The 72,089-nt window shown below is 31.6% G+C and overlaps 2 protein-coding genes across 3 annotated transcripts; both read left to right on the top strand.

Annotated features, from left to right (window-relative positions):
- The first annotated feature begins 25,700 nt into the window (after positions 1-25,700).
- LOC108319295 (pleiotropic drug resistance protein 1) lies at positions 25,701-34,078 on the top strand. 2 transcript variants are annotated; one of them, XM_052880273.1, is made up of 24 exons: positions 25,701-26,161; positions 26,452-26,572; positions 26,672-26,760; positions 26,873-26,957; positions 27,074-27,233; positions 27,358-27,434; positions 27,503-27,556; positions 27,653-27,743; positions 27,840-28,141; positions 28,237-28,518; positions 28,668-28,984; positions 29,059-29,219; positions 29,293-29,396; positions 29,495-29,651; positions 29,754-29,858; positions 29,950-30,110; positions 30,302-30,634; positions 31,066-31,356; positions 31,458-31,541; positions 31,644-31,777; positions 32,055-32,282; positions 32,379-32,550; positions 32,742-32,976; positions 33,536-33,773. In XM_052880273.1, exons 1-24 carry the CDS (start codon positions 25,842-25,844, stop codon positions 33,622-33,624), a joined length of 4,152 nt encoding a protein of 1,383 aa, XP_052736233.1. In that variant the 5' UTR covers positions 25,701-25,841; the 3' UTR covers positions 33,625-33,773. The 2 variants fall into 2 exon arrangements, with proteins under 2 accessions (XP_052736233.1, XP_017405868.1); XM_017550379.2 differs by having other exon boundaries at positions 25,702-26,161; positions 32,742-32,996; positions 33,536-34,078.
- Positions 34,079-36,124: 2,046 nt separating this feature from the next.
- Positions 36,125-46,350, top strand: LOC108319271 (pleiotropic drug resistance protein 1). The gene is made up of 24 exons (XM_017550346.2): positions 36,125-36,974; positions 37,704-37,824; positions 37,906-37,994; positions 38,112-38,196; positions 38,335-38,494; positions 38,587-38,663; positions 38,771-38,824; positions 38,904-38,994; positions 39,085-39,386; positions 39,474-39,755; positions 39,933-40,249; positions 40,642-40,802; positions 40,884-40,987; positions 41,091-41,247; positions 41,333-41,437; positions 41,532-41,686; positions 41,967-42,299; positions 42,417-42,707; positions 42,828-42,911; positions 43,302-43,435; positions 43,864-44,091; positions 44,393-44,564; positions 45,441-45,695; positions 45,905-46,350. Exons 1-24 carry the CDS (start codon positions 36,655-36,657, stop codon positions 46,160-46,162), a joined length of 4,335 nt encoding a protein of 1,444 aa, XP_017405835.1. The 5' UTR covers positions 36,125-36,654; the 3' UTR covers positions 46,163-46,350.
- The last annotated feature ends 25,739 nt before the right edge of the window (positions 46,351-72,089 follow it).

Here is a 72,089-nt window from a genome sequence, read left to right as displayed (position 1 = left end):
TGTACATATTAGACATAAATTAACGTCTAACATGAAATCTTTTTTACATATGATGTCTACATGTCAGACGTAAATATTGACTATTTAATTAAAAAAATGTTACTGAACATTTTTCACTTTTGTTGTCTACATGCCCGACGTAAATTCAATGATTTGGTAAGTTGTTTTTGTGTTATTGAATTACACACTTTGTCACATTTTAGCTCAAATACTAACCAGTAAAAGAGAATTAATATTATTGGGTTACGAGAACTATACTCATTTATTTTTAAAGTTTGGAACCAAAATTTATCAAAGTTTGAGACATAGACAAATTCTAATTTCGCGTTTAAGTTTACGAACTGCAAAAATATTTAACCCTAAAATGAAAGTAGTTAAAATTGTTAGAATAAAATGATTGAGTTCAAGAAAAATTGAATTGAACTATCTCAAATTTATAAAAAATTTAGAATCAAACTTTGTTAGTGAATTAGAACAAAGAACACTAAAAACAAGTATACTTTGCAAAAACAAAAGAGGAAAGAAAAAACACACAAACATTTTTATATCGATTCAGTCTATCCAATAGCTACATCTAGTTGTCCAACCACACCAATCAAACTCACATTATAACAATGTTTTCCAAATACACGATCAATACATTCAACACAAGAAATCAACTTTTAAACCCTAAAATATTGAATTTTTAAGTCAGTAACACTCTGTTACTATACTGCAATATAATAAACCTTATCCAGAAATAACAACCCAACAAAAACAAGATAATTAAATGAAATGAATTAACTTGAAACACAACAAACACAATATCATAGGAGAGTTTAAATAACATTATATTTCTCTCTTACACCTAGAGAATGATTTTGAAATCACTTAGAAATATAAGTTCAAAAATTATGTCAAAAGTGTTTATAACAAGATAATTATATATATATATATATATATATATATATATATATATATATATATATATATATATATATATATTATCAATTTGAATGGATTAAAACTGTACTTTAATATATTAATTTACATATTAGTGAAATTAATAGATTAAATTGAGTTTTAACATAGTAAAATAAAATATATCAAACTCTTATGCAAGTAAAAGAAATATTAATCTATCAAAAACTTGTATCATATTAAAAAACAATCTCACATAACTATTCATGACTAAAAATCATTTTAATTGATTAAAAAAAATATTTAATAAATTAAAATGCTATTTATAATCATTCTAAGAATATTTTAACAAATTAACAATTTTAATCAATAAAAACTTTCTATCACCGAAATAAGATTTAAAATGATTTAAGAATCTTTAAGGAACATTGGATTCATCAAATCCTTAGCTCAAATAACATCAACATAAATTATTAATAATATTTCATATATAATATTTATTTGAAAAGTAAAAAAAAAATGGGGCTTAGGTACAAACACGATCACAGATTATTTCATTTTTTTTTTCAATTTGTTTACTAAAATCCGTAAAAACTATTTCTTACGAATTTCACGAGTTTTGTAAAACTCCATATTTGTAAAAAAAATCTTACTAAATATAAAAATTCTAATATTTAAGTATATAAACTTATACACATTTTTTATGTATATAATTTTTAAATAATAATTCTAAAATAAATTTAGTTTATCATTAATTATTGAATAAGTCTCATGAAGACACAATAGAAAAATATCTGACCAACTCATACGACCTAAAGGCAAAATTGGTAGATTGATTTGGGCTTTTACAATAAATTAGTTTGAAAATGAGCCAATTTGATTGGTACACACATTGAGTGTCAACAACACTATTTAATTAATCTTTTATTAATTCATAAGTTAGATTTTTCAAGGAATATAATTAATAACACTATGTACTAAGATTCCTAATAGTGCACTAGTGCTAGCCCCTATTATTTTCAAATTTTGTTTTGCAATGTTTTAATAGATAGTGATGGCGTCCTGCTTTTCCTCTTTTTTACTGTGGAGATCATGTTTCAAAAAAAGTGCTAAGAGAGATATAATCAATTGGGATTAATAGTTGTTCATATATTATTATTCAAAAGATTAATAGAAAATAGATTATTAAAATAATACAACAATTTATTTGGACACTAATAATCATGACAATTATTGGTGCTTCTCTTTCTTCTTTTTTACACTTCAACTTTTCCTAGCTCCATTGTTAACAATCCTATTAGTAATGATTTGTTTGAATGTATTTTTATTATTATTTTGAGAAAAATAAATTATATCATAGGGTTAAATATATCATTATAAAAATTGTGTTTCATTTTAAAACTAAACTACAAAATATTTTGTTTTCGTATTTTATGAAAGTGATATAAAATATTATTCTTAACAATTGACATGTGAGACTTATATTATTATTCATTACAAAACTTTGTTTGTCATATAAAAAAAATACTCTAAATATTTTATAATTTAGTTTATGAAAGAAATACAATTTTTATAATAGTTTGAAAATGAAAAAAATATTTAATCATATATGATAGATTATAAGATAATTTATTAAAAAAAATTATAAATATTTAACCGAGTATATACATATATATATACATACATATATATATATATATATATATATATATATATATATATATATATATATATATATATATATATATATATATATATATATATATATATATATATATAATATAAAAACGATATAGCTATTTTACTTAAAATTTCATTTGTTAATCGACCACATATTATGCATTTATTTCTTGTACATTTCCTAGTTAAATTAAACGTTAAAATGTATGTGATAGCACAAACAAGCCAAGTTAATATAAAATAGAAGAAAAAAGCATCTCTAAAGTTAAAGAGAAAAGGAAAGACGTATTATTAGTTTTATAGAAGAAAGATACTTTTCTAAGATCTTGTAAAAATTGGTATGGACTTTTGTAAGAATATTGTTCAATCTGAACTATTGTTTTTAATTGTCTAAAAGCCAATGAAAAAGTTATTTTACTTTGTTAAAAAGCATTTATAGAAAAAGTTGTTTAAAAAAAAATGCAATAATAATGACCTAGGAGGATTTCTATGGTGAAAATCAACACACAAAGTGTTGAACTTAAATGACATTAGTTAATCAAAATGTCTTTAATTTGTTAGAAAGACACTAAAATTAGCGAGAAACATTGCACATCGAAAGAATTATTATAAAACAAAAACATTATTGTAAAAATATTATCTTCGATTCATATAATGGGAAACCATTATAAATTTTCCTAGAATTTTTTATTCGCCTAACATTTATCTTGATTTGTATATATTATAAAGTTGCATTGATTAGTGTATAAAAAAAAGGGGAATGTGCGTGAGAGGAATAATTTAGTATGGGTAAATGAAATTGGGTCCCACTAGCAAAATTATTGATCTTAATCAATGCTTTCCTTGATCAAGATGAGTTGTTAAAATAATTAACGTTAATTAATTTTCATACCTTTTCCCTTCGGGCACATAATAATTACTGTTCAAAGTTTTACTAACGATAAATTATAGAAAAAGAAAAGTGAATTTGTAAACATCTTATTCCATGAAATTCAATGGATTGGTGAAAAATTGGATGGATTCTTTAAAATATATTAACTATAATATTTAGAAAAACATTTTTAATATATCGAAATTAGTGCACTGTGAAAGTACAACAGAGAAATAAAAAAAAAAAATTCCAATATAGAATATGAACTTTTAAACTTTTAAATTTAGTCATCCTATTTTTCTTGTTGACTTGCAACTGTGAAACAATAAAATTTATTAGATTCATTATAGAAATAGTTGCGTTAAAAGAAGAAAATGTAGGATTGTTTATGTTGATATACTCTTACCCAACAAAACTGCTAGTATAAATAATATATACTATTTCAACCCAAAAAGTTTATAAATATAGATTGAGTAATTACTCAAATTTTTTTATTCATTTTTATAGACATAAAATTTATAATTTTTTATGCTTTTACTAATTTAAATGTTAAAAAAATTTGCAGGTAAATGGTGATGTGTTAATAATATTTTATACACATATAATTTTTTATGCTTTTACTAATTTATAATAGAAAATCAATTATGTGTTAATAATGTTTCCATTGAGTTAAATGATATTTGGTGACTTTAGAGGAAAGTCATATATCTTTAATTGAATGTTTGGTCTTGAAAAAATTGTTGTGTGATATATATAGGTGTATAAAGGAATGATAATGATGTATATTTTTTAATATGATGTTATGACAATGAAAATGGTGATATATAGTGATTTTCAATTAGAAAGTCCTATTATTTGTGATTCATTAGAGTGTACATTAAGGTAAGGATTATTCCATCATGTAAAGTTATCTTGAACTCTACTAACTATTCATACTCATATAGAAGAGGATGGTTGGATGGTGAGAGTGACAAAAAGTTATGTCATAAGGATAACCCTAAGGTTCTTATGACTATGATAAAAACTAACTTTGTGCATGACAATTCGGTATAGCAGCATATTACCACCACAAGTGCATGACTCTATGAGTCTGACTTAAGTACACATACTCAGATAAATTGAGTATAAAAGAGTCTGATTGTATACATGATTTTGTGTGATGAGGGTAAATATATATATATATATATATAATGTGTAAATTAAATGACTTAGTATATTGTAGTTATTTATATCTTTTTTTAACTAGTATACCCTTTGTATTTTGTTGGTTTTGTTGTGTGTTTTTTCTTTTTTTTGCAATGATCATCTTATTCACGTGAGTAGATGAAGATGCAGGTATAGAGACACATCTAACAAATGAAAAGCTAATTGTATGAGTTATTGTAGTTGTATCGTTTTGGAACATACTTTAGTTGATCTAGTAGTTGGAATATATAAGTCTCATATTATTATAGTTTTAATTTTTGGATGACTATATTAATATAATTTATAATTATTAATTATATAATTTTGTTTTAATAGTTTCCGGCAAGTAGAATGCTACAAATATTAGCTTGCAACATTTAAAATTGAATTGAAATTTGTTAATCTTGAATCCAACAATTCTTTTACGTAGATTCTTAATTACTTCTGACATTTTCTTCACATAGATAATTAAAGTCAGTTGCCAAATTATTTATTTATAATACTTTCATTTTCCGTACATTAGATCTTTGCAAATTTTAGTTTCTATACGACTTTTTTGTATAGTACATATTTAGGTAAAATTTGACTAATCTTGATACATTAGGTTTTTTTCTGTCAATAGTTTTAATTTGATTGCATCTAGTGACAACTAGGGGTGTATACGTATTTGGATTTGAATAAAACATCACCCAATCTAATAAAAAGAACGTCAGTAACTTAACTTAGATATTTGTATTTTTTTTTTCTATTGAAGTCTATTTAACCAAACTCATTATTGATAAGTTTGCCTTAAGTTTGATATATTAAGTTGTATTATATACTACAATAAAGTTATCAAATAAAAATCAATTTTAGAAAAAAAATTAGTTACTATATTAACTAATTTAAATATTGTTATATAAAGTAAAATATTAGTATTTGAAACAATTTCTATTATAAAAAAATTTATAATTGATTGATCAATTAGATTTGGTGTGTGACATTAGCTGTTTAGTAGAGACAAATTTAGAATTAATATTTAGTTAAAATCTAACTTAGTGTAATATCCCAAAATATAGTAATAAATCATATTATAATAGTCACAAAAATAATAAAATAAAACAGTTATAGACTAAGATATAAAGTATAAACTTTACAGTCATACAAAAGAGTATTCCAAAACTATACACCGAAATAAACAACCTAACTAAACTAAACAGTAGCATCATCGCCCTCCAAAGCTTGTTCTAGAGGTACCTCATCTCCTTCTGCTCACATCCATCGGATGATCATTGCAAAAGAAAAGCACCACACATATAAAATACAAACACAAGCAGAAGGGTAAGCGAGATATACAAGAAAACATACAATTTAATATCACATAATATACACAAGATAAATCAATCAAAGTAACTAAATCAAACATCTTAGCATGTTATGTTCTAGACTTGACTTGTCCGGACTTAGAATGATTGTCGAGCTATGGCGGGTCATGCACTCATGGTGGCCTCTACTGCTTTGCAAAGCTATTGCCAATGGGTTTCACCCTACCACACTCACGAGGTTAGTCTGTTCCGGGCCTTGAGGCATACTGGAAGCCCCCAAGACTAAGACCTCATGCTACTCCTCACGACATGGTTAATCCTCTCTACTTGAGAATGAAAGACCATTTGAGTTTCAGGATAACCCCCAAGACTGAACTTCTGCATTCATTCTAAACAACCTGGAATCTCAAGAGATTCTACACTAAAGCTTACATTCACCACTTTGAATCACATACTTTTACTTGTAAATTCACTCATAATTATACTCAATTATATAATATCATACACCCTCAAACACACTTCACAATACATGCAACACTTAACTTAATTCAACTCAAGACAAAGAAATAGAGAGTAGACTAAATCAGACCTTTCGCTCAGCGCACCCCTCGCACAACGACCTATCTCGCTGTGCGAATTAACTCGCAGAGGTACCAGACGTCAACCTCTCGCACAACGCCCCCAAATCGCTATGTGAAAGTCTAGACAGTGGCCCAGACCCCCTAAACACTCGTTATGCGCCCTTTTTCGCTATTCAAATTAATTTGGCAGTGACCCCAAACCACCTCCAGTCGCTCAGCTAAATGATTCGTGATGCAAATCATCAAACAGAGAGTAAACCCCATAACCATTCACACAACGCACCCTCTCGCTGTGCGAATTGCTCAAACAGAGAGCAACTCGCCAAGACCACTCGTTGTGCGAATCCATTCGCACAGCGAGTCTGCATAATTCTACATCACGAATTCTGCAGAATTAAGCAACCCAACCCAAGTTTACCAATTCTAAATTTTTCCCAACTTCTAACACTCCTAAATTGTGTTATATACCTAATTAGACTTGACTAAACGTTCCTAAACCTTTCTAACATCAATCTAAAGTGTTTATGGATCAATTCCTATTCCAAAACCTCTAAAATCACAACTTATGAACTCAAAATCCATTCTACCACTTTTGACACATTTTTGTCCACTTTAAGAGCTTAAGCAAATCACATTTGACTTACTAAAGCTGCCCAACTGACAATTGAGCATCTAACCTCTACTTCTCATTTTCACTACCCCACTTCCTCACCAATGACCTAAAACAATTATAGATCACTTCAATTTCAACTAAACACCTTCCTAACAGATTTTAAACCTTTCGTACCCCCACTTACAGATCATACAACATCCAAACATGCTTAATTACACAGATCATAAATTTGCACATTATCACATCCAAGTTACACTTCACATATATCTAAAAAACCAATTTCAGTTCAACTAACTCAATATTCATAATTTCATCATGCATATACTATCAATTTCTAATTAAAAACAAATCTAGTTTCCCTTACCTTAGAGATATACAACCCAGCTCTAGAAAACTCCAATCGATGCTTGCACCACAAGGTAACTCTAGGAAACCCTACAAATCACCAATTGGTGATAGAAAATCCATCTTAGTACCTAATTGAGCTAGAAATTGAAGAGGAGAATAACTAGATACATGCAACATAAATCGTTGCATGATCACAGTCCAAGAATGTATGGAGGAAAAAGGGGAAACGACTTATCGACTCAAAACAAGAAATTGATCGGTAGAGATTGTTACCCTTGACGCAAGAATCGTCTAGGCACTTCTTGATCGTTGAACAGATAACACTATAGTGAGAAAGGGTAGAGAGAACTCAAGGAGAATAGAGTTCTAGAGAGATAGAGGTGATTTAGATAATGAACCCAGCTTTAAAAATTCTATTTATAATAGATTATTTTAAAATAAAAATGTTCGTCTCGTTATTTTAATACATATATCTACTCTAATACTCTATTTTTTAGGTTCTTACAGAATATAATGATTAATTATTTTAGTCTACAAAGTTAATAATTTTAATAATTTTCTTATAGTGATAAATTTTTTAATTTAATTTAATTTTTGAAAATTTTTATTATTTTAAAAACATCTTTTTGCTAGAGCTTTCAAAATATTAGATTATATCATTTAATGTTTAAGAGTTTGAGGACTTTAATATTTTAAAAATTCAATTAATAAAATAATAAAGTAAACTGAATAGTAACTGTATCACTGTTACTGTAACAATTAATATTACTTAATAATTTTAGACAAATTGACTTAAGTATACGGTTCAATATACTAACAGAAATTAAATTTTAGATTTACGATAGACAATTTATTTGGTGATACAAAGTTAATCTTAATTATAAATATTTTTTCCCTAAAATATTGAATTTAATTAAAAAAAGATAAAATGCTAAATTAAAAGAATTGTTTCTATGTGTTAGATAATGGGTAATGAGCTCCCTTCCTATGAGAAAAAAATGTTCAAAAGTTAAGAAGTTCATGTCTCACTTAACTTAGCATAGAAGGAGACGGAAAGTGAGAGACAAAAAAATAGAGTTAGAATCCATTTAGAACCTTAGCACATTAAAGGAGAGGAAGAAGGAAAAATTTGTTCACATTTTTCACTAAGTTACTAATGTAAAATTGATGTTGTAGATTCGTTCACTATTGGATCCTGCTAAAAATTTGACAATAGGTTCGAAACATCATTGTTGATATGAAGTCTGAGTTGAGAGAAATTCAATTCGCACTACAATTTTGTATTTATGTTTTCTTTATCTTGTTCTCTATTTGTAAGCTTATTGCTTTGTTGTTTGATTGGGTGTTATCACTACTTTATGCAGTTGATTAAGACTCATTTATTCTTTTGTGAATCATAGTAGAGCTATTTCTTTGATCTGAATGACTCGTGGTTGTTACCCTTACTTTAAGGGGTTTTCCACATTAAAAATATTAGTGACTTTGTTTATAATTTTGGTAATTTATTGTTGTCGTTATTTGATAGTTGCTCCTCATAAATTATAGCAAGTTAGAGGAAATTATATTTGTTATGTTCTCTGGAAATTCAATTGTGTTGTTGTTTTCCCATCAGAGTGGCATCAAAGTTCTTGGTTAACGGTTACATTTACTTGATTGAATGATGGATGCAAATGCAAAGATGATTGCCTTGAATGGGTCAAATTATCACTTGTGGAAGGGCAAGAAGAAACACTTGTTATTTGTGAAGAAATTGCACATTCCAATATTTGCTACAAAAGCGAAATTTTATGTCTGATGAAGAATGAGACTTTGAGCACTAATAGGCGTGTGATTTTATTTGACACTGTGTTAAAGACAATGTTTATAATCACATTGCAAATGAGACACGTGTTAGAACTTTATGGAGAAGATTGAGTCTTTGTATGCTTCTAAGTCGGGCAACAATAAACTATATTTATTGAATTGCTTGATGAATTTGAGGTATAAAGAGAATTTTTCCATTTTAGATAATTTAAATGAGTTTCAAGGGCTCTTAGATTAACTAACAAGAATGAGTATAAAATTTGATAATAAAGTCTTGAGACTATGGCTGCTTAATACTCTATCTGAGTTTTGGGAGATATTTTGGGTTTCAGTTACAAACTCTACCTCGAATGACATTGTTTCTTTCCAAATGGAAAAGAGTGGTGTTCTTAATGAAGAAATGAGAACGAAGACACATGGTTCTTCATATCAGTATGCATTTCTTGTCACATAACTTAGGGGGAGAAATTCGAAAAAGGAACCGAAAGGCGGTAGAGAGAAGAGTAGAAGCAAGTCCAAGTTAAGATACAAGAATATAAAGTGTCATTATTGTAATAAAACAAGGCAATTCAAAAATATTGTTTCAAGTGGAAAAAGGATAACACAGACAAGAAGAGCAACCAAAATGAGAATGATCATGGTGATGATCGTGTCACTACTACTATAGGTGGTGATTTTGTTCTTCTTTATGATTGAGTCAATTAATCTTGTATCTAATGAGAGCATGTGGATTATTGATAATAGTGCTACACTTCACATTAAATTGAGGAAGAATTTCTTCACATCTTACACTTATGGTGATTTTGGAGTGTTGAAGATGGGAAATAATGGTGTGTCTACAGTGATTGGTGTTGGTGATGTTTGCCTACAAACTAACATCGAAATGGAATTGTTGCTTAAAGGAGTCAAACATCCTTTTAATGTATGTTTCAACTTAATATCTACGTAGATGCTAGATGATTATGGTTATGATAATCACTTTGGTTTTGGAAAGTGAAAACTCACTAAAGGTAATCTGGTTGTGGCTAGAGGAGAAAAATCAGCCAAACTATATTAGACAAAAGCTTTGGTTGCTAAAGACACTATGAATGTCATATATATAGGGGCATCTTTATGGCACCAAATGCTCAGTCATACCAGTGAAAAAGGGATAAAATGTTTAACTAAAATGGATGTTCGTCAAGGGTTAAAAATTGCATGATTGGAGAGATGTTCTCATTGTATGGTTGGAAAGCAAACCAAATTATCCTTTAAGAAGAATCCAACCTCAAGGAAGTTAGAGTTGTTACAATTGGTGCATTCTGATGTTTGTGGGCCGTTGAAGATAAAGTCATTCAGTGGTACACTTTACTATATTACTTTTATTGATGATTGTTCCAGGAATCTCTGGGTCCATTCCCTTTTGCGAAAGGACCAAGTACATGAAAAGTTCAAGGAATTTCATGCCTTGGTTGAGAGGTAATTAGGCAAGAAGCTAAATGTATCTGTTTTGATAATGATGATGAATACTGTGGACCCTTTAATGCTTATTGCAAACAACATGGAATTGCATATGAGAAGACTCCTCCTAAAACTCCTCAAATAAATGGTTTAGTTAAGAGGATGAACATGACCTTACTTGAGAAGGTGAGAGGTATGTTTTTCGATGCTAAATTACCCAAACATTTTTGGGGTGAGGAATTATACACAATAATACATGTTATCAATCTCACTCCTACTATGATTCTAAACAGTGAAATGCCAAATAAAAGTTGGTTTGGCAAGAATTTAAGTTATGATCATTTGCATGTCTTCAGTTGCAAGGAATTTGTTCATATTCCAAGGGATGAAAGGTTCAAGTTGGATGAGAAGACAAGATAGTGCATCTTTATTGGCTATGGTGAGGATGGATTTGGTTATAGGTTTTATAATCCTGTTGAGAAAAAGCTTGTTAGAACTTGTGATGTAAAATTCATGGAAGACCAGACCATTGTGGACATTGATAAGGCGAAGAAAACCACACCCATAAATGATAATAATATCATTTATGGTAATCTGATGAGGTTTCCCGTTCATAATCTAGATAATGTTGAAACTGAAGTTCAAGATGATGAGCAACATGGTGATGTTCATGATCAATAGATTAGAGATGGAGTAACTCTTTCAATTGATAATGCTCAAGAGGAACATGATGGTGATCTTGGTGATATACCTGAACCACCTCAAGTCTAACTCAAGAGGTTTAACAGACAAAGACAACCTTCTACAAGGTATTCTTCTTATGAGTATATAACCTTGATTAACGGTAGAGAACTTGAATGGTTTAAAGAGGTTTTGGAGAGTGGAGAAAAACAACAGTGGTTGGATGTAGTGCAAGATGAGATGAAATCTTTGTATGATAATCACACTTAGGACTTAGTGAAATTTCCTAAGGGCAAAAGGGCTTTAGGGAATTCGTGGATTTTTCAGGGTGAAACAAGATATTAATTCTACATTTCCAAAGTACAAGGCCATATTGGTGGTGTAAGGTTTTAGATAGAAAAAGAGTGTTGATTTCAACGAGATTTTCTCACTTATGGTGGAAATGTTATCCATAAGAAATGTGTTAAGTTTAACTTCTACTCTTGATTTGGAGATTGAGCAGATGGATGTGAATTCATGGTAATTTAGAGGAAGAGATATACATGAAGCAATCTGATGATTTTCTTGTTGAAGGCAAGAAAAGGTATGTATGTAGGATGAGGAAGAGTCTATACAATTTGAAGCAAGCTCCAAGTAAGAAATTTTAGTCTTTTATGTGTGAGCAAGGCTATAAGAAGCCTACTTATGATCATTTTGTCGTTGTTAAAAAAATTCCAGATGATGACTTTTGTTATTGTATATTGATGACATGCTTATTGTTGGGAAAAATGTTTCCAAAATTAATAGGTTGAAGAAGAAATTGGGTGAGTCATTTACCATGAAAGACTTGGGAGCTACTAAATAGATTCTTGGATTAAGAATCATTCAGGAGAGAAAAGAAAAGAAGTTTTGGTTGTCATAGGAATACTATATTAAAACATTGTTGTAGAGATTTCAGATGGAAAATGCGAAAGTTATGAGCACTCCTCTTGCTCCTCATTTTAAACTGAGCGTTAAACATAGTCCTTCAAATGAAGTTGAGAAGACATATATGATCAAAGTTCCTTATGCATCTGCGGTGGACAGTTTGATGTATGTAATGATGTTCACGAGACCAAATATTGCACATGTTATTATTGGTACAACTAGTCATTTTTTGCCAAACCTATGTAGAGAGCATTGGAATGTTGTGAAATGGATTTTGAGATATCTTCATGGTAATGTCAATATGAAGCCTAATTTGGTGGGCTACTTAAATTCAAATATGCTTAGAGACATTTATTCAAGGAATTCCACTTCAGGCTATTTGATTAAGTTTGCAGGGGTTGCTATGGCTTGGAAATAAAGACTGAAAAGATGTTATCATTGTCTACTACATAGGCAAAGTTCATTGTCATTACTGAAGCATGCAAGGAATTGCTATGGTTGAACAAATTTTTGCAGGAACTTGGTTTTGTGGAAATTGCTATCGTTCTCTCCCAAGGAACTTATGCAAAACTCAACAACTCTTACACTCAATAACTCAATTAGACCACAAAGTTCACAAAAACACAAGAAACTCTTTTTGGTATGTTCACCAAACAATTGGTGAGCAAGAAAATGTAACATAAATTATTTACATTTTTTTAAGATTAAAGTTAATCCACTTCATTCTCATGCATTAATAATCATCTCAATTTCATATTCATGTTAAAATCAACTCACAATTATAGTCAAATCCTATCCCTAAAACCTTTAAGCCTATGAACATTCATCAAGTTTCAATCATTTGAATCATCAACAAGTGAAATCATGCATTAATTTCAAGAGTCTAAGATTAATAATGAATCATGTTCCATTCTTAGATACAAGCTCCATTAAATATTCAATTTCAATTCTAGGTTCAAGTCATATTTTCCAATACATCATGTCGCAACCAGAAAAAATCGCGACGGGACGACGATCCGTCGATCCGAAAAGGAAAAAAAAGGGTTTCGAAAAGAGATTTGGAGTCGCCACCATAGTTTATTCTGGAAAACTACGGAAAAACCATAAAATGATAAGGCATGGTCTATTAGAACCAGATTCTTGGTTCGGGAGTCGGTTACGTGTAGGGAAGGTATTAACACCCTACAACGCCTGCCTTAAGGCAGTACCTTTAATTAAATATGCAAATATGATGTGGTTTTTAAAATGTTTAACTTTCCCTTGAAATAAAAACTCTAAAGAAACAAACAATATTTTTTTTAGTTTTTTGGGGCCCGACAAGGATTGACCTTGCTCCTACGTATTCTCATTCAGAATGAGAAATCAGGGTTCCGTAGTTCTTGTAGAAAACTGCTTGAAAATTTGTTTGAAAATTGTTTAGAAAATTTGTTTGGAAAATGGTTATGGATAAATTTGGATTTTTGGGAAAGTGAACCTGACAAGGACTGGCCTTGCTCCTACGTATCTCCACTTTTGATGGAGAATCAAGGATCACGTAGTTCTGGCAAGGCTATATTGTTTGTTGTTTGAAAAATAGATGTTTTTTTTAGTTTTTGAAGATTTTATAATTTTTTGGTATTTTTTTATTTAGGAGAATGAAAAGGTTTTTAGCACAAGGACGATGTGTGCGATCACACATATGCCTAAACCTTTAAAACATATTTTGTAATTTTATTTAAAAGAGTGAAAAGGTTTTTAGCACAAGGACGATGCGTGCGATCACACATGTGCTTAAACCTTTGAAACGTATTTTTTGACATTTTTTTGAAGAAAAAGAAAAGGTTTTTGGTACAAGGACGATGCGTGCGATCACACATGTGCCTAAACCTTTAAAACATATTTTTGGGATTTTGAAGAAATAGAAAAGGTTTTTGGCACAAGGACGATGCGTGCGATCACACATGTGCCTAAACCTTTAAAATATATTTTTGTAATTTTTAATTTTTAATTTTTTTATTTTGTATTTTTCTTTTTATCTTTAATTTTTATATTTTAATTTTCTTTTTATTAAAAATAGAGATGAGTTGAAATATCTATGACATAAAATTGTGAAAAAAAACATAGGATAAAATTGTGGTAGAAAATTGGATAAATTTATAAACTAGAAAAAATGATCAAAATGAATATAAGTAGAATGAAAAGAAAATGTGTACCTTGTTAAAGATTTGAAAGATGAAGCAAGACTTTGTTTGTAATAAGTTGTGAGAAGAGGTAGATTGATGGTGAAGAAGATGAATTTGTAGTAGAAATGTGGTATAGGATTTACTATGTATAGAGGGCTTAGGAAATAGTAAAATGTGAGAGAAAAATGAAGTAGAGTTTTAGGATGGAATGAAGAGATTTTGAGAGATAAGAGATAGATATTATGTAATTTTTTGTGTGTGTGAAGTGAAGAGAATGTAGGTATTTATAGAGTTAAGGATGAAGAAAGTTGATGAATAAAAATAATATAATAAGTTGGTGGAAAATTTAGATGAAATAAAATATAATAAAAAAAAGATGAATAGAAAAAGTTAATGTGGAAAATAAGTGAAAGAAATAATATAAAAAGTTTGTGGAAAAATTAGGTGAAATAAAATATAGTGAATAGTAAAAGTTAATGTGGAAAATAAGTGAAAGAAATAATATAAAAAGTTGGTGGAGAAATTAGGTGTGGAAATTAAGTGGAAGAAATAATATAAAAAGTTGGTGGAGAAATTAGGTGAAATAAAATATAGTAAATAGTAAAAGTTAATGTGGAAAATAAGTGAAAGAAATAATATAAAAAGTTGGTGGAGAAATTAGGTGTGGAAATTAAGTGGAAGAAATAATATAAAAAGTTGGTGGAGAAATTATGTGAAATAAAATATAGTGAATAGTAAAAGTTAATGTGGAAAATAAGTGAAAGAAATAATATAAAAAGTGGGTGGAAAAATAAGGTGGAGAAAAATGGATAATAAAAAATGTTGATGGAGAAGATATAATTAAAAAATGTAAGTGGAATAATTAGAAAAGTTGATATATAAAATTAATATGGAAATGATGTGGAAAAAGTAAATGAAAAAGGTAGATGATGTGGAATGAGATGTGGAGGGTGATGTGGATGGTGATGTGGAGAGTGGGGTGTAATAAGAGAAAAGAGGTGATGAGGAAGTAAAAAAGTAAGAGATTATTTTGGGCCATTGGATTAAGTGTTTAAAAGTAAAATAAATAGTATTTTTCATTTTGGTTTTTTTTTATGTTTTTTTTTTATTTATTTTTGTGATGAATTATATTTACCCGGACGAAATTGGGTATTGACACATTAAGAACAACAAATCAAGCATGGAATCAACCTACATAAATCATAAAACACATATATTGAATACTAACATGAGTTGGAAAAACATATATTATTAACATCACAAAATTACACAAGAGTTCCATATTTTACAATTAATCTCAACAAATAAGAATAGCCCTCCACGCTGGAGAACTTAGGGTTCTATAAATTGAAAAGATATGAAAGAAATAGAAACTAAAGAGAATATGCAAGCCCTTTCTCAAGGTTCTTGGCAGCCGCTCCATGCTCCAATTGTGTCTCTCCTTCGCATTAACACTTCCAATTCGTAATCCTCTCCCTCATCAACCCCAAGAGGAAGAAAATACCATGGATGAAGATTAAAGCCTAAGGAGAAGGGAGAGCTTCCCAGCACCTCAAACTGTCTCCAAAGGCCTCTCTCAGTTGCTCTAGGTGAAGAATAAGTGTGGGAGGAAGAGAATCTCCAAAGCCTTGCAAGAAACATGTATAAATACCCAATTTTGACATGTCAGCGACATCATCGATGAAAGCCATCTCAACATTGTTGAGCGCCATCAGTTAAACGCGAAATGGGCTCTTTATTAAACCACTGCTCAACGTTATTTTCCACCGCTCAATGCTATTTATTTTGCATTAATTGGCGCTCAGTGTCACTTTTTCATCGCTCGGAGCTTAGCGCCACTTTTCTACCACTCAATGCTACTTGTGAAAGGGCTGATGGCACTCAGCCTTACAAATGTGACACTTAGCCCTACATGGTTTGACAACACTTTGTAATTGAAGCACTAAGCATGTACCCAATGGTTCCCAATTAGGATATTTAAGTCAAATTGATATTTTCTTGTTCAAAACATGATCCCTTGAGTTCCTACTTGTTTTCCTCCATTATAATTGCTCTCAAACAAAGAGATTAAAAGTAAAACAAACATAAAACGACTAAAACACATAAACCAATACAAAACACACTAAACTTGAGGATAAAACAAGGTTAAAACTAGGAAAAAGTTGATTTATTCATAACAATAGATACACAAAAGTAGGTAAAAATAAACATTTTCAACTATCCATTGTTTGTTGATAGTCAGAGTTTTATCCATCTTGGAAAGAATCCAACTTTCTATTCTAGACCCAAAGATATTGATGTGAGATATCATTTGATATGTGATGCTTTGGATGCTAAGTTATTAGAGTTGGAAAAAGTTCATTCAGATGACAATGATGCTTATATGATGACCAAAGCATTGCCAAGAGGGAAATTTTAAGTTTGTTGTGAGATTGTCGATTTGGCAGTTATCTCCACATAGTTGTGAGGGAGAGATTTGTTGAGTATTGAGTATTAGACTCCCTTTCTATGTGGAGAAAAGCCCCAAATTTAGAGAAGCTTGTGTTTCACTTAACCTAGTGAAAAGGGGACTGGAAAGTAAGTAAGAGACAAAAAAAGTAGAGTCAGAATCCACTTAGAACCCTAGCATATTGAGAGAGAGGAAGAGGGAAAATTTTGTTCAATTTTTCATTGTAAAATCAACATTGAGGATTCCTCTAGTGTTAAATTGTGCTGAAAAATTTGACAACAGATTAAATTCTGACCGTTCAGATTGTTGATATGAAGTTTAAGTTGGGAGAAATTCAATTTACACTACTGCTACATATTTAAGTTTTCTTTATCTTTATTATTCTCTATTTATAAGCTTGTTATATTGTTGTTTGACAAGATGTTAACGTGCAGTTGATTAAGATTCATTTATATTCTTTATTAATCATAGTAGAATTATGGTTTTTTTATCTAGATGAGTCATTATTTTTACTCTTACTTTTAGAACTTTTGGCATTTGGTTGCCTTTGTGATTTTGATATTCTTTAATAATTTCTTCTCATATATTCTTTTAAGTTAGAAGAAATTATATAAAATGCATTATCTGAAAATTGTATTCCATCATTCTCATCCGTATGTATGTATAAAGTTAAAAAAAGACAATTCAATATAAAAACATAAATTCATTATTTTTACTTATTTTTCATTTGTTACGTTTTATTTTTAAAATAAGAAAGTAATTTTTTCTACTAATTTCTAATGTTGTATTCTATTTTTAAAGAGAAGACAGAAATATTACTATTTTTTTATCCCATACTTGACAAAGAACTACTGTTTTTATAATATAAAGTTTCTAATACGTTGCTTTTCATGCACAGTTTTTTTCTTTTGCGACTACAAGAAATATTTGAAATATAAGAATTTAAATACATAAAAAATCCATAAAAGGTTTAGTAATATTTTGGTTTCAATTTTTTTTGTTAGAATTATTGAATGGAGTTTTTTTTTTTCAATGTAATCTTTATTTTTATTAAAATATGTCAATGTGATATCTTCTAATAAGTTGGTCCTAACACCATTTAAAAGGTGACAATAAGATAGTATAATTTATAAATGACATGTAACATTGTATAATTAAGTTATATTAGATAAGTCCAACCACCTTGGTTTCATATTGTTGATTATCAAATCATCAATTTAACGAAAGTGATTATATTGATTTTAATAAAAATGAAAATTAATGAGATAAATCGAAAAATGACATTGAATAATTTTGACAATTTTTTTTAAAAGATATTATGGGATAAATGGAAGTTAAATACTAATTTTCTGCTTTGGTTTTGGCTATAACCAAAGTCTAATGGCGTTTTTTTTTTAATATTTTTTCTTATTTATATTTCATCTACATGTACAACTTGTATATAAAATCCAACACAAAAACAAAAATAGAAATAGAATATGATTTCCAAACAGAAAAAATGATTAATTTTTTTAAACTGTCCAACCGAACAATTCAAGATTCAATATTTACAAATTATTAGCATTGTCTCCTTTTATATTAATTTTTAAAAATACATATATTCAAAAAAGTTTGGAGAGAGTAAATAATTCTTGTATTGAATCTCAAACGGAAAACTAAGGCTAACTCAATACAACAATATATTTAAGTATATAATTAATCACATATCCAACATACAAAAATAAACAACATGCTAGAAAATTATAGGCTTACATTAAAAATAAATTTCCAAGATAATAATAGGAAGCTAAGAGCATGAAAGGAGACCAACAATGGAGAAGGATGGACACTGCATTTTGGAGATATATTAACAATCCCACCATAATGCTATAGTACCTGGACACAAATATTAATAACATATTAATCTAAGGAACGAACACAAGCACAAAAATGCAAAAAAAAAATGACGACAATCGTGCTTAACGACAAAGACGAACGAAGTGCAACAATGACAATGAGCAACGAATGCAGCATGATGGCGACAATGAGTTGTGGAGCAGTGATGGTGGTCGAGCAATGATAATGTTCTTCGAGTTCAAAGACGAAGTGAGTTGAGCAATAGATTACGAAATTGATTAGAAAGGAAGAAGAAAATCGTGAAGTGGTATCCTGTGTTTCTTTCATGAATATAACCCTAGGCAAGCATATTACAGTTGTTATTCGTAAAACCGATGTCTAAAGAATTTTAATAAATTAAAAAATTATAAATTTTAGTGACAATTTTAAAATTTTGATCAATATTTTAACCTTGGTTGTCTAGGAAACCACAACAAAAAGTAGATATAATATCGGTTATTCAAATAACTAAAGTCATATGTCCATCTCAGAAGAAAAAAAGGAAGTGACAATTTTAAAATTTTGATCAACCTTTTGGCCTCGTTTGTCTAGGGAACTACAATAGGAAGTAGATATGGTAAATAATTGAAGCCATAGGTCCTGTTCAGAAAAAATATTAAAAAAATAACATAAATTTTGGAAAACTTTAAAAATTTTGGTATATATTTCAATCTTGGTTCTTGATTAACTGATGTTAAAAATGATATATGTTTCGATTATTTTACAACCAAAATCTATAAATTTGCGAAAATTTAAAAAACTATCCCTCTTCGTTCTTACAAACTAGAACACACAAATTAATAATCAAATTTGCACTAATAATAATCTTATGTATAAAAAAAAGTAGTTTCAATTCGAGTAATACTAAATTTTATAACTCTTAAATTGAAGTTTCTAAACGTTTCATTTATTAGGAATTAAAACAAATCTTTATTTATATAAAAAAAATTAACTAAATTAGACACATTTTAAGAATAAAGGCAGCTTAAACTCGTGATGGATTTACAAAACCAAATATAACTTGTTCCTGACTTCAAGGCTCACACACACATTACGTATTGCTTGCATAAGATAATGAGAATAAACATAGTGCATTCATGTGGGGTTCTTGATAATGTTTTTCCTCTTCTTTTTCTAACAATGCTTTTGGCATGTTATTGTTCTACTTGAACAATAATTGCCTTTCACATGAGAACAATGGTTTTGGAATCAAAAGATGAAAGATGCACTTTTTATGGAACACTCACTTTATAACTACTAGAATTTGTATGTGCAGTGCGAATCCACGTAACACAATTAAGATGAATAATGCACACCAAGTGTTCGTGTTATGTATCCTGAAAGCTTTTAGACCTTTTAACTTTCTCATAGAGTTTTGGTTTTCTTTCTTTGTAAGGTGTACCAACCTCCATGAAACCCTTTTTCTTGCTTGTAATGATGATTAAGGGTTCATTCTCTTCTCCAATATATTGTCTATTCCTCTAACAACCTTCACACTTCATGGATTTGCCTTTTTCAAATTGTCTTTCACATGTTTCAAGAGTGTCTTTCTTTCTCTAGAAAAAATTAATTTTAGCCAAAATTAAAGAAACAGAACAAATGGGTGAAGATCACTACTGGATTAATGATACTTATTGTCACATATTTCTTTTTCTTTTCTTTGATGAAAGAGAAAGAAAAATCAGAAAAATACTACAAAATGAGTATGTGAGGTCCTAATACAAACAAGGAAAAAAAGTGGTACTACATCTTTGTTGCTTTTTTTACATGCAACTAGCTGTATCAAATTAATTTTTATGTTTGACCTATGCTAAATATTTAGTTATTAATGAGTGTTTTTATTATTATTAATAGTTTTACATTCTTTAGGAATCAAAGTTTAAAATAATTTATATATTTTTTCTTCTTTTATCTTTCGAGATATAAACAAAATTGTGATAAAATTTCATACTTTAAAACAGAAAATACGTTAACTAAGCTTATAGTAATATGATTATTCAATAATTACAAAGAGATAGTCTCAAGACAACTTCTTATAAATTTATAATTTTTTTAGGTTAAGATAATTTAAAATCAAGTTTATTATATATAATTTAAAAAATTATTCATTGAACTTATTATATCACATCCCAAATATACAGTTTCACATTTAACATATTTAATATTTGGTGTGAGTAAATGTGTTAGACTTTTTACATTGATTAAATGAAGATTAAACTATATTATATAATGTAGATATAAGCTTCACCTAACTGAGTGTGTGAAGTTGAGTAAAAGTTAAAATTCAAATTCTAATATCTTAGATTTGCAGTAATTAATTAGTTTATATAAATAATAGTTTAAAAGTTAGGAAGTAAATATTTTCTTGATTTTGAACAAAAATGTTTGTGGAGTTATAGAATAGTTATTTATTTGGTCTGAATTGTGTTATGATTATAAAGGTAAATGTTCTGTCATTTGAAAACAAAAAGTTGTAGTCTGAGTTTATTTTTATTGAATATTCAAGTTAATTAGATTCAAAAGAAATTGACTTTGTTTTAATAATTTCTAGCATTTTGTAAATAAAAAAATATTTTATAATTAGTTTATAATTTTTTTGTAAATAAAATATTAATCTAAAATTCAAATATAATAAAAATATTTTTAATGAAGGAAAACATCTTAAAAAGATTCAAAAGGAGAAAAACATTGTAATAGATAAAATTTCTCTTAGTATAACAGTGGATGGAGATAATTTTTTTTTAAATCTAGGATTTTGAAGGAGTTGAAATAATTATTTCATTTAATATATTTATTTCTAACTTCAGTATAACAGACAGTTTAAATTGTTTAGATGTGATTAATGCACCGTGTATAAAGATGAGAGCTATTATTTGGATGACTAAATATTTTTAAATTTGAATTTAAAAAAAAAAATATTATTAAATTTGATTTTTTTTTTTAAAAATATTTTAAATTTTAACAATTTTTTTTATTGAGATTAACAAAACTAAAATATGTTTTGGTTGTCAATAAATTTTATTTATATACAATTGTGTTATAATATTTTATATAATTATTTTATTTTTATTAAATTATTATTTTTTATGTTTGAAATTTATATAATTATAATTTTTAAAAATATTTGATACCATAATATATTTTATTATATAGTTTTTTTTATAAAATTAAGATATTGGTAAGAAAGTTAATGATATAAATATTTATTACTAAGTTATTAATATACTAATTACTAAGTGACGATGGAGATAAGAAAAAAGAATTATACTCAGAAATGAAAATAAAATTTTACTTTAAAATGAGATGAAATAATAAATTCAATATGTAACATTTCAGATTATATAAAAATTATATAATATAGTAATCTACATTTTGATATAATACAACAATTAGAAAAAGACTTGCAAATAAGGTCTCAAGGTTAGTCATCTTAAAACGGCTATAATTTAAAACTTTTAACACATAAGAGTATTTCCAAAGACACAAAACGTCTATGGATCCTAACTAGGCTAAGGAGCGGTGTCATCTCCCTTCAAGGCCTGCTCAAGAAGCACCTCATCTGCCTCTGCTCACATCCAAATGAATGATCATTGCAACAGAAAACACAACACAAAAAAAGACAAACACAAGCAGAAGGGTGAGCTAGATATACAAAAATCATGTTATAACAATCACACACAACATGCAAGTTTAATTCACATATCCTGGGTCACTTAACACAACTTGTTACACTTTAAACTTGACTCGTCTGGACTTAGAATGATTGCCGATCTATGGCGGGTCATGCACTCGTGGTGGCTTCTACTGCTTTGCAAAGCCATTGCCAATGGGTTTCACCCTACCACACTCACGAGGTTAGTCTGTTATCACTCACCTTGGGTCATACTGGAAGCACCCAAGACTAGGACCTCCTACTACTCCTCACGACATAGATCAATCCTCTCTAAGTGAGAAGAAAGACTATTGGAGCTTCAGGATAACCCCCAAGACTGAGCTTCCATGAAAATCATTCTAAACATACTAAGGGCATCACCATGGATCCCCTCCTTGAGAATCATGGAATTACGTCCAATAACATAAGGCACCACCATGTAACCTCCCTTTGAGATCCATGGAATTACGTCCATCAATCATACTGTCACTTTGAAACTTAACTCAAGACATGAACAACCAAATACCATAATACTATCACATTGAATCCAAACATATAACCTCACTGATCATACACTATCATAGATACTTCTACACCATTCTAATAATCAAAAGATAGTTCAAGGTTATCATAATACACGAATAAAAAGAATAAAAACAGGTTATGGGCAAGTCGCTCAGTGCACCAAACTCGCTGTGCAAATAACAAAAACAATGAATTTTACTCACTCACATTCGCTCAGCGCACCAATCCTGTGCGCTCAGCTAAAGTCCATTCGCTCAACACATCAAGTCTGTGTGCTTAGCTAAACTGAAAATTCTGCTACACATTATCAGACCCTAAACCCTCACATAGCGCCCCAAATTCTCTATTCTAATTAAACTAGCATTTTCCCAGGCAACCACCATTCGCACAGCGCCCAGATTCGCTATGCGAATCACCAAACAGAGAGCACCCTCGGCAGGGACTCGCTGTGCAAGACAATTCGCATAGCGACTCTGCATCATCTGCAGGACGCAAATTCTGCAGAATTATGCACTCACACACCCCCTTACCATTTCTAGGCCTTTTCTCCAATTTCTAACACTCCTAATTCATGTTTTACACCTAATTAAACTTGTCTAGATGTTCCTAAACCCTCCTAATACAATTCTAAAGTGATTACAACTCAACTTTTACTCCTCAACATCAATTTCAACAACTTGAGGATCTCAAACTCAATTCTAACACTTTGCACCTATTTGGACCACTTTGGTGACTCAAACAAGTCACAACATACTGGTTAAGTATGCCCCAACAGCCTAAAAACACTCTAGACCTCAAATGTCCAAAAACACTACCTCACTTCCTCTCAAAATGACCTAAAACCCTACTAGAACACTAAGTTTTATATCTAATCAATGTTACAACAGATTCTCACCCCAAACACTTCCAACATAATTAATTACAACAATTAGATAAATCCAAAACAATTTACAATCATCACATTCCGGTTTCACAAATTGTACAATCCAACACATGCAACCCAATCTTCCCAAAACTAAAACACAACACCAACAACATAACAGTACAAGAACTCAGTATACATACACCACATGCAAATAATTTAAAGAAATATCCTAGCTCCCCTTACCTCAGAGGTCTCATAGTACAACTCACCGAAACGCCCCAACAGCTCACACAACAAAGCACTCAACCAAAATCCTACAAACCACCAAATTAGTGATAGGAACAGCTCTTAGAGCTAGGATTGAGTGGAAAATGAAAAAGAGGAAAGCACAAGACACATGCAACCAGCAAAGATTTCATGTGCTAGGTCAAAAACAACGGAGGAAAAGGAAAAACAGCTTAACGGTCATAATGAAGAAATTGATCGGTCAAAGACGGAGTCTTCTACGCCGTGGACGCTTGGGCACCACCTGATCGGAAATCAAATGGCTCAGAGAGGAGAAATGGTAGAGAGAGAAGGCAGAGGAACTTGAAGAACTGAGTTCTAGAGAGAGATAGAAGGATTTGGCTAATGAACCAGGATGTTATAAAATTATATTTATACTGGTGAATGTGTTTCAACATTAAAAATATGGTTTCATTAACGTAATACACCTATCAGCTTTCTAATTCTAATTTTTCAAGTGTCACGTGAAATTGTTATCTCTAATAATTATTTAAACGTAAATTTACTTTTATAAAAATCAAATGATAATAAAAATCAATTTTTAGTGCCTTCTATTAGGTAAGACCAAGACATTCTCCCAAAATAATAGAATGGAAGTAAGGTAGCAATGCTTACCCTATCTTCTCACATAAATATATGCAAATACCAAGTTTACAATTTTGTTTACCTGTTATTCAAAATGTATGGTAACTTTATTTAATTATTAATTAATATAATTATTTCAAAAGTTATGCTGAAAATAATTCATAATTGATTGATAATATATTAACTTTTAAACTCAGTAGTCATAAATAAAATTGAAATTAAGAGTCAAGAAATATAACAATTTTTCATCTAAAGAAATGTAATAATTATATAAATTATTAACAATAATAATAAATACATAAGTATAATATATAGAAAAATTAGATAAAAAAAGTAAATATATAATTAATATAAAAAAATAGTTAGTGGTATGCTGAACTTAAATGTAATAAATAAAAGAAAAATTTAAAGAAAATCACAATTAGAAAGGTACAGAATGATTAATAGGCTAACATAAGTTGTTAATACTCTATTTCTTATGAGCTACTATTTTGGTATGACATAATGTCCTTAATTATTTTAAAAATAATTTAGGTATATATTATAAATATTAGCGAATTCTGACTAAAATGATCTTATTTAACAAAATCATATAAAATGTTATTTATTCAATTGGCATTTTCTTGTAGATGAAACTCTTCTATATTTATATTAAAATGTTATTAAAGAAAAATATTTATTTTAAAATAAAAATAGTATTACTAATTATCGGTGATCTTTTTAAATTTGAAATAGGAGGAAGTTCATATTTAGAAAAATTAAGGTGACATTTGGAAAGTGAATATAAAATGTGTAAGTAAAGTGATATTCCAGCATAAAGAGTTCAGCACACTTTTACTATTACACTCAACAACAAAATTTTTGCACCCACTTTACATCTATTAGTTTCCCCTTTAATATTATTCTTTTCTTATAAATATTTTTACAAATAAAAATAAGTTAACTTTTTTCAATAAAATATCCCTTAAAATAGGTTGTGAAGTGCTCCTCAAAAAAGACATTTTCAGAATACTAAGACAAAATACATTGTTGAGAGGGAACCAGAATGATCCTGTGACATGAGATTGAAGAGCAAGAAGATGGTGAAGGTTTGGTATTTCTGAAAGCTAAGTTCTGGTTTGTCTGAGATCAATGGAGGGCAGTGGCATATCCACAGTTGACAGTGGAAGAGGCAGTGGTTCTAAGATATGGAGGAACAACAGCATGGATGTTTTCTCAACTTCTGAACGTGAAGATGATGAGGAAGCTCTCAAATGGGCAGCAATAGAGAGACTTCCCACGTATCTTCGCATTCAGAGAAGTATTCTTAACAGTGAAGATGGCAAAGGGAGAGAGGTTGACATCAAGCAACTAGGCCTCACAGAGAGGAAGATTATTGTGGAGAGGCTCGTCAAGATAGCAGAAGAGGACAATGAAAGGTTCTTGCTGAAACTCAGGGAGAGAATGGACAGGTTAGAGTCTTGTTTTTGTGAATCAAAGCACCAGTTTTTTTGCAGCATGCATTCAAACAAAAGCTGAAAACATGGCCTATTGAAGCATAGTTTCTTTTTGAAAATATATCTCAAAAGGGTCGCAATATTTGTATGTAACTTTCCTTTAGTATCAAGGATTGCCACAAAACTGTGTCAGTAACTACAATTTAAAGCCTTAGTTCTTGGTGGATTTGAGACTATATGATGGTTGAGATTTGAGATGCTTGTGATTGTGAGTTTGTGACTGATCTGTTGGACTGAATATGCAGAGCTGGGCTTGATATTCCAACAATAGAAGTTAGATTTGAGCATGTTAATGTGGAAGCACAGGTTTATGTTGGAGGACGATCCTTACCTTCAATGCTGAACTTCTTCGTTAATGTAATTGAGGTATTTCGATATAGCACATGCTGTTTCTGTAGTGTTTTTCTCTTTCTTGGTTTTATCTCAGGTCGTTTAAACATGAAATCACCTCTTCCTTTTGCCAAGGGATTCTTACATTGTCTTCACATAATTCCAAGTCCAAAGAAACGGTTACATATACTTCAGAATATCAGTGGAATCATAAAGCCTCGAAGGTGAACTCATCATCACTCATTGTTTTTTTCATTGTATAATTATGTAGTGATTTTACTCAAATAGCACCTTTCAACCAGACGTTTTAGTGTTTTGATGATGAGTCTTTTGCAGAATGACATTGCTTTTGGGACCACCAGGTTCTGGAAAGACCACATTGCTGTTGGCATTGGCTGGAAAACTTGGTAAAGATTTGAAAGTAAGAAAACCAACTTTAATCATGATAATTATGAGAGAATAATTCATATAATTCACTAATTATTATAACTATAACTTGCATTTGAGTAACTGACATAATTGGTGATGGAACCTCAGCATTATGGGAGAGTCACATACAACGGACATGGGCTTGAAGAGTTTGTGCCACAAAGGACATCAGCTTATATAAGTCAACATGATAACCACATTGGAGAAATGACTGTGAGAGAAACACTGGCTTTCTCAGCTAGATGTCAAGGGGTTGGACAGAATTATGGTTTGTTGCTTCATTTTCAGGAATAAAATCATAGTTTAAAAAAGCAATGCAGAATACCTTTTAACCGAATCTTAACAATCTTAAATTCTCTAAATCAGAGTTTTGAATTTAACTTCGTTTGCAGAGATGTTGGCTGAGCTACTAAGAAGAGAGAAACAAGCAAAGATTAAACCAGATCCTGATATTGATGCCTATATGAAGGTGAGAAAAAAAAAGTTTGACAAAGAACTTTGTTTGAAATTCTGAACACATAGGATCATATTGTGTAGGCCGCAGCATTAGGAAGGCAGAGAACAAAGGTAGTCACTGATTACATTCTTAAGGTAAAAGAGTTCAGATTCATCAAATAAAGAAAATATTGATGGTTTCTGAAGAAACAGCATAATATTTTTCATGTTTTCCCTTTTTAAATGATGTAGATTTTGGGACTTGAAGTGTGTGCTGACATTATGGTAGGAGATGGAATGATAAGAGGTATATCAGGAGGGCAGAAAAAGAGAGTCACAACAGGTAGTATATGTTTATCAATAACAGCATGAAAAATAAAACAAGAATTGGGAACCTATAAAGAGTTTGATTACTAAAAGTTTCTGCGTAATAATGAAGGGGAGATGCTGGTTGGACCTGTAAAGGTGTTGTTCATGGATGCGATATCAACTGGTTTGGACAGTTCCACAACTTTTCAGATAGTCAACTCCATCCAACAATCTATCCATATTCTGAATGGAACTGCACTTGTTTCTCTGCTACAGCCTGCACCAGAAACTTATGAACTATTTGACGATATAATACTGTTAACAGATGGGCAAATTGTGTATCAAGGACCAAGAGAAAATGTACTTGAGTTTTTTGAATCTATGGGTTTCAAGTGTCCTGAAAGAAAAGGAGTAGCTGACTTCCTACAAGAAGTATGAGTGTGATTCACTTGGTGTTGGTTTTAAAGATTTTTTTGTTCGTATTTTATGGATTGAAGGTTAATTTTGTTCTTGTGGGGGTGCAACAGGTTACATCAAAAAAGGATCAGTGGCAATATTGGGCACGTACAGATGAACCTCACAGCTTTGTCACTGTCAAGGATTTCGCAGAAGCATTCCAATTATTTCACATAGGTCAAAAACTAGGAGAGGAGCTAGCCACTCCATTTGATAAGTCTAAATGCCATCCAAATGCATTGACCATAAAGAAGTATGGTGTTAACAAGAAGGAGCTGCTGAGGGCTTGTGCTAGCAGAGAGTTTATGCTTATGAAGAGAAATTCGTTTGTCTACATATTCAAAGTCACACAAGTGAGAAACATTCAAGCACTAATTGCTTTCATATTATCTGATTTGAAACTAAATTCAATCACAAAATAGACTGCTTCAACTTTTATGTATCCTTTTCTTCTTTTCTTTTCCTTTTGGAACCTTATGCATGTCTTAATCCTTTTTTTCAGCTCGTCTATTTAGCTGTCATGACAACAACATTATTTCTACGAACTAAGATGCATCACGAGACCGTGGAGGATGGAGGAACTTACATGGGTGCTCTTTTTTTCGCAGTCATGGTAGCGATGTTCAATGGAATATCAGAGCTAAATATGGCCATTATGAAACTTCCTGTCTTTTACAAGCAAAGGGACCTTCTTTTCTATCCTGCATGGGCTTATTCTATTCCACCATGGATTCTCAAAATACCAATAACCCTTATAGAAGTAGCTATTTGGGAAGGAATCTCTTACTATGCCATTGGCTTTGATCCAAATTTTTTAAGGCAAGAAGCCACAACATCATCAATTAAGCTTCTGGTTATTCATTTTGGAATCTAATGAGAAGTTCTACTGGCAGGCTTTTGAAGCAGTACTTGATACTTCTGTGCATTAATCTGATGGCATCTTCACTGTTTCGGTTGATGGCTGCATTAGGAAGGGATGTTATAGTTGCAAACACCGCTGGAGGATTTGCATTACTTGTAGTTCTGGTTTTGGGAGGATTTGTGATTTCGAGAGGTAAGAAAATTGTAACTTGAAATTTGGTTTTTGTAATGAAACCTTTTTATGATAAGTTTGTTCTTTGTGGCAGAGGATGTGCACAAATGGTTTGTGTGGGGTTACTGGTCCTCACCTCTGATGTATGGACAGAATGCCATAGCTGTGAATGAATTTCTTGGTCATAGTTGGAGAAAGGTAACATATTTGTTTGCAATGGTTAGCATATTTCATGAGAAACACTGAGCCTTGAAAAGTTAGATATGTATTTATGAGATGATTTGTTGATGCTGTAGGTTACTCCTAATTCCAACGAATCGTTAGGAGTTTTGATACTGAAAACTCGTGGCCTTTTCCCAGAAGCTTATTGGTATTGGATTGGAGTAGGAGCATTACTTGGTTATGTATTTCTGTTTAATTTTCTGTTCACCTTGGCTTTGCAATATCTAAGTCGTAAGTAATATATTCATACATCTTTTAACTGAGAAATTTACTTGGATGCTTTTATATAACCACAGACTTAATTTGTTCTCGTTGAATATGTTTCTTCTGCAGCATTTGCAAAGGATCAAGCAGGGCTATCCCAAGAGACATTGCTGGAGAGAAATGCCTCAACAACTGAAGAGTTAATTCAATTAACAAATGGAAAGAGCTCCTCTGGTGAGTCCTTGAGCACAAGTTACAGTTTCTGCATTTTCAGCTTGTGCTTTGGTAATGAGGTCATAACCTATTGAATGTGATGACAAGTCAGAAATAAAGACGGTAGATGAAAGAAGTATGTCATCCAGGTCATTTTCTGGAAGAGTAAGTGATGACAAAGCCAACAGAAGTGGAAGGAGGGGTATGGTTCTTCCTTTTCAACCTTTATCCCTCACTTTTGATGAGATCAAATATTCTATAGACATGCCACAGGTACTTTGTTTTTAAGTGTAATCTTCCCATTTATATGGTATTGTTTCTATTTAAAATATATTTTTGAGCATACTTCGATTATTTTTTTTGCTCCAAGTGGACAAGGAACTTGCTATAGCACTGAACTTAGTCTGATCTTTGTGGAAAATAATTAGAACTGTTGTACATTTTGACTGTTATATTGATTGTAGGAAATGAAACAGCGAGGAGTTTTTGAGGAACGTCTAGAACTTTTGAAGGGTGTTAGTGGTGTCTTTAGGCCAGGAGTACTAACAGCTCTGATGGGTGTAAGTGGTGCTGGTAAGACTACTTTGATGGATGTTCTTGCTGGAAGGAAAACTGGTGGATATATTGAAGGGAGCATCACAATATCTGGATACATAAAGAGGCAAGAAACGTTTGCACGCATCTCAGGATACTGTGAACAATTTGATATCCACTCACCTAATGTTACAGTTTATGAATCTTTGCTATATTCGGCCTGGCTTCGTTTACCTGGTGAAGTTGATGGCGCAACTAGAAAGGTACAACTTTCTTCTATCTAAATTGAAACATGAAACTCATTACTTAAGACCTGAAAGAATGATCAGGTTCTCTCAGGAAAACTTGAAAACTTCTAAGTACAGAGAAAAGAAGAAAGAAAAATGAAATCAACTTCTCCATAAACTAAAATTAGTTTCAGAATGCTAAAATTAGCTTATAACTTCTATAAATCAATTCATGTATAAACTGATTTGTAGAAGTTATAAGCTAGTTTTAACATATGGAGAAACTAATCTTAGTTTTTCTTCTTAATTTTCTCTTTTAGAAGCTTTTGTGAAGAAGTTTCCTCAATATTGACCTTCTCTCTTCACCGTATCTTATTACTTGCAATGGTTTGGAATACTTGTTGTCATCACATCATGCATGAGGACATAACATCTTGTAAACTTGAACTCAATTCAATGAGCTGTAGATGTTCTTGGAGGAAGTCATGGAGCTAGTTGAGCTTAACTCAATAAGAGGAGCACTTGTTGGCTTGCCAGGAGAGACTGGTCTTTCAACTGAGCAGCGCAAGAGGCTTACAATTGCAGTTGAACTTGTAGCCAACCCATCAATAATTTTCATGGATGAGCCAACCTCAGGCCTTGATGCTAGAGCAGCTGCAATTGTAATGAGAACTGTGAGGAACACTGTGAACACAGGACGAACTGTGGTTTGCACCATCCACCAGCCAAGTATTGATATATTCGATGCATTTGATGAGGTAAGTACTAACTAGTCTTCACATTGAGATAAAGTTGTGTAAGCCACCCTTTTGGAAACTATGTTTCAAAGAATAAAGTATTGCCATCTCCACTTTTTCAGCTGCTACTTTTGAAATTGGGAGGGGAGCAAATATATGCTGGTCCATTAGGCAGCCACTGTTCCCATCTGATTCAGTACTTTGAGGTGAATCTTTGGTGTAAATGAGATTCAACACACATATAGAGATAAGTTGCTTCTGTAGCATTGTAAATCTGGCATATTTACTGTAGTTCATGATTGATATAGGCTATTGAAGGAGTTCCTAAGGTCAAGGATGGTTATAACCCTGCAACCTGGATGTTGGAAGTTACATCAGCAGGAACAGAAGCAACTCTTAAGGTCAACTTCACCAATGTGTACAGAAACTCAGAACTATATCGGTTAAACTTCTAACTCATACTGTAATCAGTAGTTGTTTGGTTTCTTTTCACTTTTCCTTTTTGTGTTTCTAACTCTCACTATCTGTTTTAATCTTCTCTTGTCAATTTTATATACCTTACAGTCACTTTTTTTATTGTGGTTCCTCTTTCCAAATCTTTGGTTAGAAAGTGAACACAGATCTGTTCTCAAAGCAAATGGATTCAATTGTTGATGATTTTAATGTAGTTGTTTTTCAAGATTTTGATCAATCACTCACTGATGCTTCCAATTGTATAGGAGAAACAAAGAATTGATCCAAGAGCTTAGTATACCACCTCAAGGTTCAAAGGATCTTCATTTTGATAGTCAGTATTCACAGACTTTGGTGGCACAATGTAAAGCTTGTCTATGGAAACAACATTTATCATACTGGAGGAATACATCATATACAGCAGTTAGACTCCTATTCACAATACTAATAGCATTGTTATTTGGGATCATATTTTGGGACATTGGCCTGAAAAGGTATGAGATAAAATAAACAAAGTGATGCGAAAATGAAATTCAAAACAAATAATATCACCTAGAGGGTTAATAACGGCATGATAATGAAAATCACAGGAGAAAAGAGCAAGATCTTTTCAATGCTATGGGCTCAATGTATGCTGCAGTTACCTTCATTGGAGTACAAAATGCTGCCACAGTGCAGCCTATAATAGCTGTAGAGAGAACAGTTTTTTACAGAGAGAGAGCTGCTGGAATGTATTCAGCTTTGCCATATGCAATTGCACAGGTAAAGTACTAACTTGATAAAAAGTTTGAATTTAGTAAAATGAGTGTTTATAAATTATCTTTGATCTTCTATTCTAAACTACTTTTCTTTTATGTATACATATCTGGCATACTCCAAACTCCAAAGCCACAACAATTGATTGATCATTGAACAGTAAAAGTTGAACTCTAACAATTGTTTTGTACTTGCAGGTTATTATTGAACTTCCCCACATCTTGGTTCAGACCCTGATGTATGGGATTATAGTATATGCCATGATGGGATTCGATTGGACCACATCAAAGTTCTTGTGGTTTCTTTTCTTCATGTTCTTCACTTTCTTATACTACACCTTATATGGTATGATGACCATGGCCATCACCCCCAATCCACATGTTGCTGCCATATTGTCCAGTTCATTCTTTGCAATATGGAGTCTTTTCTCAGGTTTCATCATTCCCTTATCTGTGAGTCACACAACCTTGTTTACAATTTTTTTTCTTACATGTCACTGCTCACTCTAAAACAAAATGCCACTTCCTAATGATTACTTGGGTTTGCTTTCTTTCATCAAACACCCTGTCCGCATAGAAGTTGTGAATTTAAAATAAGAATTTGAAGCATATTAACATTCAATTCTACTGGTATACACAATCCAATGTTAGAATTCTAAATGTGAGTCCATGAGTAGAAAAGAGAAAGTAAAACACAAGACCTATTAATTCATTCTCTTAAGGTTTTTAGTAAAAAATAGTGTTAATTCGGTTAAGTTCAGATTTTATTGGTGTTGTATTTTTCTAGTGAACCTCCTGAGTAGACCCAATTCAATGCCACTACAAAATTGCCTAGAGTCATTTAAAAACATGTGAAATCCACACCTTTCGTGATTTCTGATAAGTTTCAACCAGTAAGAGATTCTGCATGAAGAGAAATGAGTCAATGGTGAACATTTTTCTTATTTATTTTTTTCATTTGCAACTAACTTTGAAAATGAACACAATTACAGAGAATACCAATATGGTGGAAGTGGTACTATTGGATTTGCCCTGTTGCATGGACCTTGAATGGATTGGTGGCTTCCCAATATGGAAATGACATGCAGAAGCTTGAGAATGGCCAAAGGGTTGAAGAATTTGTGAAGAGTTATTTTGGGTTTGAACATGATTTTCTTGGAGTGGTTGCAATTGTGGTGGCTGGTTTCTCCCTTTTGTTTGCACTCATCTTTGCCTTTGGAATCAAAGTATTCAACTTCCAAAAAAGATGAAATCATCACAATGCTTCTCACTCTAAATCATACAATCATACCCAATTTTTAAGAACATTTTAGCTTGTGAAAGAAAAGGTATTTATGTACATTTGTCAAAATCCTAGATCATCTTTTCCTCTAGAATTTGCCCTAAATCAATAGTATTACATGATCTTATATAATGAGTTGTTGTTAATTTTTTCATCATCTTGTAATTTAGTATATTGCTTATAAAGAACAATTATTGTATCATATGTCATGAATATTGACATGAAAGCATTTAATTTTAATTTTTATGACATATCACTTTCGAAGTTGTAGTTTAAAATAATATTCTCGTCTTAATAACTTCTTTTATATATTTAATTAACCTGACTTTTTATGTTGGTTTTGTTGAAAAGGAAGTGGGAATCGATACACCCAATACCTTTTGCCCCAATCTTTTCATTTAATTTAATATAGTTGAATTTAAATATAAGAAAAATAAGTTATGCATAATAGATTTAAATATGAATAACCATATTTAATGGTATTATTCTTAAAATACTCATGATAACTAGGATAATTAAAAATAGACATTTTTTAATTTATATTAATTAAATTAAATAATGTAATATTTACCACTTTTGAAGTATTAGTTGTTAAAATAATATATCATAAAATCACTTTTGAAATAGAACTTCAATGTTTGTAATTCTTTCTGTCGTTAACTTTATTGTTTATATTCTACAAGAGACTTTTAATTCATATTTTTAAAACATCAACATGACTAAATTCTTTCACATTATTCTAAAACATGGTTTTATGTTGGAAATTCAACACAAGAAAATACTATTGATAGCCACATCAAACCAAAATTTATTCAACAAATTGATCAATATATCTCCTACTCTATTCCTTGTTGGAAGGTTTGAAAAATTTTGATAAAAAAAGGTTGAAAACTATTGGTGAGGAGATAACAAGTTGAGGTGGCTTGAGACACTAAAAAACAAAGTTATGAAACAAAATTATGAGTATATATATATTGGAGATGACTACAAGTTTAAGAAGTTTAACCAATTATTTTTAAATTTTAATATTCATATTTCCCACTTCCATGAATAAAAATAATAGAAAAAATGAAAGGAGACCCCAGAAAACATAAAAATTTTAAATTAACAATTTAAGGATATCAAAAGTTTTCTTAAAAACAAAGAGAGAATTTATTTAACCAAAGATAAACTTTAATTTTCAAGTGATATCCTCAAACTTGTCTTGGTTGTGTGCTTCGATCTGAGTCACCACGTAACAATATTTCATGATAAACAAAGTCCTAAGTTATTTATTGACAATGCATTTCCATTTTGTTATAAAATTCAAAATATTTTTAATAAATTCATATAAACATTAAAAAAATTATAAAATGTTTAGTCTTTTGACATCTAAATAGTTATATTTAGTTTTTGTTTATTTATTTATTTATAAAATGTTTTATTCCGATTGTTCTCAAAATAATGACGTACTTTTACTTTTTACAAAAATATTATAGAGTTTTGTAGTTTTATTATAAAGACTTTTTAAATAAAAAATAATAAAATTATTATTATTATTATAATTATAATAATAAATTTAAATAAGTTTTATAATTTTATCGTAGGTAATATTTATTTATTTTAGATAATTTTGTTATTATAAATATTCATTTTAGTTTTAATAAATAAATAATTTTAGAAAAGAAAACGGTCAAATGAAAAAAATAATTAAATTAAAAAAAGTCACTTAAAAAGTAAAATTACACCTAAATATAATATAGAATAGAATAGAATAGATAATTATATTAATTTATCTTTAAAAATCGAATATCATTTACTTTTTAATAATTTTTGTCATCTATTAATTTAAGAACAATAAAATAAAAATGCATTATTAGTATTTACTATATTTATAATTTATTACAATAGATTATTCGAAAATTAAAAGTTATTTATTATCATTTTTGTACTCTAAGTTTAGTTACAAACATTATATAAATGATCGATAATTCAAATTTATATATATTAACAAATATATTTTTTTGTCAGACTTCTTTATACGTTTAGTTTTTCCATTTTTATTTTCAATTTTATTCACAAATAGAGGTAACCTAATTATTGGTTCTTATTATAAATAATGAAAAAAATTGTAACAAGCGAAAACTGTCATGAGTATTTGTAATATTCAATCTTTAAAAAGGTTTTTCATTAACTAGTTTTAATCCAAAAAAGTGGCCACTAATTTAGTTTAGAAATTAGCATTTGGTTTGAAATCAATGAAAGCATGAATATTCAATTTGATTCTATTACATCTTTGATCGGCACTGTGTAAGTATATCCAACAGCATAAGACAACATATCATTGTTGAATCAGTTGAGTTCCCACTTCCATAATTTCAACTGTGATTAAAAGAAACAATATAGAGTTATCAAAATTCTGATGACGTTGCAGGAGATAATCATGCACATTTCTTAAAGCTGAAAGAGTTTGAGAAAACTGAGTTTGAGTGCGGAAAAATATAACCATAGTTTACTACTACAATTTTGTATCTTTGTCCACCAACAACTTGTGTTATTGCCAAACACAAAATGACAGATAAAGTCTTTGACAGTCACGCAGTTTTACTGCTATAGTGCAACTGCTACAGATGCCATGCTTTGTTTTCATCTGTCTTTTCCTTTATCCATTCAATCATTAAGTGTCAACCCATCTTTAGATCCCTCTATAAATTCCAACAAACATGGATTCATTCTTCAAAAGTCATTCATATAAGGTTGAAAAGGGCAATTTTGTGTCCTGAAAAGTGGGAGCAACATTATGGTGTAAGGTTTAGTTTTGTATCACTGGTGTTTTTTTGTGTGAGATCAATGGAGGGTAGTGAGACAGAGAGAGTAGAGGGTCAACGAGTGAGAGGGTTTGACATGTGGAGGAACCATTGCATGGGGGTTTTCTCAACTTCTCAACGAGAAGAAGATGAGGAAACTCTCAAGTGTGTGGCAATAGAGAGACTCCTTGCAAGGGCATGCACCAAGAGAAGTGTGGTGAACCAAGTGGGAGGGAAAGCAGAAGAGTTTGACACCAAGCAGTTGGAGTTATCAGAGAGAAAGAGCCTTCTAGATAGACTTGTGAAGATATCAGAAGAAGATAATGAGAGGTTCTTGCTGAAGCTCAGGGAAAGGATGGACAGGTGAGTCTCTCCAGGATTCATGATTGACACTACCAATTGGATCATATGAAAATGTTTTCAGTTTGTTTTTATTTCTTTCAATTAAAAAGTTGTTCATGAAAAGAAAATAAAATGAATTAACTCATTTTAACTAAGGAAATAAACTTCGACTTAGATTCATTTTACACGTATATTTCCCCCTGTGTGTCATCAACTAGAAATAAAAACCAATTTACAATATATAAGTAAACGTAAACTTCACCTTACAAAGTAATATTGTATGGTTGAGTTAAGTTTAGAATTCACTTCTTAAGGTATCATAGCAATGGATCAGAGTCCATAATGGTGAAATTTATTGTTTGTTAACTTTGTTTCACCACCTATCGGCCACACTATCAGATGACTCTAATTTATACTCTCAAGTTCAATATATATATATGTCTTTCTGTTATCACATTTTTTTATAGAAAACAATAAGAAAAGCAGGCTTATTTTTCCATTTTCATAGTTTCTTATGTAAATTTTTGGAAACTAGGTGATAATTTTGTATTAAAATTGAAACATAAGCTAAAATAAAAAAAAAAAAAAATTCTCAAACTCTAGAGAAAGTTACCTCAAAAGAATAACTAAATTGTTTTTGTGTGTAACTTGGGAGCTGAAGCATACTTCTTTGTGAAGCATCCAAATCCTAAAGTAATGAATAGGAAGATTTGATTGAGATATATTTGCAATGTTAAACTAAACTCACAGAGTTGGGCTTGAAATTCCAACAATTGAAGTTCGATTTGAGCATATAAATGTTGAAGCACAAGTTTATGTTGGAAGCAGAGCATTGCCTACAGTACTCAACTTCTTTGTGAATGTGCTTGAGGTAATTCAAATCTCACACATGGTTCTTTTATTCATATAATGGTTTTTATCTATTTATTTTTTCGGTCTTTCTTTTCTTCAGGGGTTCTTAAATTCTCTTCACATAATTAAAAGTCCAAAGAAACCGTTACACATCCTTCAGAATGTTAGTGGAATCATAAAGCCTAAAAGGTGAATTCAAAAAAATCTCCTTTGTTTGTTTTTGTGCAATTTTTTTACCTTGCTAAAAAAAAGTCATGTAAATGAACAGCTAGATATTTTCTGGTTCTGATGATGAGCTTTTTGCAGAATGGCATTGCTTTTAGGACCACCAGGATCTGGAAAAACTACATTGCTGTTGGCATTGGCTGGAAGACTTGGTAAATATTTGAAAGTAAGGAAACCAATTTTAGTACTAAAACTTTTGATAGAAGAACTGTTATATCTCTCTAATTATATAGTAAGTAACCTTAGTTTTAGTTGAGTAATTCCTGAATTATATTAATTAATATCATTTGAGATGAAACCTCAGCATTCTGGGAGAGTAACATACAATGGACATGGTCTTGAGGAGTTTGTGCCACAAAGGACATCAGCTTACATAAGTCAACATGATAATCACATTGGAGAAATGACTGTGAGAGAAACACTGGCTTTCTCAGCAAGATGTCAAGGGATTGGAAAGAATTATGGTAATTGTGAACAAAAGAATGCATAAACCTTTCAAATATATCCAAAAAATATAGTGTTCTTAATCAGAATTTTGAAACTTACTACTTTACAGAGATGTTGACTGATCTGCTTAGAAGAGAGAAGGAAGCAAACATTGAACCAGATCCTGATGTTGATGCATATATGAAGGTGAGAAATAAGATAGAAAAGAAAGCCTTGAACATTTATGTTTGAAATGGAGAGCACCCTGAATTTTGAAGAAGCTTCATTGTTTCATTGCTTGTTGTTCATTGCAGGCAGCAGCACTAGAAGGGCAGCAGAACAGTGTGGTCATTGACTACATTCTTAAGGTAAAAGTACAGACTCATCTGATATAAAAGAATAGTGAAACAAGAAAAGGTTCACATATTCTCTTATGGAATATTGCAGATTTTGGGACTTGAAGTGTGTGCTGACATTATGGTAGGAGATGAAATGATAAGGGGAATCTCAGGAGGGCAGAAAAAGAGACTCACAACAGGTAGACTCTATTTGGCAAGAAAAATAATGACAAAATGAAACTTATGAAATGATGTTGATTGAATAAAATTGCTTGATGAATAATGCTTAGGGGAAATGATGGTTGGACCTATAAGGGTGTTGTTCATGGATGAGATATCAACTGGTTTGGACAGTTCCACAACTTTTCAGATTGTCAACTCTATCCGGCAATCCATCCATATTTTGAATGGAACTGCACTTGTGAGCTTATTACAGCCAGCACCAGAAACTTATGAACTATTTGATGATATAATACTATTAACAGATGGGCAAATTGTGTACCAAGGACCAAGAGAAAATGTACTCGAGTTTTTTGAATCAATGGGTTTCAAGTGTCCTGAAAGAAAAGGAGTTGCTGACTTCTTACAAGAAGTATGAGTGTGATTCACTCAATCTTTTCAAAAATTTCCTTTGCTTTCATATAGATAGGGTAAATTTTGTTCTCTTCATGTGCAATAGGTGACATCAAGGAAAGATCAATGGCAATATTGGGCACATAAAGATGAACCGTATAGCTTTGTCACTGTCAAGGATTTTGCTGAAGCCTTCCAGTCATTTCACATAGGTAAGCAACTTGGAGATGAAATGGAAAATCCTTTTGATAAGTCTAAGTGCCATCCAAATGCATTGAGCACAAAGAAGTATGGTGTTAACAAGAAAGAGCTGTTGAGGGCTTGTGCTAGCAGAGAATTTTTGCTTATGAAGAGAAATTCCTTTGTCTACATATTCAAAGCCACACAAGTGAGTAATATTCAATCACTGATATTATTTACATAATCTGATTTCAAGCTATATTTGGAGTCCAAAAATGTTGTTCAATTTATTTGTTCATGAATAAAAGGTTAAATACAGTGTTCTTTTCTTCTTTTTTATTTGTGTTTTATGTGCCCTTAAGCATGCCTTGTTCTGGCTTTTCAGCTTACTTATTTAGCTATCTTGACAACAACATTATTTCTCCGAACCAAGATGAGTCACTATACCAAGGAAGATGCAGAAGCTTACATGGGTGCTCTGTTCTTCACAGTCACTGTTGCAATGTTCAATGGAATATCAGAACTGAATATGACAATCATGAAACTTCCTGTCTTTTACAAGCAAAGAGACCACCTCCTTTATCCTTCATGGGCTTATTCTCTTCCACCATGGATCCTCAAAATACCATTAACCCTTGTAGAGGTTTCCATCTGGGAATGTATCTCTTATTATGCCATTGGCTATGATCCAAATATTCTCAGGCAAGAAGAAACTAAGGACTTGCCTGATTCTCTTATTAAATTTTTGTTTGAAAAAGAAGACGATTGGAAATTATTTAGCAAATCAAGTCTTGAAATTTTTTCCTAAAACAAGCGTTTTGGAAACCAAAAAAGGAATAGTTGGAAGATATTTTCTCATCCGTTTTTTTGTTCTCTCCAAAAGTTTTGTTCAAGTACTCAAGAAACAATCTTCTAGAAAACAGATGTGTCCTTAGAAGACACATTTTCATGTGCTCGAGGGACAAATAAATTTTAGAAAATAGAAAATTGCTTTTGAAAACAATGAACAATTAAGGCCTAAACCATTTGTCCTCACCCTTCTACTATCCTATTACTCACTCACTTTTGGAATGTAATGAGAAATCTTATTGCAGGCTTCTAAAACAGTACTTGGTAGTATTTTGCATTAACCAGATGGCATCAGCACTGTTTCGGTTGATGGCTGCACTAGGAAGAGATATTGTGGTGGCAAACACTGCTGGCACATTTGCACTGCTTGCAGTTACAGTTTTGGGAGGATTTGTGATTTCCAGAGGTGAGAAAGTGGCAGTGCAACCTAAAAGTTGGCTAATCTAACTAACGTTTCTTATCATAAAACTTTTATCTTTTGAATCAGAGGATGTGCACAAATGGTTTCTGTGGGGTTACTGGTCCTCACCAATGATGTATGGACAGAATGCTATAGCTGTGAATGAGTTTCTTGGGAATAGTTGGAGAAAGGTAATGAATACCCTTTATTTTTAATGGTGAAGAAGTCCTATGAATAAGAATGAGCTTACGAAAGTAATATTTATATAAGATAATTGGCTGAGATATTTTTCAGGTTAGTCTTAATTCCAGTGAAACATTGGGAGTACTGATACTGAAATCTCGTGGATTTTTCCCACAAGCGTATTGGTATTGGATTGGAATAGGAGCTTTGATTGGTTATGTTTTTCTCTTCAACTTTCTCTTCACCCTGGCTTTGCAATATCTCAGGCGTAAGTGCCATCTTTGAGCTGTGATTTTTAGTTGGACTTCTTTTCTGATAACAAATGCATTCTGATAATTGAATATGTTGCTTAGCATTCAGAAAAGATCAAGCAGGGCTATCCCAAGAGAAGTTGCTTGAGAGAAATGCTTCAATGGCTGAAGAGTTCATTCAGTTACCAACTAGAAAGAATTCTTCTGGTGAGTCCTTAAGTTCTAAGCTATAAGTTGTTCTGTGCTTGTAACTTGAAGTTTGGAATTCAAGCCATAAATAACATAACATGACTATAAACAGATACAAAGATGGACAAAGAAGCAAGTCCACCAACCTCTGGAGAATTTGGTAAAAAGAACATAGCCAGTGACAGTGGAAGGAGAGGCATGGTTCTTCCTTTTCAACCTCTATTCCTCGCTTTTGATGAGATAAGATATTCTGTAGACATGCCACAGGTACCTTTGTTGAATTTATGTTTCAATTGACTTTTCTTTTTATACATAATTAGTTACATCTAAGAGGTTAAACTTTTCATTTAGTCCTTGTAGGTATCACTCATTTAGAAATGTATAAAAAAGCTTATGTTTTAGTTCCTATAAGGGTGTATAAGGATTGAACTCAACTTTTTAAGATAAAACTTTTTCAGATAAAACTTAAGAAGCATAGTAATAGAACATAGTATCTTTACCAGTACTGGCAAGGCTGTATGAGGACTAAAACAGAACCTTTTTATAGGAAATGAAAAGTCAAGGAATCAGTGAGAATCGTCTTGAACTTCTGAAAGGTATTAATGGTGCTTTTAGGCCAGGGGTGCTAACAGCTCTGATGGGTGTAAGTGGTGCTGGCAAGACTACTCTACTTGATGTTCTATCTGGAAGGAAAACAAGTGGATACATCGAAGGAAGCATCACAATATCTGGATACCCAAAGAAGCAAGAAACATTTGCTCGCATATCAGGATATTGTGAACAACTTGATATCCACTCACCCAATGTTACAGTTTTTGAGTCCTTGCTATACTCAGCATGGCTTCGTTTATCTCCAGAAGTTGACAAAGAAACTAGAAAGGTAGCTTTAAGACAATTTTCTTTTCAAAAGAGGCATGAGTTTGATGATTTAAAACTGATTCAAATATCATAATATTGTTCAACAATAACAACAGAAGGTCTTATTTCACTTATGCAGATGTTCATTGAGGAAGTTATGGAACTTGTAGAACTTAATTCATTAAGAGAAGCACTTGTTGGATTGCCAGGACAGACTGGATTGTCAACTGAACAGCGCAAGAGGCTTACAATTGCAGTTGAACTTGTAGCCAACCCATCAATAATTTTCATGGATGAGCCAACCTCAGGCCTTGATGCTAGAGCAGCTGCAATTGTGATGAGAACTGTGAGGAACACTGTAGACACGGGTCGAACTGTGGTCTGCACCATCCACCAGCCAAGTATTGATATATTTGACGCCTTTGATGAGGTAAGAAGTCTTACTGTTTGGATCAATTGCATTCTAAGTGTGATTTTATTCTTCAAAGGTTCTTACCATGTTACATATATGAAATAAGAATTAAGTATTTTTTACTATCCACCTTTGTAGCTGTTACTTCTGAAATTGGGAGGGGAGCAGATATATTCTGGTCCAATTGGCAGCAACTCTTCCCATCTGATCCAGTACTTTGAGGTGAGTCCATGTCAATAATTTCAATAATTAAACTTTTAAAGACAAAACTTTAAAAAATTTCACATTATAAAGATATCATAGGAGATTAAATAAAAACATTCTCAATAAGACATATTATCTAGCATATCTGTGATCATATAGGATTTGTTTCTTATTTCTATAATCATAATAGATACTTATAGTATAAGTTTATGAGCTTATAGAAAGTCAATGCAATTATCCTTATTAACATTGTGTTGGAGTCGTGTCAAAATTATGTCAGAGACAACAAAAAAGTCTTTTAAATTGGACACAGACTCAGGAACGAGTCGTATACCTTTTAGTGTAAATGAGATTGAACATACTAGTTGCTTCAATAACATTAACATATTCACAAATTGATTACTATAGGCTGTTCAAGGAGTGCCTAAGATCAAAGATGGTTATAATCCAGCAACCTGGATGTTGGAAGTCACATCAGCAGCAAAAGAAGCAAGTCTTAAGATTGACTTCACAGATGTGTACAAAAATTCAGAGCTACACAGGTTAGACTCCTTAGTTGCACCACTATCACTGATAACAAGTATATGAACAACAAATATTTGGGTGGAAATAAGCAATAATTTTGTTTCTTTAGATGTCTTGAGCCAAAGCTTCATAGTCCATTGTTCCATACTGATGAAAACATAAGGGGTTTTTTTTTTTTCTCTCAAATTATTGCAAAATGTCATCTTATTTTACCTTCTTTGATTCTAAGGTTTTGTACAAGAAACATGCTGTTGTTGTTTTCACTGTCTCCTTACAATAAGATGACACATTTTTCAGTGATTGTGAAGACAGGAAATAAAAACAAAATCGGTTTCTCCAACCAAATTGTCCTTTTAAAAGTTACATATTCCTCGGCTTAGGATGTCAATGCAAAATGTTCTGAAAGATCATGAATAGGTTCTGATGCTTCCCATTTGTTAATCAGGAGAAACAAACAACTGATTCAGGAGCTTAGTGTACCATGTCAAGGTTCAAGAGATCTATACTTTCATAGTCAGCATTCACAGAGTTTCATGGCACAACTCATAGCGTGCCTATGGAAGCAACATTTGTCATATTGGCGGAACACATCATATACTGCAGTTAGACTCCTATTTACTACAACTTCGGGCTTATTGTTTGGGGTGATATTTTGGAACGTTGGCTTCAAAAGGTATTTGGAAAACGAAAAGCACATCACAATGACTAATTAGTTTAATTCTGATATAATATTGGTTCAAAGATCTCACTTGGGTGTTCACTATAGATTTTGAATCGAGTTTGAGAAAGATAATATCCAAAACTAGTTAACTTTTGTTCTTTGTAGACCCCTTTTAAATTGATGACAAGAAAGGCATAGTAGTACTTTCAAAAACTAATTAAATTTTATTGATTCGTTCTATTCCTACTAAATGTAAAACTAGAGAGTGAAAATGAATTTCAAAAGAAAAATTTCTTGAAATAAAAATTTGCAGGAGAAAGGAGCAAGATCTTTTTGATGCAATGGGTTCAATGTATGCTGCCGTTACCTTCATTGGGGTTGTGAATGGTGCCTCAGTGCAGCCTATAGTAGCAATTGAGAGAACAGTTTTCTACAGAGAAAGAGCTGCAGGAATGTATTCAGCTTTACCTTATGCTATTTCACAGGTATTATTACTACACCAGTTGGCAAATAGTTATCTCAAAATAATAAAGAGTCTTAATTAAACACAATAGCTTACACATTCTTAATTGATGAGGAAGGATAACCAGGGTGACATAATACCACTGAGACATAAGCCTAACCTATACATAAGATATTGATACCACCTCAAATCTAAAACCTTCATACATGAGTCCATCCTACACATAAGATATTGATACTACCTCCAACTCAGAACCTTTAGACAATAAATTTATAAGTCTCTTCACATTGTTGTATTATAAAGATTAACCATTGATTCTAATATTACTTATGGATCTTTCGAAGGAGGATAACCAGAGAGACACAACACCAATAAGACGTGAGTACAGCTCACACATAAAGAATTGATACCACCTTCAATCCACCTCTAACCCAAAATCTTAAGATAATAAGTTTCTAAGTCTTCTTTCTTGTATGTTGTTTAATTTTATCGTCTCTACTAAACATGAAACTTAGACCCACACGCAGATTTTCAACATTAATTTAGTTCATATACATGTAACACATTCTTATAGTTTGGTCTTTACATAAAGAAACTAAATTAAAAAAGCATCACACATATAAGAAACAAATTAAAAGTGTGTTAAGTTTACAAAGAACACATTAAAAATATGCAAGGAGTTAACTCCGATACACAAAATGAGTTCATAATAACTGATGTGATAAGTTTTTATTGAGAATATGATAGAAAGTAAATTATATGCTTAACTTTGAATTAAAGTACCAGGTAAAATTACTTTAAGTCTAAAGTAGATCATACTTTCTGACTTGACACAATTTGTGGTACACATCATGAAACTTTGTAGTTGGACTCAAGGCTTGTATATGATCAATTGCAGGTTATTATAGAGCTTCCTCACATATTGGCTCAGGCTCTGATATATGGTATGATAGTATATGCCATGATGGGATTTGAATGGACAGCATCAAAGGTGTTTTGGAACCTCTATTACACCTACTTCAGTTTCTTATACTACACTTTCTATGGTATGATGACCATGGCCATAACTCCTAATCCACACATTGCTGGTATATTGTCCACCTCATTCTATGCAGTATGGTGCCTTTTCTCAGGCTTCATCATTCCCTTATCGGTTTGTTACAACTTTTCCTCTAACTCTGATGTTTATCAAGATAGTTGATAGGTATATAAAGTAAACAATCTTATACACATTACATTGCTTGGATGATGACAATTTAAAAAAAAATGGATATAATTTATGCATTGTGATAAAATTTTACAACTTATGTAGCATTTTTTACATAACATGAAACTCATTCTAGGAACAAAACTATAATGCAGAGAATACCAATATGGTGGAAATGGTACTATTGGATTTGCCCTGTTGCATGGACCTTGTATGGATTGGTGGCATCCCAATATGGAGATGACATGCAGAAGCTTGAGAATGGCCAAAGGGTTGAAGAATTTGTGAAGAGTTATTTTGGGTTTGAACATGATTTTCTTGGAGTGGTTGCAATTGTGGTGGCTGGTTTCTCACTTTTGTTTGCACTCATCTTTGCCTTTGGAATCAAAGTATTCAACTTCCAAAAAAGATGAAATCATCACAATGCTTCTCACTCTAGAGCTTTTGTGCATCCATTTGAAGCATTCTGGTTATGGCTGAACTGAATTTTGCAATTCATTTGTAAGATTCTTTCATAGTATGTACATTGGTCCACTTGTATTTCAAATTTTAAAACATTTTAGTTTGAAAAATAAAACATGTACATTGTTTCAAATCCTAAGTTGTCCTTTTAGGTGAGCCACCATTTTAATCTCTCAACACATCATGTTAAACTAATTGATCAACTTCAGTTACATTACAGATAACAAATTACTTATTGATTTAGTAGATTAGTAAACAAAAAGATAGCTGCATTGATGCTGAAATGGAAAATAAGAAAGATTTACATGATTAAATCTCTATAAGGTTCAATCAGACAGATTGAGTATTAAAAGTATAATTCAAAAAAAAAAATTCACATAACTATTTTGTTATACTTTTTGATTGATGAGTTCTGATTAGGGCAAAATTTAAAGCAAATTAATAAATTTAGATCATCCATGTTTTGTTGATAAAAACGAGAATTTAAAATTTTAGGTAAAAATGCGTATGAACAGAAATATTTATAATAATAATTAAAAATAATTTTAACAATTAAAAGATGATGATACTAGATTAATTAAAAAAGTATTAGACAACTGTAATTATAAATTAATTTAAAATACAAATAAAAAGTATATTCAAGACAACAACTAATGGGCCAAGTTTCTGGATTCGAAAAAGACACTTTCTTCCTGCGTCTCTGTGAATTTTCCCCCTGCACCCTCAAATAATAAAATTCTTTTTTTTTCTTTATATTTTTTGGATTATATAATTCAGAACTTATTTTCGAAAGTTAAAAATTAGGTTATGTAATTTAGAAGTTATATTTTTGTTTAAAACAATATTTTTAGAATCAAAAATGACTTTTGAATTGTATAATCCAAAAGTCAAATAACTTCCATATTCCATATTATGTGATCCAGAAACTACTTCTTTAATCCTCTTCAACTTTTGAAAATTATTTTTGAATTATAAATTTTATATAATTCAATTTTTTTTATAAAAAATATAGCTTTTAGATTACATAATTTAAAAGTTACTTTTAACTTTTAGATTACATCATTCGAAAAATTTTAAATTTCAGAATACAAAAGTTATCTTTTACTTTTGAATTACACAGTAAAAAGGGCAAAAACAGAATTCTCTTTATATAGCGGTGTAGGATAAAATTTGTGGAGGTGCACGAAGAAGCTGCCTGCGTTTAGAAGATAAAGAAGTGCAATGGCTCGTTTTCAATTGGGTTGTCACTCTTTAACCTTCTAATCTGTAGGTCTATTTTAATGGTGGAATAGTCCAATATTGAAATTAAAACGAATTTTAAATTAATTTATATTAATTGAATTTCAGAAAAAGGCTTAATAATTTTTTTATTTATAAAATTAAAGAGTTTTTGAGTTTAGTGCCTATGAAAAATTTCCTTTCTTTTTCATCCTTATAAAATTCGAAATCACTACTTCTTTGCTACATAAGAAATATGTAAATTTTGGTGATAGTCCCTAAAATATTTTTCGTCAAAGTTAACTCTTTAAAAATTTAAATTATTATTTTATTTTATGATATTTATTTTTAAAAAAATAGATGAATAACATTTAGGTTACCAATCTCAAGAATTTCTTTCGAAGTAATCATACCCACACTGTATTATAATATTAATATTCTTCTCTTAAAATGATCATTTATCCTTTTATTCAAACATATAAATAATTAATTACAGTTATTGTGACATCCCAATATTATACTTCATGCAGGTATAAAAATTAAGACGTCAACATAGATGATAATAGAAAACAGTTAGAATAATAAAATAGCAAATAAGGTTCTAAGAAATTAAAATTTAAGGATTATAGTAATCCGGAATGTAAAAGAAATTTTAAAACGTGGAATACTAAAGTACTTCAAAATACAAGAACTCGAATTGTTTAGATACATGGAAAGCTATGGAATTCCTAGAGAGACTAAGAAGCTACTTCCTCATTCCCCTCCAGGACATTCTCCACTGAGACCTCATTCTCCTCTGCTCACATCCAAGTGGATGATCATTGCAAAAGAAAAAGCATGCAACAAACACAAACACAAACAAGCAAGGGTGAGCTAATTATATAAAATCATGCAACTCAATTTAAGCATATACATACAAGAAATAACTCACACCAAATAATTTCAGAAATACAACCTAAGCATGTTAATTTCTAGACTTGACTCGTCCGGACTTTAAAATGATAGTCGGGGTATGGCGAGTCTTGCACCCGTGGTGACTTATGAAACTTGGGTTCCCCACCCTGCCACACTCACGAGGTTAGTCCGTTCCGCGCCTTGAGGCATACTGGGAGCCCCCAAGACTAAGGACCTCCTGCTACTCCTCACCACATGGTTCAACCTCTCTAAGTGAGTACGATTGACCATTGGAGCGTCAGAATGACTCCCAAGACTGAGCCCCTACTTTCAGTTTAAAACACTAAGAATCTCACCAAGAGATTCTACATTTGAAACTACCATAAGCAACCATGAAATCATGTTTCAATCTTTCCCAATTCACACACCTTTGAATTATAATCAAACCACATATTTAAGCCTTAAATATCAAATCATATATAACAGAACATGCTCCACAACCCATTTCAATCATCTCTAATAGACGATATTGTCATGTTATTACCAAACAGTAATATGTACCAAACAGTAATAAAGAAAACAGTGGCCCAACAGAAGGCCCAAACCTGTGGTCCAGTATCGAGACTTAAGTCTCTCCTTTGCAAAATATCTTTAGAATCAGAAAGTGGCTGAGAACGTTGAAAGCTTCAAATCCTGTGTGCTCTACAAGGACGATGCGCGACAAAGACACTTGGATGTCCGTTCCAGTCAGTTTGATGGTGATGGAAAGTATTCCGGCGAGATGGTCATGGGTGGCAGATCAGAAGGAGATCGAAAGAAAAGAAGATGCACGGTAAAGGTATGTAATCTATATTTGAGAGAAAAGTAAAAATGCTGTTGTTATTTTCTTGATTTCTTCTACATCTTTTGTTTCTGATACTGGAAGCCCTTATATAGGGTTCCGGTAACACCAAAACAGAAAACCCCAAAAATAGAACACCCTAGAAGAGAAATTACTGTTCAAATGAATAGTAACCACTAACAGAACAATAAAAGACTCAACGGAAATAACAAACACAACTTAATATCCTCCCCTCAAGCTGGATGGTGGATGTTCACCATTCCAAGCTTGGGAATAATCGACTTAAATCGAGTGCGATGAGGGAATTTTGTGAAGACATCAGCAAGCTGTTCTTCTGACCGAATAGGTAGTAAATGTAGAAATTTAGCTTGTATCTTCTCACGGACAACGTGACAATCCAACTCTATATGCTTGGTGCGCTCATGAAAACTTTGGTTTTGAGCTATGTGTCTCGCAGAGTTGTTGTCACAGTATAAGATAGCTGTAGCAACCGGTGTGACTTCGAGGTCTTGAAGGAGATAATGCAACCATTGCATCTCACAAACTGTAGCAGCAAGAGCCCTGTATTCTGCCTCTGTAGATGATCTCGAAACCGTACTCTGCTTCTTTGATCTCCAAGAGACGAGAGATTTTCCTAGGAAAACGCAATAACCTGTGGTTGATCTCCCTGTATTAGGGCAGGTGGCCCAATCAGAGTCGCTGAATCCCTTTATCTGTATCTCCGAATCAGAAGCAAAGAAAAGTCCTTCAGATGGACTTGACTTAACATATCTAAGTATATGTTGCAAAGCCTGATAATGATGCTTGGTTGGTTCCTGCATAAACTGACTCAACAGGTTAACTGTAAAACATAGATCAGGTCTAGTGTTAGTAAGGTAGAAAAGTTTTCCTATTAGTCTCCGATAATCACTAGGATTATCCATGTAATCCTCTGTCTTGTATAATGAGTTGTTGTTGCTCAAATATGGTGTAGAACTGGGTTTGCTTCCAAGCATCCCTGTTTCCTCAAGAATATCAAGTGCATATTTTCTTTGGCAAACGTGTATTCCTTTTCTAGACCTAGCAACTTCAAAACCAAGAAAATACTTAAGTTCTCCCAGGTCCTTAATGTGAAATTGGTTGTGTAAAAGGGTTTTTACCAAACTGATTTCTTTCATTGAATTTCCTGCTAAGACAACATCATCAACATAGACAAGTAAAGCTGTGAAGTCTGTGTTAGTTCTTTTGACAAATAAAGAGTGATCTGATTTAGACTGATTGTATCCAGAAGAAATAAGAAATGAGGAAAGTTTATCAAACCATTGTCTACTGGCTTGTTTCAAGCCATATAAGGACTTAGTTAACTTACAAACTTGACCTTTATTATCAACATTTAAGCCTGGCGGAGGATCCATATATACATCTTCATTCAAGTCTCCATGGAGAAAGGCATTGTCTACATCAAGTTGATGTAGAAACCAATTCTTAGAAGCTGCAAGAGCAAGAAGCATTCTAACAGAAGTAAGTTTAGCAACAGGGGAAAATGTGTCTAGAAAATCTATACCCTCTTGTTGGGTATACCCTTTGGCTACCAACCGAGCCTTGTATCTTTCAACACTACCATCAGCTTTGTGTTTGATCTTATAGACCCACTTACATCCAATAGATCTCTTTCCCGGAGGAAGTTGAGTCATGAACCAGGTTTTATTTGCTTGTAGAGCTTGAATTTCCTTTTGCATAGCATTGATCCATTCTGGGTTGTTCTTGGCTTGTTCATAAGAACTTGGTTCTTTGTTATTAGTTATAGCAAGAGTATATCTTAAGTGCTTGTCAGATAGATTTTTGTAAGATAAAACATTTGTTATTGGGTAAGGAGTACTCAAACCATTTTTGACAGTCAAGTATGTAGATGGAGATTCATCTCCTTCTTAAATATAATTCTTCAAGTATTCTGGAGTTTTTCTAACTCTGCTAGATCTTCTGTGAACATTTTCTTGCTGCTGTTCTGTGGGATTTGTGTCTTCATTAGTGGAAGTATTGCTTTCTGTCGAGTTTCTACCATTTGAATTACTTTGATCAGGATTCTGGTTCTCTCTTTCATCTTCTGCAGATTCTTTCTCATTCCTGGAATTAATATTATCAAGGAAAAACATATTTTCTTCACCACAATTACCACTATCTTTCCCTTTCTGTTTATCCCTATATGGGAATACGTTTTCATAGAAAACAACATTTCTGTTTATGATTATCTCTCTACTATTGATATCAAGAACTATATACCCTTTCATTCCACTCTTGTATCCTAGGAATATTCCTTTCCTAGCTCTCGGATCAAGCTTGCTCCTATTGTTTTCTAAAGTAGATGCAAAACAAAGGCATCCAAACACCTTTAGATCAAGATAGGTGGGTGAATCATTATACAAGAGTTCAAAAGGTGTTTTGTCATTGATAACAGGAGAAGGCAATCTATTTATTAAAAAGACAGCATGAGATAAAGCATAAGACCAATAGGTGTGAGGGATATTTGATTGAAAGATTAAGCTACGAGTAACATTCAATATGTGTTGGTGTTTTCTTTCAACAACAGAATTCTGTTGTGGAGTTTCAACACAACTTCTTTGATGCTCAATTCCATTAGAATTATAAGTAGCAAGGCAATTAAATTCAGGTCCATTATCAGTCCTAATAATTTTAATTGTTTTGTTAAATTGAGTCTTGATTTTCATGATAAAAGCCTGCAAAAGATCTCTGGTCTGACCTTTGTTATTCATTAGAAAGGCCCAAGTGTGCCTACTATGGTCATCAACTATGGTAAGAAAATATTTATGCCCATGAACAGAAGGAGTAGAAATAGGACCCCAAATATCACAATGTATTAAATCAAAACAGTTAGTAGACAAAGTATTGCTCTTAGGAAAAGGTAATTTGTGTTGTTTAGCATAGTGGCAAATGTCACAAGTATTGTCAGCGGAAATTTGAATATAGGGAACAATTTTACACAATTTCTCAACAACTTTGTGTCCAGGATGGCCTAGTCTACAGTGCCATAGACTAACACTTTCTTGTTCATAGGAAAATATACAACTAGAAATATGGTTCCTTCCAAAAGTCTGCAAGTGGTAGAGTCCATTGCACACACTAGCATATCCAATCATCTTCAATGTAACATTGTCCTGAATTTCACACATCTCAGACGAAAAAGTAAGGGTGCAGTTTATGTCTCTAGTTAGACTTTGAACAGATATGAGATTAAAACTAAATTCAGGTATATATAAAACATTAAAAATCACAAATTCCTTAGTGAAATAGATGGTCCCTGCATACTGGGCAGTAACTAAAGAGTTATTAGGTAGTTTTACAGATATGGGGTTGATTTTATAAAAGGTGGTAAACTGACTTTTGTCATGGGTCACGTGGTCTGTGGCCCCTGTGTCTATGATCCAAGAAGTCATACCTTGTGTGTCCTCTGTGTTGGCTTTCTGTATTTGACTAACACTGTGTGATGGGCTATCAGCTTTGTCCAGCAGTTGTAGTATTTTTTGCATCTGTTCATGCGTGAATGGATTCTGAACAGCATTTTGCTGATTAGCTTGAGTTCCTGAGGAGGCAGAGCAAGCATTTGTAGAACCCCATTCCCTTTGTCCAGCATCAGTCTCACAGTTTCCGTCATTTTTCTTGTACCATGGTGGAAACTCATGCTTAGAATAGCACTCATCAATGGTATGATTCATCTTATGGTAGTGGGAACACTGTTTCCCATAATTGGGATTTCTTCCTCTTCCCCTTCCTTGGTTTCTGGGTGGATTTCCACGCCCATATGTTCTCAAATTCTGGTTGGTTTTCCATTGATTTTGTTTGTCAGTGGTGTTGGCTAGTATCTTCCCATCACCTTGATTATAATTTCCTTGCCTTTCTTGTTGTATAATAAGTGAAAACACTTTATTAATGTTGGGCAAAGGTTCCATGAGTAATATCTGAGTCTTGACAGTATTATAACACTCGTTCAAGCCTTTCAAAAAGCATATCACGTGCTCCATGTCCCTATATTTATGTGAGGCCTTAGATAGATCACAACTGCAAGGAACTTTGCAGCTACAACTCGGAATAGGCCTAAGAAATTCCAACTCCTCCCACAAAATCTTCAAATCGGTAAAGTATTGATTTATGCTTCGTTCACCTTGTTTTATAGAGTGAATTTCCTGAAGAAGGTCTGAAAGCTTGAAATGATCCCCCTTTGAAAATCTCTCTTTTAATTCTTCCCAAAGTTCTTGGGCATTCTCCACATAAATCACGCTCTCAGCTATTTGGGGTGAAAGTGTCTTGGTGATCCAAGATAATACCATCATGTTACTTCTTTCCCAAGAATCAAAAAGACTATTACTTCTTTGAGGCTTTGTGATCCTGCCATCTATAAATTTGAGTTTATTCTTTGAAAGAAGGGCTCTCCTCATGTTTCTACTCCAAGATGTATAATTTGACTCATTAAGAATCTGTGATATAAGGGAAACGCCTGGGTTCTCCCCTGGATGCAAATAATAGGGACTGGTGGGATTATTAGTTTGATCCGTAGTCTCCATGAATGCAAGAATGGCGAAAGAAGCGGATGAGGAATCAATAATTACTGATACGAGCAGCGGAAAACGTAGAACAAGTCCAAGACCTGCTCTGATACCATAAAGAAAACAGTGGCCCAACAGAAGGCCCAAACCTGTGGTCCAGTATCGAGACTTAAGTCTCTCCTTTGCAAAATATCTTTAGAATCAGAAAGTGGCTGAGAACGTTGAAAGCTTCAAATCCCGTGTGCTCTGCAAGGACGATGCGCGACAAAGACACTTGGATGTCCGTTCCGGTCAGTTTGATGGTGATGGAAAGTATTCCGGCGAGATGGTCATGGGTGGCAGATCAGAAGGAGATCGGAAGAAAAGAAGATGCACGGTAAAGGTATGTAATCTATATTTGAGAGAAAAGTAAAAATGTTGTTGTTATTTTCTTGATTTCTTCTACATCTTTTGTTTCTGATACTGGAAGCCCTTATATAGGGTTCCGGTAACACCAAAACAGAAAACCCCAAAAATAGAACACCCTAGAAGCAAAATTACTGTTCAAATGAACAGTAACCACTAACAGAACAATAAAAGACTCAACGGAAATAACAAACACAACTTAATGATAAAAATTATGGATTATATGTAAAAGTAATAATAGCATAATCTCTGAAAACTAAAACAATTTTATCACTGCAAATTTAATATACTGAAAGAAAACAGCTTACATCTTATTCTTTTGATAGATTCATAAAAATATAATATATATATATATATATATATATATATATATATATATATATATATATATATATATATATATATATATATATATATATATATATTATGTTACCTATATATATTATATATATATTACATATATATTACGTTAGTTATAATACATTATATATATAACGTTACCTATCTATATTATATATATATTACGTTACTATAAATATTTATATTTATAATATTAAACTAATATATATATATATATATATATATATATATAATTTGTACATTAATAATATAATATATTATCATACGTATTATGATGGCATATGCCCTAGCCATGGTAAAATTGTGTGTATTTTAGACCTTGTATTAAGGGTCAAATAGTATAGTATTTAATTTTAGGCCTTGTATTAAGGGCTAAGTATTGTATGGTTTGTAATCTTATTTTTAAAGAGTGTGTCCCACCATGGGACATGATGGCCACATGGCAAGCTCTTAGTGAAGACACTTCTTAAAAAGAAAGTTGCCATGTGTCACTTTCCAAGTGGAGAAACTCTTCCTAAAGTGGATTGTCACATGTCACTCTAAGAGTGGAAAGCTTTTGCAAAAGTGGATTGTCACATGGCACTTTAAGAGTGGAGGAACTTTGCAAAAGTGGATTACCACATGAGTGGAGAAGACTTTACAAAAGTGGATTGCCACATGGCACTTTAAGAGTGGAGAAACTTTGTAAAAGAGGATTGCCACATGTCTCTTTAAGAGTGGATAGTTTTTAGGGTTTCTTGTCTACTTTGGAGACACCTTTCTCTATAAATAGAAGGGTCTCCTTCCTTGTAAAATCACTTGATGAATTTGAATGTTATTATGCCAAAATGTGTGCAAACATATCTTGTCTCAAGTCAAGGCTAGAGCATCCCATGAGGTCCCTCTAACCACCCTTCTCTAGAGTTGGCCCAACCTCTCCGGAGATCCATCAAACACCTCTATCCTACCACAAATACTCACCAAAAACCTCACCAAAATTGTGAGCCCACCACCATATCCATCGCTTCCGCACAAATTCCACCTCCATAGCTTCATCTTCGTGCTTTGGCCCAACCTAGCTCGAGGAGGACGCTATCATTTGGTATCAAGAGCTTTGGGTCTACAAGAGCTAAGTATCTTGGTCCTTTACCTATCTTTGTGTATTTCTTGTTGTTATTGTGTTGTTCTTTATTGTCTTCCATTGTTTACATCCATATATGTTATTTTTATGGTTCTAGTTTGTTCTTTTGCGGAACCATTCGGTTTTTACCACTAAGTTTCCATATACATGTGTTGTGGCATGCTTTTATATTTTTTTTGAGTCTTTCTTCATATATTTGGTTCTGTTTTAATGTCATTTTTGGGTTATTTTTTATTTTTAATTCCATCCATGTTGTCTAGAGTCATGTGTAGTCATTTTTATGTCATTTTCTCTTAGTTCGGGCTTTGCAAAAATCATAAAAAAATATGTCCCATTGGGATTTCGAAATTACAGTATATACATCCATTTGAGTGCTTTTCTATTTCATATTTGAGTTCATGCTTGTCATTAGATCATTGTCAAGTTCTTAGAGTTAAGTTTCTCTTGTGTTTCTTTGAGTTTCATGCTCTATTTTTGATTCTAGTAAGATTTCTTCCATTTTTTTTCTTTGAGTCATGAACTTTGAGTTACACAAACAAATTGTCCAGATCTAATTTGTGTTGAAAAACAAAAGTGTAGACAAAAGTAAAAAGTCAAAGTAAAAAAAAAAGAGAGAAAAAAAAAGTAAAAGTACAAGTAAAAGCAAAAGTGAAAAAAAAAGTTACTTTGACTTGAGACTTTGACATGAGACTTTACCATGACACTTGGAGATGATACTTGGACATAATACCTTGACATGACACTTGGACATGACCCTTGGATATGAGACTTGGACATGACACTTTTGGCAAAATATTGTTGCTGCCTACATTGCACCATTAGCTAAGTGTTTGTAAAGATAAGAAGTAATAATTCTCTATTCTAATTGTTTTTGGTTTTATTCATCTATTCTAGTGCCTTTCTTTAGGTAATTCTTTTGAGTGCCTAGCCTTTGTTTTTAAGCTTTATTTTCTTGATTGTCTTGTTCATTACTCTTTGTTTTGTCTCAACATAACTCCTTTTGAAGAGCTATTGTTCAAATTGGCCCTTGATTTGCATTCTCTTTGGATTCCTACCTTTCGGATTTGGTTTGATATTTGGTGTAGGATATTCTTTGGAGGAAAAACGAAATTGGACATAGTATATTGGGTGATCGGAGACCTCTATGGACCTTGAAACCTTGAGGAAGAGACAAGAAGAAAAGGAGTGAAACACTTTAGAGAGGAACACACATTATTTATTTGTATTACGCATTTTTGAGTTGTAAAATTGTATTGCTTTTGGATTTGTAACTCATAACCTTGTTAGGTATCTTGGGGTAGTCTGTGATACTCAATCCCATATCCTAACAAAGACTTGTAAACCATATTGAAAACGTTTTTAGTTGGTTAAAGTTTGAAGGTTCCAAAGTGCCTTCTAACTTTACCATTAGGCCGCATAGTCTAGTTTAATTGTTGTCTTTATCTGCTTATAATTTATTGTGTGTCTACTTGTGTATCAAACCTAATTCCATTTGAGAAGTTTGGTGCAAGAGAACTTGAGGTAAACTTTGGCTAGGAAAGGCTTGGATTTTAAGTGATCCTTAGTGATTCTCCTCTCTTTCCTGGAAGTGAACTTGAGATTATTTTGCCTCCTTAAATCTCTAAAGGAATTTACTTTTGAAATACAAGTTTGTGTGTGCATTACATATTTTGAATTTTTTTAAGAATGTCTAAGGAACCTTCTTACCAAATTGATAGTGATTATAGTGAAGAGGCCCAACCAAATTTAGAACAAATGGCCAAGGAACTAAAATCACTAAAACTTTGGCAAAAGCAAGAATCCATTTTGAAAGAAAAAGAGAGAGTTGAAAGAGAACAATATCTTGAAACCTTAGAAGAAGAACTTAGAGTTCTAGCCCAAAAACAAGAAAAGGTCCAAGAAGAGATAAAGAAAAGTAAGAGTAGGAGTCACTCAAGGAGAAGTTCAAAAACTCCCACAGAAAACACATACCCTGAACAAGATAGTAGGACTGCTGCACAATTCTACCAACATCCTCCACCTAGAAGGTATAGAAGGGAGAGTGAACAACCACCAAGAGAGATTAGGATAGACCTTCCTCATTTCCATGGGAAAGAAGATGTTGAGGCATACCTAGATTGGGAAATGAAAGTAGAACAGCTTTTTGAGTGTCATCAAATAATAGAGGAAAGGAAAGTTTCCCTAGCCACCCTAAGCTTTCAAGGGAATGCCATGTATTGGTGGACTTCCCTAGTGAGAGAAAGAAGACTCTCCAATTCCCCTCAAGTCCAATATTGGAATGACTTAAAGAGTGCTCTAAGAAGAAGACACATACCTTCCTACTACCATAGAGAGCTTATGGATAAACTCCAAAGGCTCCAACAAAGAACCATGAGTGTGGAAGAGTATAGGCAAAAGATGGAACTCTACATGATGAGAGCGGGAATTAGGGAAGAAGAAGGAACCACCATTTCTAGATTTCTAAGTGGTCTTAATCTTGATATTAGAGATAAAGTGGAATTGTTGCCCTATCAAGATCTCAATGATTTGGTACAAATTTGCATAAAAGTTGAGCAACAACATTTAAGAAAAGGTTTGAAAATTAACCACTTTAACTCTAGTGTTAAGAAAGACCATAGGAGGGAAGGTAAGCAAGTGATGGAAGAGGAACCCTCTAGGAATCTATGGAAGGAGAAAGAAAAAGATAGATCAAGGGAGGGAACATCATTACACACTCGTACTAGTGAAATTAAATGTTTTAAATGTCAAGGTAGAGGTCATATGGCATCACAATGCCCCACTAAAAGGACCATAATCTTGAGGGATGTTGACTCATATAGTAGTGAAGAGGAGGAGGAGAAAGACACAAGTAAGGATGAGAGTGAAGGAGAAGATTCCTACCCATGCGAGGGAGATCTCCTCATGATGAGAAGAGTTTTGAAGAATCAACCTAGTCCCCAAGTCCAAACCCAAAGAGAGAACATCTTTCATACAAGATGTCAAGTTTTAGAAAACACGTGTTCTCTTATTGTGGATAGTGGCTCATGTTGCAATTGTTGTAGCACTAGGTTGGTTGAAAAGTTAGCCTTAACTATATGGCCTCACCCCCAACCTTACAAACTTCAATGGCTTAATGATGGTGAAGACATGATAGTTAATCAACAAGTGAAGGTTAAGTTTTCCATAGGGAATTATGAAGATAGTGTGCTATGTGACATAGTACCTATGGAAGTTTGTCACATCTTGTTAGGAAGGCCTTGGCTTTTTGAAAAGGAAACCATACATCATGGTCGTACCAATGAGATAACCATCAACCATAAAGATAGAAAGTTTGTACTTCATCCTCTCACACCATCTCAAGTTGAAACAGACCAAGTACAAATGAAAAATAAGAGAGAAAAGGAAAGAGATGACACTAACATATACAAAATCAAATGTTCAGAGTGTCAAAGCAATACACACATGTCCAATGAGTGTCCCAACAAAAGAGCCTTCATGTTAAGGGCCACAAGCTTGTGTGAAGATTCAAAAGGGGTATTCTTTCCATCTTCCTTTAGTAGATTGGAAAGACAAGACCAAATGAGACTTGGTGGTAAAAAAGGAAGTCACTCCAAATGCATATGCATTCAACACAAGATAAGCCGGGACTTAAAGGGAAAATACATAATTGGGTTGATTATTCTAATAACACTTACTTTATCTCTTGTTTTTTGCAGAAAGTTATTTGACCCCGGAGGGTTTTGTTGATACATAAGTTGATCAATATGAAGAAGAGGGTTTTTGAAGAAACTTAAAGATTTGAGGACAAATCCTTTTTAAGAGGGAGGGTATGATGGCATATGCCCTAGCCATGGTAAAATTGTGTGTATTTTAGACCTTGTATTAAGGGTCAAATAGTATAGTATTTAATTTTAGGCCTTGTATTAAGGGCTAAGTATTGTATGGTTTGTAATCTTATTTTTAAAGAGTGTGTCCCACCATGGGACATGATGGCCACATGGCAAGCTCTTAGTGAAGACACTTCTTAAAAAGGAAGTGGCCATGTGTCACTTTCCAAGTGGAGAAACTCTTCCTAAAGTGGATTGCCACATGTCACTCTAAGAGTGGAAAGCTTTTGCAAAAGTGGATTGTCACATGGCACTTTAAGAGTGGAGGAACTTTGCAAAAGTGGATTACCACATGAGTGGAGAAGACTTTACAAAAGTGGATTGCCACATGGCACTTTAAGAGTGGAGAAACTTTGTAAAAGAGGATTGCCACATGTCTCTTTAAGAGTGGATAGTTTTTAGGGTTTCTTGTCTACTTTGGAGACACCTTTCTCTATAAATAGAAGGGTCTCCTTCCTTGTAAAATCACTTGATGAATTTGAATGTTATTATGCCAAAATGTGTGCAAACATATCTTGTCTCAAGTCAAGGCTAGAGCATCCCATGAGGTCCCTCTAACCACCCTTCTCTAGAGTTGGCCCAACCTCTCCGGAGATCCATCAAACACCTCTATCCTACCACAAATACTCACCAAAAACCTCACCAAAATTGTGAGCCCACCACCATATCCATCGCTTCCGCACAAATTCCACCTCCATAGCTTCATCTTCGTGCTTTGGCCCAACCTAGCTCGAGGAGGACGCTATCATATTATCTCTAAATAACTTACAATGTTCCCTTAATTATGAAACTGTTTGCTAAATTTTTTATTACCACAAAATACTTGTTCTCCACTTCACATCGCTACCCAATTGGTCACCGGAGAGAGTTCAGATGTCTGAACGCATCAGACTCACCTTCGGCCCTAGCACATATGACTAGTCACAACTGACTGGACCAGGTCAGGGCTGCTCTATGACCAGGGATGTGCCAACTCAGGTTTTTAGGTCCCCTCTATCCTACCAACAAAGAAAGGCTCTCAACCAATTTTAATTAATTTATTTAAGTTACCTAAACTAACCTGTTGTGCTCTAAACCTCAATTGCCAATTTATATATATATATATATATATATATATATATATATATATATATATATATATATATATATATATATATATATATTATTTCCTCTCACGGTAATCTAAAACAATGTCTGTATACCTACTTACTACCCATATCAAACCAGAACAGTTTCAGCCAACCAACTCATTCGAAACAGATTAAAATAATCATATCACAACATGCACAATTTCACAGTTTCAATTATAACACCCAATACAATAAAAGTTATAACACAGTTTCACAAGAATACACCAGTTCAATTCAAACCATCCTATATACTAAAAATCCAAAATACCGTACAAAATCGCACGACAGTCCAAAATTCAACATGCATACATTTACAAATCAGATTCAAACAATAAATTCAAAGAAAAATAATTAGCTGCCCTCACCTGGTGGGTTGCTCAACACAGTTCACAGATGCTCTAACAGTACCCCCTACACCGTGCGAAACTGTACATAACCTATAAATCACCAAATAGGTGCTAGACTTTAGCTCTTTGAGTCGGAATAAACCGAGAATAAAAGACAAAATCACACAGGGCACAGGAAATCAGAAAATGGTACAACCTAGGACAAAAACAGTGAAGGGAAAGAGGGAAAATCTACTTACCCGCTGGAACGCAAAACCAATCGAATGGTTTCGTAGCTCTTGACTCTAGGAACAAGAAAACACCACCAAATTAGCATTCAATCGGTGGAAATGGCTGGAAACCTAGAGAGAAGTCAGAGCACTTGAGTTAGAGCAAGGTTTCTGTTCTAGAGAGAGGAATCTGTGAAATGAAATCTGACTTGCAAGGAAAGAGCCCCTCCCAAGGTTCAAGTGTCCTTGGATCAATGGGTATGGCTTGTCAAATTAGAGCCCAATGGCTTTATAAAAAATCTTCAGACCATTAAGTTATATAATAGTAAAAAACAAAATGATATTTTGAAAATTTAAATAAACAAAAAAGAAAATAATTTACAAGACAAAACCAAACTTTACTAATTTATTAAATAAAGTCAAAGTCAATTTAACTTTTAATAACTTTTAAAACTCAGCATTTAATAACTTTTAAAACTCAGCACGTGGTAATACTTTTCAATGACTTTCACCTTGTTATCTATAAGGACTAATGAACTATCTTTATCACCATTCTTTGTTCATTTTCAATAAAAATAGTAAAAATAATTTCTTATTTTATTTTTATTACAATGTCATTTTATATTAATCACATAAAAAAACAAATTAACGAAACAAGATAAGAATCACATCATTCAGTTAAAAAAAATTAAACAAATATAAAAAACTTAAATACTTAATAGATTAATAAAATTTAATAAAAATTCAATAAAAAAAACAAATTTATTAAGATTTGTGACTAAAGTTAATGTTGTGAGTGAATTAGGTGAAGTTCTTGGACAAAATTCATAAATGTTGATGGTTTACATAAATTAAGAAAAAGAAGAAAAAAAGGTATTAAAGATGTTTATGGGAATTGAAGGATGCTCCCATTAAGAAAGGTGGCATGCATGCATGCCTGAAATGGCAGGAACAAGGAAAAGCAAGAGAAGTCAGTTATGGAAGATGAAAGAATTAAATTGAATGATGATGATGATCATCATCACCGACGTCAACAACACTTTTTCCAACTCTTGCTAATTCTCGGAACACTCCCAGATCAACCTTTTTCCTTTACCACAATCTTTCTGCATTAATTCCTCACTTCTTTATAATTCTTTCTTTTATTTTATTATTATTATAAAATTATTCATCTTTTTATTTTCATGGTGTGTGTACTCTAGCATGACAAACCATTAACCTACAATATTTATAGATATATAATTTTAAGGATAAATATAATTAACAATATTTTTTCGAAAATATTTTAACATTATTTATCTATCATTACGTGATTAATTCATGTTTGTATTTATGATTATTATTATTGATTGTGAAGTAATTTTGGACCAATTACAAAATAACACGTAGATAATTTTAAAATATTATTATTATTATCCTAATTTTAATGGTTAAAATCAAAAATCTTAAAATTGAAAATCTTAACGATTTTGTTCTACTGATTCATGTTAACGTATGTTCTAAATCCAATTTACTTATACAAACTTTTAAATAATAAAAAATCATACTTACACACCTACTAAATAAACTACAAAAGTTCATATTATTTAAACTTCTTAAACTCTTTCACTAATTAACATCAGTTTTAATGCTAGTTATTATAGTTAATCAAGCTCTATTAGAAGGAAATTAGTAATCTAAACTTATACTGTATTACAAAACATAAACAACTACTTATTATATGATTACCTATATACATAAATATTCAATTTATTTGAAACCAATATACATAATCATCAAATTAAGAGTTTTTTTTTAAGATGTTATTATTATTGTTGGGAAAAGAGAATGTGGAAAATATAAACTAATTAGTAAAACAAAAACTCATATTCCTTAGAATTTTTTGTTTTTGGTGTAAATTCATGCATTATCAAAATCATCGTGTGGATCGAGAAGTTGGAGTAAAATTTCTAGTGACAGCACATTCTGGGAATAAATGAAAACATAATATTTTAATTTGTACAAAATTTTCATTTTAATAATCAATACCAATCAATACTATATTATAATTATATATTCTTATAATAATAGTAATTATTTTGAAATGAATAAATAGTACTAAGTACTAAGTAGTTGTCTAGTTCAGTAATAAAAAGCATCTTTAAATTGTACTTTTTTGAACGACAGTTTGTTATCAGAGAAATTGTGAAGTTAAAACATCTTATTTCAGTGAATTCTTTTATGGGTATAAATTAAAGTTTTTTAACATTTTACTATAATTAGATTAATTTTCTAATATATATTTTGTGGATATTTTATTTTATTTTATTTTTAAGAAGTATATTTTAATTCTAATTCAATCATATAAAAAAATCACATATATATTTTAAATTATATTTATTTTTATGTAATATGGAATCTCTAATACATTTCTTATATTAAGACATACCTATACTGATAATGTCATTAGATAATGTATACTATGACATGATGGAAGAATAAATAATAAATTTTATTAAATAAATTAACATGATGATGTTAATGATGGTAGGAATGGATGGGGATGAGTTTTTGAAAAGTAAAAATGATGATGTATAGATTGGTGTGTATAACGAGTCGTCCTTATGGCACAGAGGAAGTGTGATGTTTTAATCATAACAATTAGGTTGATGTGACTGTATGGATTACCTATATAGTTTTGCAGAAGCCTGAGAGGGAGTCAACAAAAAGCTCGTTTCCCAAAAATATAATACATTCTTTTTTATTACACACATCTTTTAATCATTAATCAAAATTTATTCAAAAATTATAAAATTATAAAATTAAATTGGTGAAAACAAAACAAGTGATGCATACATTTGTACCTTTTTTTTTTCTCTACATAAATAAATATATATATATATATATATATATATATATATATATATATATATATATATATATATGAAAGAAGGGACAAGTTACTTACTTTGAGACAAGGGAAAAAAACAGAGTGGGGGACCCTTTTGAATACATGAGGACTTGTTAGCATCAATGTGGCAGAATCAACTATGGCTAACAACTACACTACGTTTATGTGTTCAGTGTCGCAGCATATATTCCCCTTGTAAATTCCTTTCACATGTTTTTTTTTTTTCCATCTCTTCTACACCCTATCCATGTCATGCATGCATCAAATTGCTTTTTTTATGCTTTCTTCCATTACCAAACTCTCATTCAAATTCTTATCAATGATTGATAGGATCATGTTCTTCTTCGTATAAAATAATCATAGATTATAATATATCTTAAGAATTTTTTTTGTCTAGTTTTTGTTTTATGATTTTGATTTGAATGTATTATATGTAAATTAATTTTATATATCATTTGTATTATGTCTCTTTGATTCTAAAGTCTCATGGTCATCATTACACTTTCAATTTAAACCCTTTTTTGGAAGCAAAATGACATAACTTGGTTGATAAAACAATTATATAAAATGAGGGAAAGTGAAATCACAACACCACTTTCTTTTGTCAGTCAAAAGGTTTGCTATTTGGATTACTTTGACCCAATTAGGGTGGAACATCAAGTGTACTTGTTTGTGTTTCTTTTATAAAACAAAATAAGCGCTTCAATTTTATAACAAGAAAAAAATAATCATTAGTACTTTTGGTTCTTTTTCTTTTAATTTGGTCTTTAGAATTTAAAAAAGATATTTAAATTTATGAATACTCATAGAGCATATCACAGTTTTTTATTTGTTTGTAGTTTTTTATTTTAGTGAAGTTGAAATGTTTATTCTTATAGTCTTTTTTTTTCATGATATGTGAAATGTTGTTGTGCAGAAGGAGTGTTTTCTTCTCTACTTTAATATAGAGTTTCATTATTTTTACAATTTTTTTTGAATTGTTTATCACATGAAGACATTAACTTTAACATTGTTCGAAATGAGTAATTATACTGTAAGACAAATATAACATCCCAAAATTATACAGTCATCAACTATATACTTAGAATAATCACATATATTAATAATTCAAAACAGTTTTAAAGCAAAGGGAACGACAAAGACGAAAGTGGCCGAACGGCCTTTCATGCGTATAATTTAACGAGCGTTCACAAAATAAAAGAGGACGAACGGTTTACAAAAACCACTACCGAACGTCCTAATATTTACGCAATTAAAAAGAGCGCTCGCTCACAGCCGCTCGCTATTCTAACTACTATATCTAAAAACCGAACGCCCTCACTGTTCGGCCTTCACTTCTACCTCTACGAGGTTGGCGTCCTCCAAATTTTCTTCTTCCAGTGTTTCTTCAAGTAGCGCCTCTCCGTCTGCTCACATCCACATGGATGATCATTGCATAGACAAGACGAAAGTTCATGGACGAACGACAACACAAGGAAATAACACAGGGTAAGCTTATTGAATTTAATTCAAGCCAAAACATACATTTCATACATATCACATATATCAAGTGAATCATAATACATACATTCAATTCATCCATAACTCAATTAAAATCCTGATACTAGACCGACTGTCCGGACTGTATGAATTCTGTGTAGCTACGACGTCCGTGCACCCAGGTGGGATAGCTGGAATACTCGCCAGCAGCCACCTGAGGTTAGTCCGTTCTGTCCAAGTTACAGTTATGGACTAAGACCTCCTGCCATTCCCACACATGACATACTCCTCTCTACTTGAGAACGAGCACTCACAGAATATCAGGATGACCCGCCAGCTAAGCTTGCCACATTCATACTTTACAATCTCAATTTCCAACCAAGAGTCGTTCCTCCCTGGAACGCTCGTTCAAATTCAATAATCATAATTTCCTCTCTTACACCATTCCCACATCTTAATCTTTCCTCTTATTCACACTTTCATTCTTAGTTCCACTTCCATAAAAAGATGAACGTCCAGCCCTCTTTGTAATAGAGGACGAACGTCAATAGATCGATTGGACGAACGCTATTTAAATCAGGACGGACGCTATTTTCAATTCAGGACGGACGCTATTTCAATTCAGGACGGACGCTATTTCGATTCAGGACGGACGCTATTTTAATTCAGGACGGACGCTATTTCGATTCAGGACGGACGCTATTTTAATTCATGACGAACGCTATTACCGCTCGTTTGATAATTACGGAAAGAACGAGCGTTCGGTATAAGACCGAGCGCTACTTATCATTTACACTTTTTGGACGAGCGTTCGGTCTGAGACCGAGCGCCACTTAGAACGTACGCTTTTAAGTCTGAACTTTATTCACTGATTCAAAATCATAGAAATTTGGAATTTACATAAGATGGGATAATTAAAGTTTATGTTCTAATAATTTGATCAAGAGTTCAAAGGTATATTTTCAGGCTTCTCAAATTCTTACAAACACTCCTGATGTTCACGTTTGGCCGAGCGCTCAAACGTAAAGCTAGATAAAAGAGGGCGTTCGTCCTAACAAGGAAATCCTTTCCAAATGAAAGGGGTTCGACTACCTCAATGAATTTACTATGAATACCGAATGGTCAATGACCGTTTCGCTAATGAATGTTCATTTTTCATATGATTCAAATCTTATAATTTATCTCCGCCATAAATCTCATACATTACAGAATTCATATTATCATACATCAGTTCATACTTTACACCTCATATCAAAATATCAAATTACATACTTTATAAGATTCTCATTAATCATTTATACCAAGCAACCATCAGCATACGAATCAACCAATGCCTACCATATTCATTCATTGTAACAGCGATCGTTCATAACTAATACATCAACATACATCTCATGCATACAATCCATATCGAACATGCATACAACACAGTATAAATTAAATCACAATAAGCTTCCCTTACCCGGATTGTGCGTTCGTTCTACGGAAGGAAAACCAGATTCCAGTACACTCTTCTACTACTTAACGTTCAGCCCCAAAAACTCCTTAAGCTAAAATACAGAAAACTAATATCGGTTCAGGGAAAGCGCATGCAAATTCAGAACGAGGCTTGCATGTAGCTAAGGAAGAACAATGAAGAGTCTGGAACTTACCCGTTTCAGAATCCAAAACCGATCGGTTCCAGATGAAGCTCACGTTGCAGGGATCGTTCTCACGGTGCTGAAACGTGAACAGAGCAGAGAATGGTGAGTTGTGGAAGAGAGAAGGAGAAGAGTTCTAGAGAGAAGGTGGAGAATTTGAGATTCAGAAATCCTGGGGGAGAAGATGAATCGTGTAGAGAAAGGGGAAGAGTTTTCCAGAAATTAAGTTTCTCTTCCCAGGCAGGACGTGCGTCCATTCTTTGGTTGCTACCCGTCTTCCATTAACGTTTTGGAACGTTCCAAAAATGACATCTGGCCGTCGCATGCAAGAGTACGTGCGTGTCGTTAATGGCACTGAACACGTGTCCCAGGCGTTAATGGAAGCAGAGTGGTGATTCAGCAGTGAATTTAATGGACGTGACAACAAAGAATGAGGGGACGAATATACAAGATACGTGTAGTTTGCTTCAACAGATATACGAGGATGAAATAACAAGAAATTATGAGATATTATGCTTTTTGTCATCGTGAAAATGCTGAGATTTGGAGTTATTTATGTTAAATGTCACTTTTGACCTTTACTATTTCCAAAATGGCGAAGGGTATTCGATTCCAACTACATGTATTCGGTTCCAGTCCAATGATATTCGATTCCAGTTGCACAAATTCGATTTTAGGTCAAGTGTATTCGGTTTCCATCCAAAGGTATTTGATTCTAACTGCATGTATTTGGTTCCCCGCTCAGCATATTCGGTTCCAGATGCTTTATATTTGGTCCCAGCATACCATATTATATTACAAGGGTATTTTGGCAATTTTCAATTTATACCAATTAAATCCTTTTTTTTATTTGTCACATTCGTCAAATCCTACATCAATTTCTACAAATTTTACTTCTAAATTCACTCTTACGCACCTCCAAATCCCTTCAGAAAAATAACAATCACCTTACTCTCAAATCCTTTCAAATCCATCTACTCCCTCTCCCCATATTCATCCTTCAATGTGAACACAACCTAAGGGTCTGTTTGCATGAGCTAATTTGTGAAGATGTATTATAATGAAGAAAGAATTTGCAAGTAACTGTTGTGTTAACATATTGCGATTTCAATGGATGCGAGAAAATAAATTTCCATGATGACATGAAAATGTAATCTTCGTCATAGGGGATTTGAGAATAAAAGTTATACATTTACATTATTGTCATTGTAATATATGCAATGTTGTTATGTCATATATATATATATATATATATATATATATATATATATATATATATATATATATATATATATATATATATATATATATATATATAATATTATGAATATCTTTAAAAAAATTAATTTTAACTAATCTAAAATGTAATTATTAATATATTTTTTTTACTCAGATATATAATTTTATATTACTATTATTATTAGAGGTAATTTAGTATTTTTTATTTTTTATTTATTAAAATATATTTTTAATCTATCACATGACTCAAATCTTATAAAATTTTTACAAACTTTATTTTCAAATCTATTTGAATCATCTCTAAATCTCTTTAATAAAACAACACACAATTTATTCTCAAATTCATCTACTTCTTTTTCCTTAAATCTTCTTCCTCAATTAAAAATCCTAAAAGAAAATTAATCAATAGAATATTAACAAGTAACAAAAGAGTTAAAATACTTAAAAGTAAATTTTGAAATTTTAACAAAGTAGTGATAATTTTATAAATATATAAGATTTTTTATGTTAGTCCATTGAAATGAATATAAAAAAAGAAAGTGCAAATAATTGTAATTTTATAACAAAAAAAATAACTTTATAAATCAGTTATACTTAGTATCAACATACAATATAAAAATGATAACAATTTTATAATAAAAAAATAAATATTTTCTATATTGATTATACCAATAAGTTATAAGTGAGGTGAATTGAAAACTTTTTAAGTAGATAAAGGATTATATAAGAAAAACACAAAAAACATATATTCCACCGTGCGAGTACGTGGATATAATTTTTAAAGTAGATTTTGTACCTAGTGAATCTAATTACCTGTTCCTATAGATCCCCGTATCCAAAATGATATCATATATGGTATTTTGGTGGTAGATTGAAAGCTAGCAATGGTACACGGATTTCATTTCTTCATTTATTATTATAGTTTGGTTATTTATATCTGCATGCTCTTTCGCTTTTCTTCTCTGAACATCTACTAGCTTAGATTAATAGGCTTTATATTGTCACACATGTATAGCCACATGTTTCTGGCTTTTATGTATACTTTTTCATCTTTTTTTCATTATTTAGATCTTATCTTCTAGCTGCCATGCTCTATCTTACGTGCATGCAAGTTGTTTAGGATCCTAGGTTCTGAACATGTGTGTATCTATGATGTTTGTCTTGTTTTCTTCTTTTTACCATTTATGAGTATGTAGATTCTTTTTTATGTGTCTCCACTAAAGAGATTAGGTAGAGATGAAAAAACATATATAATTTATTTTACTTTTTTGTAACTATTTTATAAAATATTAAAAAATTTATATAGATTAAATATAAGATTAATTCAAACTTATAATTTTATAAGTCAATTTTATACCATTGAATCAAACATAAAATTTACTTTTTAACATAATTTTAATTTAAATTTGAAAAGATTTAATATTGTGAAATCTTTCTAAAATTAATGTAGGTTTGATAGGCTATATTTTTCTACCTTATAATAAACCTACTTTGTATATTATAAATCAATAATATAATAAGAAAGCTACTTCTCATATATTGCATACTTAAGTCATGGGATGTATCAAAAAATCAAATAAACATGATTCACTAATTCACCTCTTCTTGGTGTTCTCTTTATTTCTAACATGTTTGTTCTGACTTTGTAGAGTTTGTTTTATTTTTCATATATGATGTACTAATATTGTGTTTTTAGGTATGACGAGCTTTGGATCAAGAAAGAGTGGACATAGTAAATTTGTGACTCAGTTGTTTGATGTCGATTGTCATGGAGATGTTGGTGGTTGGGATTGATTATCGATCGAATATACCTAAAGGCCCACATATAGAAAAGTTTTAGAGCTATTTGGGCATGCTGGCCAAAATGCATGTCTTTATTGTCATTGCCTCTTGGGATGACGTCTTAAAGATGAAGAAGAAGCTCTTATGGCAGGATATTCTTGTATGTTTACTTAAAACAAATATGGTTTTTAAATGTTTTACTTAATTCATTAACATCTTTTTTGTTTTCAATAGAAAAATTTTAACATTTTGAAATAAATAAGGAACAAGGTCTTATCCCACATAGATAATAAATGGTTAGTGATGACCTTCCCACCTTCATAAGGAGGGGACAAGATTCATGTGCCTACCAGAAAAAAGGATAAATCTGGGACTAGGTAGAATGAGTTGAAAGCTCCACACAGTGTTGAGCATATGTTGTCCATTCGTTTTGATATGCATATCATAAACCTTTGGGAGAGAATAACACGAAATTCATCCGTTAAACTTTACTATATCCGATAATTGTGATATTAAAATGTATGATAATATAAACATGTGAATTTTTGTTAAAATAATTATATATATAATCTAACTCTTTCACTTCTAGTAAACTTAAGATTAAAATGCTAAGGTTACGTTATGTGATTAATGATATATCATTAGTGAAACAAGTAAAGGCCAAAAAAGAAAAATTGTACTATAAATTTTAAAATAAGGTGATGTTTGATCATGAATTTATTTCTAAGAAATAACTATTTGTTAGAACTAATATAAGGTGCTTTAATTTGAAAACTTTTGGTAGTACAAAAATAATCTAAATATATACCAAATCTATACTAGTTAGCTAAAATTGAAGGTTTAAAATGCAACAAATACCTAAAAGCAATTTTTTTTTTTTGTTTCTTTCTTTTGTTGTATGGGGGTTTGAAGTTTTTGAGCCTTTTAAATGCATTAATGCAACACGGGAAGAAAACAAAATGTGTTTTCTTGGATTTAGCTCCAAAAGGTTCATTTTATACTCATCATTAAAAAATTGTACATGGAACCTTGTACTTTAAATATAATTTCGCATAAAAAAAAGTTAATAATGGACGATGCTAATGTCTTTTTCTACCCATTACTAGAATCCACCTTTTTAAACAAAATTACCATTGAACTAAAAGATTTGGTAAATGACTGAAAATAAAGTAAGTGATATTCAACTTTTATTATAAGACTTCAATTTAATAAGCTAGGTTACATATTAACAATTAATTTCGGTCATACAAATGCGTGTAATAAGTTCATCTTAAAACATTTCTTTTAGTGTGACTAAACTTACCAATAAGTAATTATTTAAAAATACATCTTTTAAGATTAAGCAAAAAACACCAACATATTTTTTAACATTATTTCTTTATGCAATAAACTTTATTAAAAATTACAATAAAAAATATATTCAAAAATATTTTTCACTGTACAATTTTTATTTTTTTTATTTTTCAATTTATCGACTCGTTAATACCCACCAAGTTACTCATATCTTAAAAATAGTTCATCTCTCGTCACAATCTCAACTACACTTTTTTTTTTCTTTTTTATGTGATTCCATTCGAAAGTTGAAGATTTATTTCAATAAATTAAATAACTTTTAAGATATATATTTCATCAGTTATGTTTCTTTTTATTATTTTTATTTTTTATTTATTTCTTGTCATGGGAGAGTGTCTCATTATTAATTTTAAGTGTTTAATAATGTACATCCTAACTTATTAGATAATATTAAAAAAACATATTTTCTTTTCACTTTTTAGTTTCATTTTATTTAAACAACTATTATTTTACTACACAATTTTTATTTTTTATTTTCTATCAACTATTTAAATTGTTTGATATCTATCAAATTTACTTATATCTCGAGGTACTTTCTCTTTTCACTATTTGAAAAATAATGTATTT

Source organism: Vigna angularis, chromosome 7, assembly GCF_016808095.1.
Source record: "Vigna angularis cultivar LongXiaoDou No.4 chromosome 7, ASM1680809v1, whole genome shotgun sequence".
Classification (NCBI taxonomy): Eukaryota; Viridiplantae; Streptophyta; class Magnoliopsida; order Fabales; family Fabaceae; genus Vigna; species Vigna angularis.
The sequence above is the reverse complement of the archived record's forward strand: the minus strand, read 5'-3'. Positions and strand labels throughout refer to the sequence as shown.

Coding starts and splice junctions, on each gene's coding strand:
- LOC108319295 (XM_017550379.2), top strand. CDS start 25,842: ATGGAGGGCAGTGGCATATCCACAGTTGACAGTGGAAGAGGCAGTGGT. Junction 28,142..28,236: donor TAGCTGACTTCCTACAAGAA/GTATGAGTGTGA, acceptor GGGGTGCAACAG/GTTACATCAAAAAAGGATCA. Junction 31,542..31,643: donor ATCTGATTCAGTACTTTGAG/GTGAATCTTTGG, acceptor TGATTGATATAG/GCTATTGAAGGAGTTCCTAA.
- LOC108319271 (XM_017550346.2), top strand. CDS start 36,655: ATGGAGGGTAGTGAGACAGAGAGAGTAGAGGGTCAACGAGTGAGAGGG. Junction 38,825..38,903: donor TCATTGACTACATTCTTAAG/GTAAAAGTACAG, acceptor GGAATATTGCAG/ATTTTGGGACTTGAAGTGTG. Junction 41,248..41,332: donor GGCTTTGCAATATCTCAGGC/GTAAGTGCCATC, acceptor TATGTTGCTTAG/CATTCAGAAAAGATCAAGCA.